Source organism: Rhinoderma darwinii, chromosome 4 (genome assembly GCF_050947455.1).
Source record: "Rhinoderma darwinii isolate aRhiDar2 chromosome 4, aRhiDar2.hap1, whole genome shotgun sequence".
Classification (NCBI taxonomy): domain Eukaryota; kingdom Metazoa; phylum Chordata; class Amphibia; order Anura; family Rhinodermatidae; genus Rhinoderma; species Rhinoderma darwinii.
The window spans coordinates 104,247,416-104,308,363 of NC_134690.1; the positions used below are offsets into that span (position 1 = coordinate 104,247,416).

A 60,948-nucleotide genomic window follows, 5' to 3' on the forward strand; every position below is an offset into this window, starting at 1 on the left:
TCGGGTCGGCACAACTGCATATTTTTATTTCCTGGCTTATTGGTGCCTTGACTAATTTTATTTTTTCATAGACGTAGTGGTATGAGGGCTGTTTTTTTTTTTTTGACGAGCTGTAGTTTTTATTTGTACTATTTTGGGGCACATGCGACTTTTTGATCACTTGTTATCCTTTTTTTTTGGGAGGCAAGGTGACCAAAAAACAGCAATTCTGGCATCTTTTTTTAGTTCTTTTTATACAGCGTTCACCACGCATTATAAATTACATGTTCACGTTATTCTGCGTGTCAGTCCGATTCTGGCGATACCAAATTTATAGCACTTCTTATGTTTTACAACTTTTTGCATAATAAAATTACTTTTGTAAAGAGAATGGATTTTTTCTGTCGCCAAGTTGTGAGAGCCAGAACGGTTTTACATTTTTCGTCGACGGAGCTGTATGAGGGCTTGTTTTTAGCGAGACGAGTTATAGTTTTTATTGGTACCATTTTTAGGTACATGCGACTTTTTGATCACTTTTTATTTCAATTTTTGGAAGACAAAGTGACCAAAAAATAGCAATTATGTCAGTATTTTTTAGTTTTTTTTTTTACGGCGTTCACTGCGCTGGATAAGTAACATAATATTTTATAGTTCAGGTCGTTACGGTCGCAGCGATACCAAACATGTATGGCTTTATTATTTTTTTCAATAATAAATGACTTGATAAGGGTAAAAGGGCTATTGTGTTTTGTGTTATTATTTAAAACTTTTATTGTATTTTTTTACAACTTTTATTTTTACTTTTTTTACACTTTTTTTTACACTTTTCTTTAGTCCCACTAGGGGACTTGAAGGTCCAACTGTTTTATTGATGTTCTAATACATTGCACTACCTATGTAGTGCAATGTATTAGAACTGTCAGTTGTTCACTGACAGCAAGCCGATCAGGCTCCGCCTCCGGGCGGGGCCTAATCGGCTAACGTAGTGGCAGATAGGAAGCCATTGTTAGGCATCCTGTTGCCATAGTAGCAGTCGCCAGCCTTGCCATCGCGTGGCAAGGCTGCCGATTGCATACAAACCACTTTGATGCAGCGATTGCATTGAATCGCTGCATTGAAGGGGTTAATGCTAGGAATCGGAGCTAGCTCCGGTTCCTGGCGATAGATCGGGGTGTCCGCTGTAACATACAGCGGACACCCACTGCTGATGACGCCGGCTCAGCTTCTGAACCGGAAGCTGAGCCGGCGCCATCTTGCCGATGGTACCGGAAGCCTCCTGGGCCCCGCCGACGACGGGGCATAGGAGGATTCCGTTACTGGCGGACCGGGAGGTAAGTATTACCCCTCTGATCGCATTTGCAGCCACCGGCAACCCAGCGATCACGTTGCTTTGTCGCCGGTGGCTATAAACTCCTCACATGCTGCGATCTCTATTGAACGCAGCATGTGAGGGGTTAATCGGTCGGATCGGAGGCTAGCTCCGGTCCTGGCCGATACCTCAGGGTGCCAACTGTAACATACAGCTGTCACCCGGCGGTGATGTCGCTGGCTCAGCTCCTGAGCCAGCTTCATCTCCATCACGTACAGTTACGTGGAGATGCGGGAAAAGGCCATCTCCCATCACGTAACTGTACGTGAAAATGCGGGAAGGGGTTAAAGTGTATGTGATAACTATCGATATGGTAATGTATGGCAAGGCGCTCTATGTATGGGATGAGGATAACGTGGGGAAGGTGCGGGTAGGACACAACTGAATCACATGGGGATTCAGAAACATGTATTAGGACAAACGAGGCTGAGTGATGTGAGGGTTGGAACGTGTACATGACAAAAAACATATGTTATGCATGTACCACTTTGGGGAAGTGTGGTGGTGTATACCTTGGAGAGGGTGTCATTGGAACTTATGTTGTTAGTTGGATCATATTGTTTTGTGAGACATATGTTAATCCTACGTTATGCTCATGTGAGGCTGGTAATGCTGTTATGGTTACCTGTTTAGTATTGATACATTAGTTCTTTTCTTAAGTTTAGGCCCTCTGGATATCTTGTGTTTAATCTGTAAATCCAGTAGGCTTCCCTGAGATGGGTTTTGTGTTTTATATCACCTCCCCGTTTGGAAGGGTGAATCTTTTCAATGGCATAACAGCGGAAGGATTTGGTGGATCTATTGTGTTGGGAGATGAAATGCTTGGATGCATTTGATATATTCAGAATATTTGCGTTTCTCACGTAGCTGAGGTGTTCCAGAATTCTCGTTTTAAATCAAGATATGGAGAACCTATTTCACAATCTAGAAAAAAACCTAGCGCAACAAGCCAAAATATGGTGGGACCTCACTACCCTCAAAAATTATATCGCAAAGGATATGATCCCTAGAGGTTTACGTTTACGGAAAACGCCCAGTTTCATCTACACAGAGGACTTTCAAAAGGAATGGAACGAGACTCTATCCACATGTTCTATCAGTCTAATTAAATTAATCACGAAACAGGAGGAACTTAAACTAAAAGAATTAGACACTAACATCTCAGACATAAAGAAATCATTGGAAGTTTTCTCCAACTCACCTTCCTTTACTCTCCTCCATACTCGGACGTCATCTGCCACCGATAAGCTTGACCATGCTATTGCAGACATAAAAAAAAGTACATTTCAACGTGACATCAAGGACTACACATGCAATGAAGTCTATAATTGGAGTCAAAAATCAAGGAATTACACCAGACCGAGACCCATTCTCAAAAGAAAAAAACAGTCTTACAAACAATTCAGGGACCTACCCAACAGAGTGAGTTTCAGCTCCACTGAACCAGACTCTGCTGATGGTATATCAGAAGATGATAACATTCGAACACGTCCCCACTCAACTTACAGATCAGAAAACATATCTTACCAGCCAAAAAACGGGGAAGGAGGGGCGGCAGAAAACATAAGTCGAATAAATCTAGAACAAAACCGTCGCCTCCGCTCGAGGAAATTTCAGCAACACTAACCACAAATGTCACCAATCTTTCCTCCATATCCTTAACTGCAGAACAAAATGAGGTCTTATCGTTAGGCCTTAACTTCGCCCCCAAAAAAAACTTTAACCTGTTCAACACAATACTTGACATCAATAAATTCATCCGGAATTTGACTATCAAAAAACATTTTCTTCAATATGAAACAAAACCCGGAGATACTCCGCCAGCGACATTGTCCCCAACCATAGCCGTTGAAGGAACCAAAAAATCGTCACCAGATTCATCTCTTTTGTCGTCCAATTTTTCATTTGAGGAACTCTCGACCATAGTAAGCCTTGACCATTTACGCAGTGAAACTCCTAACCAAACAGTGACAACAGCCTCCAATTTTACAACATCGAATCCTAAATTTTACCCTACCAGCTCACGCACAGACTCAATGGATCGGTTTCAAATGGTTATGGAAAAAGAACTCCATCATCTTGCTGACAGCCTCAAAAGCCAACGTCCAATCAAAAACATGTCAACCAAACTTAATGAAGCAGCTAAATCATTACAAGATAATAAACAGCTAATTATAAAAATGTCGGATAAAGGAGGTAATGTCACAGTAATGAATAAAGCAGATTACCAACAATCCATTCTAGACATGTTATCGGATGAAACTACTTATAAGAAATTGGACAAAAATCCTGTTGAGATAATCAAACATCTAATGAAAAAATTACTTAATGATGGCCAACAGGGAGGCTTCATCAGCCAGAAACAAATGGACTTCATTTACATTGACCAACCGATTACTCCTATAATTCATGCACTCCCAAAGATTCATAAACAGACATTTCCTCCACCAATGAGACCGATCGTTTCTGGTATTGGATCAATTCTTGAGAGACTATCTGAATGGTTAGACACACTGTTACAACCATTGGCACAAAAAACACCCGGCTTCCTCAGGGACACTAAACATGTCCTAAATTTGTTACACAACAAATGTTGGGATAAGAAATACAGTTGGCTCACATGTGACGTCGTATCATTATATACATCGATCCCACACCAAATAGCCCATGCTGCCCTTGATTACCATCTGACGAAACACAGTACATATGATAAAAACTTCCAATCTTACATACTGGACGTACTCATGTTTCTCCTAACCAACAACTACTTTCAATTTGATACAAAATATTATTTACAACTCAAAGGTGTATCCATGGGGGCAAAATTCTCCCCCTCAGTAGCAAACCTGGTCATGGCATGGTGGGAACAATTCCATATTTTCTCCACCGACAACATACACAGCCACTGTATTGAATGGTACGGAAGATACATCGATGATATATTGATTATCTGGAAAGGGGACATCGATATCATCCCCACGTTTGTAGAAGCCCTCAACAACAACGGCTGCAACCTCAAATTTACTCACTATCATGATGCCACCAACATCATCTTTTTAGATCTGGAGCTAAAGGGCGTCAATGGTCAAATCATTTCCACCAAAACACATCGAAAACCTACGGCCACGAATAATATACTACATGCGGAAAGCAACCACACTAGGCATACCATCAAGGCCATACCGGTGGGTGAAATGCACCGTGCTAAAAGGAATTGTACCTCCCAGAGCCAATTCGAGACAGAACAAGAATTAATCAAAATAAGACTCCAGGAAAGAGGCTACCCTAAATGGTCACTCAGTCGGGCCTGTAATATCATGACCAAGAAATCTAGAACTCAGCTTCTGGGTCACCATAACAAAACAACTGATACAATATATAAAACCCAATCCACCGATAACCAACCTACATTAATTTTACAACAGAGCAATCAGTTCACGCAAATAAAAAATATAGTAACCAACTACTTACCTATCCTTATGGAAGATGATACTTTGCGCACGGTTTGGGCCGGAGGTTGTAGAATAGTGGCAAGGAAAGCCTCTTCTCTAGGCAATGCTCTGTCTCCATCCTTATTCACATCTAACGAGAACACAAAAACAACGTGGTTAGAGACCAAGGGTTTCTATAAGTGTGGCCAGCATCCCTGTAAAGTCTGCTCCCACGTCCAGTCAACTAAAACCTTCAGTGATTCCACACAAGTAGACAGCTTTAATATTCAAAATTACATCAATTGCAATTCCGAATCTGTCATTTACATCATTGAGTGCACAGAATGTCACCTGAAGTACGTAGGCTGCACAAATCGGAAATTTAAAACGAGAATTCTGGAACACCTCAGCTACGTGAGAAACGCAAATATTCTGAATATATCAAATGCATCCAAGCATTTCATCTCCCAACACAATAGATCCACCAAATCCTTCCGCTGTTATGCCATTGAAAAGATTCACCCTTCCAAACGGGGAGGTGATATAAAACACAAAACCCATCTCAGGGAAGCCTACTGGATTTACAGATTAAACACAAGATATCCAGAGGGCCTAAACTTAAGAAAAGAACTAATGTATCAATACTAAACAGGTAACCATAACAGCATTACCAGCCTCACATGAGCATAACGTAGGATTAACATATGTCTCACAAAACAATATGATCCAACTAACAACATAAGTTCCAATGACACCCTCTCCAAGGTATACACCACCACACTTCCCCAAAGTGGTACATGCATAACATATGTTTTTTGTCATGTACACGTTCCAACCCTCACATCACTCAGCCTCGTTTGTCCTAATACATGTTTCCGAATCCCCATGTGATTCAGTTGTGTCCTACCCGCACCTTCCCCACGTTATCCTCATCCCATACATAGAGCGCCTTGCCATACATTACCATATCGATAGTTATCACATACACTTTAAATGCAAAGTATTCGTATTGGTAATGTTCTAGGCTTAACTGCTACTCCTTACATCCTTTGATATTCCGGTCAGGGCCAGCCAAATGAATACCTCCATAGATTTTTTTTAAAATTGGTCATCACAACCACAAATCAGCATTTCACTTCTGATATATTATTAGTTCTCATCCTAAAACATGTACTCACCTTTAGTAACGTACGTTTATGATGTTTCTCGGGTGACACATCAGGCTCGGGAATTCAACCAGGCCGGCCGCAGTTGCTGTCCGATACCCATAAAGAGATCTGAAACGCAAAAAACAAACAAAAATCAGTATATGCTTTAGATACGGACCAACATATGCCTTAAACTACCCAATCCAGGTAAAGTAAGTCCTCTAATACTATCGCATACTTACATTCAACATCTAAGGATCACAGTACGGGATCTAATGACTACTTCCGGTTTGCGTTCCAACGCCTGACAGACGATGACACGCAATCAACAATCAGCTGTTCTTACTGACCAAGTACAAAACTGACAGCGCGCTCTTTTCAAACTATCACAGCCAAGTTTAAGGACGTGGCAGTCGTCCGAAACGCGTAGGCCCCGAGGATACTACACCTCTACTTTCTACACACCCAGGACTACACACAACTGGACTTCCTTTTAACTCATTCCATTAAACTTGGAACAGATATTCCATTTTAACGCTACCCAGCGCTGGATCCTATTTCTCCTTTCTCTGCTTGCCTTACCGTGTGCCGACACGAGGATCCGAGCGCTACCCACAACACACCGGAGTGTGCCAGGTGAGCTGGAGGTTCTCTCCCCATTTTCTATTTGTTCATTTGCAAACTTCAGACGGGCCTGTACATGTGCCTTCTTGAGCAGGGGGACCTTGCGGGCACTGCAGGATTTTAATCCATTACGGCGTAATGTGTCACCAATGGTTTTCTTGGTGACTGTGGTCCCAGCTGCCTTGAGATCCTTAACAAGTTCCCCCCGTGTAGTTTTCGGCTGAGCTCTCACCTTCCTCAGGATCAAGGATACCCCACGAGGTGAGATTTTGCATGGAGCCCCCGGTCGATTGACAGTCATTTTGTATGTCTTCCATTTTCTTACTATTGCACCAACAGTTGTCTCCTTCTCACCCAGCATCTTACTTGTGGTTTTGTAGCCCATTCCAGCCTTGTGCAGGTCTATGATCTTGTCCCTGACATCCTTAGAAAGCTCTTTGGTCTTGCCCATGTTGTAGAGGTTAGAGTCAGACTGATTAATTGAGTCTGTGGACAGGAGTCTTTTATACAGGTGACCATGTAAGACAGCTGTCTTTAATGCAGGCACCAAGTTGATTTGGATCGTGTAACTGGTCTGGAGGAGGCTGAACCCTTAATGGTTGGTAGGGGATCAAATACTTATTTCTCTGTGCACAATGCAAATAAATATATATAATTTTGACTATGTGATTTTCTGTTTTTTTTTTTTTAAATATAATCTATCTCTCACTGGTAAAATTAACCTAGCCTAAAAATTCTAGACTGTTCATGTCTTTGACAGTGGACAAACTTACAAAATCAGCAAGGGATCAAATACTTATTTCCTTCACTGTATATTCTAAAAAAAGGAGGCCACAAAATCCACTAGGTGCTCCTTTAGTTCTGAGGCCGGTATTTCAGTCCATTATTGCACTAGGGCCACATGTGGGATATTTCTAAAAACTGCAGAATCTGGGCAATAAATATTGTGTCGCGTTTCTCTGGTAAAACCTTCGGTGTTACAGAAAAAAATGTATTATAAATGAATTGCAGCAAAAAAAATAAAATTTGTCAATTTCCCCTCTACATTGCTTTAATTCCTGTGAAACGCCTAAAGGGTTAAGAAACTTTCTGAATGCTGTTTTGAATACTTTGAGGGGTGCAGTTTTTAATATGGGATGATTTATGGGGTCTATCTAGTACATAAGGCCCTCAAAGCCGCTTTAGAACTGAACTGGTCCCTGTAAAAATCGCCTTTTGAAATTTTCTTGAAAATGTGAGAAATTGCTGGTAAAGTACTAAGCCTTGTAACGTCCTAGAAAAATAAAATAATGTTCAAAAAACTATGCAAATATAAAGTAGACATATGGAATATGTTAACTAGTAACTATTTTGTGTGGTATTACTATCTGTTTTACAAGCAGATACATTTAAAATTAGAAAAATCATAATTTTTGCAAATCTTCTCTAAATTCCGGTGTTTTTCACAAATAAGCAATGAATTTATTGACCAAATTTTTCCACTAATATAAATTACAATATGTCACGAGAAAACAGTCTCAGAATCGCTTGGATAGGCAAAAGCATTCCGGAGTTATTACCACATAAACTAACACATGTCAGATTTGAAAAAATGGGGCTGGTCCTGAAGGCCAAAATGAGCTTGGTCTTGAAAGGGTTAATGGCCAAAAAGGCGTGTTTAACTTGATAATATCTAAACAGACCGTACTCAGGGACCTTGCACAGTCTCTGCAGTTCCGTAAAAGTTTTTAGTTGTGCATTATTAAATAAATGTGATATCCTTGTGATATGATGCTTTTTCCAAAATAAAGAGTCCGGGAGGCCGTCAAAATCACCAATATTCCTATTGTTCCATAGAGGAGTGACTTCAATAAAGGTATTCATTTTTTCAATGAGTTTGACAGCATCCCAGACCCGCTGCTGGTTATCATAAATAGGCCCAAGTCCCAAATAAGGGGATTCAGAACCCCAGTTTCTAGAGTTTCTTTAAATATGTTAGAATATTTGTCCCCTAGAGTTTTTACCAAAAATCTATTAGCCCCCAGGCTCTCCCAGTCCCACAACTGTTGGAACTGAACAGCTAAAAAATACTTCCTCCAATCAGGAAGGGCAAAGCCCCCTTTGGTTACCGTTAAGGTAAGAACAGATTATTTTATGCAATTTTTCCTATTCAAAAAGAGGGGGGTGCCCCCCTCCGACAGCTCATCAGTTCCCCTGTGACGTGATCGGAGGGTACCGATGGTTGTCATGACAGCCCAGGGGCCTAATAAAGGCCACCAGGACTGCCTTTCTACATCTCCTGTTAAGCCATGCCTCTGGCTCGCTGGTTCAAGTCCCATAGGGGGACTAATGAAATGTGTAACAAAAAAGTTGAATAAAGTTCTTAGTAGTGTAAAAAGAAAAAATATATTAAAAGTTAAAAAAAAAAACTTTTCCCATTTTTCCTCTAAAGTAAAGTAAAAAAATAAACAAAATTGGTATCGCCACATACCTAAAAGTCCGAACTATTAAAATATACCATTATTTAACCTGCACGGTGAACGCCGAGAAAAAAACCAAACACTAGAATCACTTCTTCTTGGTCACTTCATATCCCACAAGAAATGAAATAAAAAGTCATTAAAAAAGTCTCATGTAGCCCACAATGGTACCAATAGAAAGAAACTACAGCTCGCCTTGCAAAAAATAAGCCCTCATATCGATGGAAAAATAAAACATTTATGGCTCTTAACAATTAGTTTCTACCTTGTAAAAGTAGTAAAAAAAAAATATATAAATTTGGTATCACCGTAATCGTATTGACCGCTAGAACAAAGTAAACATGGCATTTGTGACTGGTGAAAGCAGTAAAAACAAAACCTCTCAAAATATTAAGGAATCACTGTTTTTTTCCTATTCCATCCCAAAACCATTTTTTTCTCAATACATTATATGGTACAATAAATGGTGCCCTGAAAAACTACAACTCGTCCCGCAAAAAACAAGCCCTAATATGGCTTTATCGATAGAAAAATAAAAAAGTTATGGCTTTTGGAAGGTGGGGATAAAAAGGGGAAAGGGGTAATAAAAAAATAATAATCTTTTGAAGGTTTACATAGTCTTTACGATTGAAGCAGCAGTTTTCACATAGGTGATATGGGTGACAACGTTCCTAAACTAATTTAATAACAATTCAATAACTGCTTTATGTCTAATATTAAATATACAATAATAGGGAACAACTGCTTTTCATATGACTATAGTACAAAATATGACTAATTTTAATACAATTGTTGGTCTGCTTTATTATAAGTTATTTAGACGTTGTTAGACTGTAAACTAGTACAATATTTACAGATCCTATATAGAGCAATCACGCTCATTCTTGTGAATGTGAAGCACCATCTCCCTCTAGTGGACAGACCACATAATAATCTCAGCTTCTCAGATACAGTATACACATTCTAAAACCATTTAATGTGGTTCTCCAGTCAAAGTTCATTGACTTGACAACAGCTGTATTATTTATAGTGAACTATAAAACATCCTTACTGGTTAATGCAACCTTGTTGGCGCTGTCTGTACCGTGGTTATCCCTCTTTGATGTCCATAAGCCCTAATAAGACATATAGACAGAGGCTTTCCTGAAGGGACAACCAATTTAAATGGTTTGTCCCACGATTAAATATAAATTTCTCTGATAAATCTCGCAAACCTTAAACTTTCAATTGGATTCATTCAATCCCTTATGAACTAAGTTAATTTTGGAATTGTTCATTAATAGAAGTTGTCGAGGATTTCACCGGCCGGAAGATAATAGATACGCAAATCACCAGTTAGCGTATAATGTAATGAAAACAGTTCTCTTTATTTATAACAAAAGTTATATTGGAAAACATTATGATGTAGATCGAATCATTCCACAACACTCGGGTGTTGACAACCAATTAAAATAATTAAAAATAAGTAAAATATGCATACATTATTGCAGGAAAAAACAAAAATGTTATTTATATCATTCTGCTAGTGTGCTCTATTGCGCATGTCTACTGATAACAAACTAACTGAGCTCCAAGGCCATGCACATTCTTCTTGGCTAAACAAATTATTCTTAACCCTATAAGCATAGATTCATCTTATAAGTAGAACGCATGGCCGGCCTTAGGTATGTGCGACCAGTGTGCACTGTAAGGGGGGCGCCACCGAGAGTACATGTCACGTGCCATGGCCACTACTCGGGACGCCAGCGGGTCAGGTGCCACTCACTTACTGCACCGACCTCATACTGGCTGACCGTGCCCCGGCCACCACTCGTCCACTCATCCTGTCTTGCGTCCTGAATGACGTGTGATGACATCATTCAGGACGCAAGACAGGGAGGAGACACCGTGCTTCCTGTGCGTTTCCAGGGCTGGTGGAGACACCGAGGGAACGTTTTCTACAGGGCGGCTCCAGCAGGAAGCGTTTGCCAGAAGCCCAGCAGGTAAGTCGCTGACTGGACTTTGTTTGAATGTGGGAACTGATGGGGTTCTAAAAAGGGGAATAATGGCAAATGGACAGAGGATTCAGTGCCACCTTGGTGCCCATTTGCCACTTATTGCCCCTTTAGTGTCCTTCTATTCAGTGCCCCCTTGATGCCCATTTGCCATTTTGTTGCCCCGTTATTGTTCTTCGGTGACAAAAGATGCTAAAGGCTACAGGGGCAGCAAATGGCCATCAAGGGGCCACCAAACAGAAGGACGCTAAAGGGGCAATATGTGGCAAATGGGCACCATGGTGGCACTGAAAGGCACTAAAGTGTTAATAAATGTCAAATGGGCACAGAATTCAGTGCCTTCATAGTGCACATTTACCATTTGTTGCCCTTTTAAACCCTGTTCAGATTACGTGAAAAGCTATGTACACCTTGAAATTTTTTATTTATTTTTTTCTATAAAAATCAGTGTGTTTGGTGCAACTTTGTAATTACATTTAAGGCTTCGTTCACATCTGCTTCAGGCGTTCCATCTGAGCTTTCTGTCAGAACGGAGCCCTGACTGAAACAAACGGAAACCATAGGTTTCCGTTTGCATCACCATTGATTTCAATGGTGACGGATCTGGTGCAAATAGTTTGCGTTTGTCTCCGTTCTGCAAGGGTTCCATCGTTTTGATGGAATCAAAAGCGCAGTCGACTACAGTATTGATTCAGTCAGGGTTCCGTTCTGGCGGAAAGCTCAGATGGAACGCCTGAATGGAGCCCTGACGCACATGTGAACGGAGCCTTATTAAACTATTTTTACTTTTTGAGATACAGCTGTTTTGTATTCTGTATACAGAGCAGCCGTGTCTAGCGCTGAGACCTGAGTCCGTCAGGTCAGTGGGACTGATGGGTTCAGTGTCAGCGGGTCCTGCGTGTCGACGGTTCATAACTTAGATGTGATCGACAACAGGTGGATCCTGCGTGTCAGAGACACAGGACCTGCTGACACTGAACCCGTCAGTCCCACTGGCCTGACGGATTCAGGTCTCAATCCTAGATACGGCTGCTCTGTATACAGAATACAAAGCAGCTGTATCTCAAAAAGTAAAAATAGTTTTTAATAAAAAGTATTTATTGAGAAAGTTGCACAAAACACACTGATTATTTAAAAAAAACAAAACGATTTCAAAGGTGTGCATAGCCTTTGAAGTGGTTGTCCGGAATACAAATTAAACATTTTGTTGAAGTAGCAGGAGGAGTTAAAATAAAAAAAATAACTTATACTCTCTCCTCCCAGACGTTCCTGTGCTGGTGGCTCCTGTCAGATCTGTTCTCTGTTTGTATATAGCGGTGACATCATGTTGACCGTACCCAATCGCTGCAGCCTTTTAACCCCTTCCCTCTTTAGCCACTTTTGACCTTCCTGACCGGGCCTCATTTTTCAAATCTGACATGTGTCACTTTATGTGGTAATAACTCCGGAATGCTTTTACCTATCCAAGCGATTCTGAGATTGTTTTCTCGTGACACATTGGACTTTAAGTTACTGGCAAAATTTGCTCGATACATTAAGTATTTAATTGTGAAAAACACCAAAATTTAGCGAAAAATTGCAAAAATTAGCATTTTTCTCAATTTAAATGTATCTGCTTGTAAGACAGGCAGTTATACCACACAAAATTGTTGCTAATTAACATCACCCATGTGTCTACTTTAGATTGGCATGGTTTTTTGAACATCCTTTTATTTTTCTATGACATCACAAGGCTTAGAACTTTAGCAGCAATTTCTCATATTTTCAAGAAAATTTCAAAAGGCCATTTTTACAGGGGTCAGTTCAGTTGTGAAGTGGTTTTGAGGGCCTTATATATTAGAAACCCCCAAAAAGTAACCCCATTTTAAAAACTTCACCCCTCAAAGTATTCAAAACAGCATTTAGAAAATGTCTTAACCCTTTACACATGTCACAGGAATTAAAGCAAAGTAGAGGTGAAATTTACAAATTTCATATTTTTTTGCAGAAATAAATTTTTAGTACAATTTTTTTTATAACACAGAAGGTTTTACCAGAGAAATGCAACTCAATATTTGTTGCCCAGTTTCTGCAGTTTTAGGAAATATCCCACATGTGGCCCTAGCGTGCTACTGGACTGAAGCACCGGCCTCAGAAGCAAAGGAACACCTAGTGGATTTTGGGGCCTTATTTTTGTTAGAATAAATTTTAGGCACCTTGTCAGGTTTGAAGGGCTCTTGCAGTGCCAAAACAGTCAAAATCCCCCAAAAGTGACCCCATCTGGGAAACTACACACCTCAAGGAAATTATCTAGGGGTACAGTGAGCATTTTGACCGCACAGTTTTTTTACAGAAATTATTGGAAGTAGGCCGTGAAAATTAAAATCAACATTTCTTCAAAGAAAATGTAGGTTTAGCGATTTTTTTTCTCATTTCCACAAGGACTAAAGGAGAAAAAGCACCGTAAAATTTGTAAAGCAATTTCTCCTGAGTAAAACAATACCCCACATGTGGTAATAAACGGTTGTTTGGAGACACGGCAGGGCTGAGAAGGGATTATTATGCTGGGTTTCCTGGTTTTAGAAACACCCTACATGTGGCCCTAATCTCTTGCCTGGACAGTCGACCAGGCTCAGGAGTGAAAGCGTACCATGTAAAATTGAGGCCTAATTTGGCGATTTACAAAGTATTGGTTCACAACTGCAGAGGCTCAGATGTGAAATAATAAAAATAAACCCCTGAGAAGTGACCCCATTATGGAAACTGCACCCCTCAAGGCATTTATTAAGGGGTGTAGTGAGCATTTTCACCCCACAGGTCTTTTCCATAAATGAATGCGCTGTGGATGGTGCAAATTAAAAATGTATATTTTTCCCTAGATATGCCATTCAGTGGCAAATATGTCGTGCCCAGCTTATGCCACTGGAGACAGACACCCCAAAAATTGCTAAAAGGGTTCTCCCGGGTATGACTGTGCCATATATGTGGAAGGAAACTGCTGTTTGGGCACGCTGTAGGGTTCAGATGGGAGGAAATGCCATTTGGCTTTTGGAGCGTGGATTTTGCTTGGTAGTAGTTTTGTTTGGAGTCTTACTGGTGTTTCCGTTTATAATGTAGGGCATATGTAAGCCGGGCGGAGTATATAAGGGGCATAGTCAGGTGGTATAATAATGGGGTAAAAAAAAACAATAAAATAATCCATAGATGTGGGATACGCTGTGACACAATCCTTTCTGCACAGGCCGGTGTCACACTGAGAAATGGTGTCCTTTATTATCCCCCTTTTGATCCACACGCCGCACCTTTGTAGTTTTGGGGAATTTTGCTAGGAAGTGTTGTCCTGGTATAATTCGGGCACCGTCGCTTCCAGCGGATATGTTTGGGCCCTCCCTTTCCTGGTTTCCTAATTTTAGGTCCTTGATAAATCGCCCCTTCAAACAGAAGAAATGTTCCCCTCGGGCACAACTGCATATTTTTTTATTTTTCTGACTTATTGGAGCCATAACTCATTTTATTTTTCATAGACGTAGTGGTATGAGGGCTGGTTTGTTGCGGGACGAGCTGTAGTTATTATTGGTACCATTTTGGGGTACATGTGACTTTTTGATCACCTTTTATCCTATTTTTTGGATGCCAGGTAAACAAAAAAACGCAATTCTGGCACAATTTTTTTTTTTTTTTTTTATACAGCGTTCACCACGCATTATAAACTACATGTTAACTTTATTCTGTGGGTCAGTACGATTCCGGCGATACATATTTTATAGGACTTTTTTATGTTTTACAACTTTTTGCACAATAAAATTACTTTTGTAAAAAGAATGTATTTTTTCTGTCGCCAAGTTGTGAGAACCATAACGTTTTAATTTTTTTGTCGACGGAGGTGTATGAGGGCTTGTTTTTTGCGGGACGAGCTATAGTTTTTATAGGTACCATTTTTGGATACGTGCGACTTTTTGATCACTTTTTATTCTAACATTTGTAGGGCAAAGTGACTAAAAAACAGAAACTCTGGTAACGTTTTTTACGTTTTTTTTTACGCTGTTCACCGCGTGCAATAAATAATATAATATTTTGATACCTCAGGTCGTTACGGTCGCGGCGATACCAAATACATATGGTTTATTATTATTTTTCAATAATAAAGGACTTGATAAGAGTAAAAGTGGAATTGTGTTTTATTTGATTACTTGAAACTTTTATTGTTTTCAAACTTTCATTATTTGCACTTTTTTTTACACTTTTTTATACTTTTTTTTACACTTTTTCTCAAGTCCCACTAGGGGACTTGAAGGTCCAACGGTCAGATTTATTTTTTTCTAATACATTGCACTACCTATGTAGTGCAATGTATTAGATCTGTCAGTCATTCACTGACAGCAAGCCGATTAGGCTTCGCCTCCCGGCGGGGCCTAAATCGGCTTCCGTAATGGCAGAGCAGGAGACCATTGTGTCTCCTGTTGCCATAACAGCAGTCGCCAGTCCTGATTGCCTGTCAGGGCTGGCGATCTGCTAGTAACCGCTACGATGCAGCAATCGCTTTCGATTGCTGCATCGAAGGGGTTAATGGCAGGGATCGGAGCTAGCTCCGGTTCCTGCCGTTACAGGTGGATGTAAGCTGTACAGTACAGCTGACTTCCACCGCTGATGACGCCGGATCAGTGGACAGTCATGAAGTGACAGTATATGGACAGTCATGAAGTGACGACGGCAGCGTTAGCACCCGGCTGGGTTCGCCGGGTGCTGACGCCGGCCCTGGTAAGTATGGGCTGCATTTTTATTTGAAGCCCTCCTCTCCTGCTACAACATAAAAAGATTAAACCCGACAATCCCTTTAACCTCTTAACACTATCCGTGTATGTATGGCGGATGTGCATTCCAACAATATTGCATGTGACAGTGTGTGTTATCTGTGGTGTTACATAGGACTGCAGGTAACACTAATACATTATCTGTAATCGGAGAGTTATCACTGTGTGTTATCTGTGATTTTACATAGGACTGCAGGTAACACTACTCCATTATCTGTAATCAGAGGGTTATTACTGTGTTATATGTGGTGTTACATAGGACATAGGACTGCAGGTAACATCTACTACATTATATGTAATCAGAGTTATCATTGTGTTATCTGTGGTGTTACTTAGAACTGCAGGTAGCACTAATACCTTATCTGTAATCAGAGATTTATCACTGTGTGTTATCTGTGATATTACATAGGACTGCAGGTAACACTACTACATTATCTGTACTCAGAGAGTTATCACTGTGTTATCTGTGATGTTACATAGGACTGCAGGTAACACTACTACATTTTCTGTACATTATCTGTACTCAGAGAGTTATCAATGTGTTATCTGTGGAGTTATATAGGACTGCATGTAACATCTACTACATTATCTGTTCTCAGAGTTATAACTGTGTGTTCTCTGTGGTGTTACATAGGACTGCAGGTAACACTACTACATTATCTGTAATCAGAGGGTTATTACTGTGTTATATGTGGTGTTACATAGGACATAGGACTGCAGGTAACATCTACTACATTATATGTAATCAGAGTTATCACTGTGTTATCTGTGGTGTTACTTAGAACTGCAGGTAGAACTAATACCTTATCTGTAATCAGATAATTATCACTGTGTGTTATCTGTGATATTACATAGGACTGCAGGTAACACTACTACATTATCTGTACTCAGAGAGTTATCACTGTGTTATCTGTGGTGTTACATAGGACTGCAGGTAACATCTACTACATTATCTGTACTCTGAGAGTTATCACTGTGTTATCTGTGGTGTTACATAGGACTGCAGGTAACATCTACTACATTATCTGTACTCTGAGAGTTATCACTGTGTTATCTGTGGTGTTACATAGGACTGCAGGCAATATCTACTACATTATCTGTACTCAGAGAGTTATCACTGTGTTATCTGTTACATGTATATGTGGTTAATTTTTTTGTTTTGTGGGGGCAGCAATAGAGAATCCCGCACAGGGCGCCATCCAACCTAAGGCCGGCCCTGAGTAGAAGTACTAGAAAACTTTTAATTCATTGATTACTCCTACAGGCTTAAGGGGATATTCCCAACTTAGACAATGAAAGCATATTCACAGGATATGCCATAAATGTCTGATAGATGCTGGCCCAATTTTTTTGAGGAGGCCACCGCATCCAGGCAGAGGATTAATGTAGAGCTGGGCGCGCATGTGTCTGGCTCTCTACATTGATTCCTATGGAAGTTATGGAAACAGCTAATCCCACTTGCTCGGCTTCTGCCGTAACTCTCATAGACATTAATTGAGAGAGTCACAAACATGCACTGTCACCTCTCTATAGTTTGGCTGCCTGGATGCGGCAGCCACCTCATCAGGCGGGAGGGGGGGGGGGGGAGGTCTCAGATTGGAATAAGGTACTTTTATTGTGCTAGATTAATTGTGCTTGATCCTGACTCTGACCCTGACAGTAGCCTTGCCTCTGGATTCTGCGCGTCTTGCTCTTTTGGCTTTGTCATCTGGTCCTTGCATCCGATCTGCAGTTCTGGGACCTGAACCTACAGTTAGGTCCTGAATTATTTGGACTGTGACACAAGTTTCGGCATTTTAGCTGTTTACCAAAACATATTAAATATATAGTTATATATTTAATATGGGCTTAAATTGCAGACTCTCAGCTTTAATTTTAGGGTATTTACATCCTAGTTTGATGAAGGGTTTAGGAATTACAGCTCTTTAATATGTAGCTGCCTCTTTTTCAAGGGACCAAAAGTAATTGGACAATTATCTCAAAAGCTATTTGTCACGTTGGGTTCATGGACCCACAGGGCCAAACATCGGGTGCGATCTAACCACCTAGATGCAGCGATCGCTTTTGATCGCTGCATCTAAGGGGTTAATCGGCCGGATCTGAGCCTAGCTCCGGTCCTAGCCGTTACAGCAGGATTTCAGCTGTGACAAATAGCTAACACCCACGGCTATGGCAACCATCAGCGGTGCCGACAGGCTAGATACCACTGAGATGCATGGGGTTAATCGGCTGGATCAATGCCTAGCTCCAGTCCTGGCCGTTACAGCGGGGTGTCGGCTGTAATATATTCTGAGCCAACTCCATCACATACGCGTTCTCAAGGAGCTGTGATTGGTCAGTCTGCTGTGACTGGCCAATCACAGCGATCGCCAGCAGGGGACCGCTGTGATTGGTTCCCTGCCGTCTTACTGTACCGATCAACTGTCATAAACAGTTGATAGCACAGTTTTGTCACCCTATCCTTTGACAGGGTTACAGTTTACATCCATGACGCACCAGTACGTCCCGCTGCCTTAAAGCATTGCAATGCATGACGTACTGCTACGTCCTGGTGCGTCAAGGGGTTAATACCAAGTATTAACCTAAACACTGATCGACAATAATGTTGCACAATAGTGTACATGGTAATACATACAATATATATATAGTAATACCAAATAATATATATTGTAATAACAGAATAGTACATGCAGTACTAACAACCAATAATGAATATGGTAATAACATAAAATAATATATTATCCTGTAAATATGACATAAATGTTGAAGATGGAGAAACCCCTTTAGCATTAAGGCTGCTTTTACACTACGTTTGCAGTATTGATCAATAATATTAAATTTGATACTTCACTATAATGCTTAGTTCACATCTGGAACAGAGGCTCCATTAACAGCCTCCAGCGTATATCCGGTCAAAAGTGCTGCAGTATAATGCGCTATTTCTTTTGGTAAGACCACGGACACCCATGGAAAACCCGATTGAGCCTATTACAGTCAATGGGGTTCGTCGGGTGCCGTTAGTGTCCATCATGCAATGGCTCCAGCTCTTCCGTTTTTTTTGTTCTATTTTTCCTATGACAGAACAGAGGAATGGTAAAAAGTAATGCAGATGTGAAGCCAGCCTAATATAAATACTTATATCTAAGCTCTGCACAAATTTTTCTGCAAATTACGACTTTTGTGCCTTTTCCATGCCAAAAACTGGCATAGAAAAGTTAATGAATTTCACTGATGAGTCCTGTAAGCCCTCAGGCGTATTAGCCGTTGGGCTCATGACTGTGCGGCGCGGCGGGGGTTAAAGGAGTAACATGATAGCTAGGGCGGGTAGAGTCAGGTGAGCAGCGTGCTTAAGAAATCAGTACGGGGACGTAGGGATCCGCCCCTCTGGGCGTTCCATAGGCGGGCCGCGGGCGGGCGACCCTCCCTTCATTGCAAGGGTTCATAAGTCAGCGGCGGGCGGCCATCTTACTTTTCTGGCCGCTTGCTTGTCCCACCCTCCCTCCCTATTTTTGGGGTTGGGAGCGTCTCAAGTAAAAAAAATAATAATTGTTGTTTACAAAAAAATAAAAAAATAACGGCAAAGAAGGTACTTTGGACAAGTTACCCTGTTAATTTCATGTGTGGTTTTTAACGATCGGTGCTATTTTTACAATTTGTACTACGTATGATGGAGATGTTATGGCTATGTTATGGTGGAGATGGTGGAGTGTTGCTAACATTTATGTCACAGCAGGCGGTATTTTGTTATAAAAGAAGTGACCTACATGCCCTGCCCTAGGCAGGCTGGCATACGGGTATAAAACAGTTAATAAGTTATGTGGAAATTGGATAATAAATAAATAATAAATAAAGCTGTGGCCGACCCTCGCGTCAACCCACGTTTAAAAGGAAATTGGTGTCGGTTTAATTATTTAGGGGTCATAGGTAAAACCCCCCTGGCCTTTACAGGATGGTAGCATGCGCACAGTCACATTATTATGATCACCTCATTCGACATCAGCAGCGCGTAGCCCATGAAGGAAGTGATGTGTTGCGGGCTGGCTTGGTGGGTATATAAGGTGTGCGATAGGCTGTCTTAACACATATCACTTGTTGTTGAGCATGACTGCGAAGTATTTCCCTGGCCCCCTAATTCACCAGACTTGAACCCAAATGAGCATCTGTGGGACCATCTCGATCATCTTGTTCACACTATGGATCATCTTGTTCCCACTATGGATCGTCTTGTTCACACTATGTATCCTCCCCCACGCACCCTCCAGCAAATGTGGGATGCACTGCAGTCAGCATGGCTCTAGATACCTGAGAAAACCTACCAGCACCTTATTGAGTCACTCCTAGCATGTCTAGCTTCTGTCCGTGCTGCACACAGCGGTTATTCTGGATATTAGCTGGTGGTCATAATAATGTGACTCGACTGTTTATTACCTCACATTACCTCACAGTAATATAAACGCAAATACCTCACTATAATATAAAGATGAATACCTCACAATAAAATGGAGACTAGGACCAGACAATAATATAAACTCTGATACCTCAATGTAATATAAACACTAATACCTCCTTATAATATGAATGCTTATATCTTGTAATAATATACAGTTAGGTCCAGAATTATTTGGACAGTGACACAATCTTCATGATTTGGGCTCTGCATGCCACCACATTGGATTTGAAATGAAATAACTGAAATGTAATTGAAGTGTAGACTTTGAGGTTTAATTCAAGGGGTTGAACAAAAATATCCTGTGAAAAGTTTAGGAATCGCAACCATTTTTCTACACAGCCTCCTCATTTCAGGGGCTCAAAAGTAATTGGACAATTAACATTAACATAAATAAAATGTTTTTTTGTTTTTTTTAATACTTTGTAGAGAATCCTTTGCAGGCAATGACTGCCTGAAGTCTGGAACCCATGGACATCACCAAACGCCAAACATCATCAACCTTGCTGCATTTGGTTAAATCTGAGCAGAAAGTATATCCCTGAAGACTTCAGAATTCTTCCGGCTGCTTCTGTCTATAGCACCCCCAGCAAAACCTTCTATAAAGAATTCCCCCAACCCCCCCACACATAGCCCTCCAAGAATACAGGATATGCAGTAATATGATTTACTGATAGCATGTTTTTATGCTACTTCAAGAGGTTGTTTCTAATGTGAAATTTAGTTTTAATAATGTATTTTATGTAATATTGTTTTCATTCTTTTTTTTGTGTTGTAATGCGTTACAAACATTTTTGGTTGTAAAAGGTAGTGTGAACACTGCTTTCTCGCTTAAGTCTTTTATTGAAGGGGATAAAAGGGGAAATCTAGAGAACCTACTAACAACAGTAAAATCCATAATAAACTTCTAGATGTATAGAATTGCATTGTTCCAGCATCTTACTATTACCTGTGCATAAGCTATAAACAAACAACGCCCAATGAAGCAACAAATATAATGCTAATACTGTTATGATTTTATGCACAGTAAATGTGATAGAACTTTGCTTAGGCAGAATGAGAGAGAACATAATTGGCAATGTATTTGACAGCCAGCGTAGTTTCCTTACAGGTCGCTTTTATCTTGGACTCAGGAAGGAGGAAGCCATATTTTCCTCTGTCCCGTAGCTCGAAGGTGAAGGCATACTGAATTCCTTGCGCGTAGGCCCAGTCATCAGAGGATCCAGCAGTGGGATCTAGAAGGTGCAATTTTATTATTTTAATTTTATTCGGTTCATTTGACACAATAAAAATAGTATTACCTTGGTATATTGCATTTTTTGATACTAGAATTACTTTCCTGGACATTCTATGGTAGCATATAATGGGTTAAAGTTTCTATCCCTGGTTAGAACAGAAGAGACAACATTAATTAACAATAAAATAATAAAAAATTAACAGCCAATGAACTAAGAGAATATATAAACCCGAATATCACCATCTTTTTCCCGTGCAGCCCATCACCACTCGGCGAAACCATGCACGTTTTACTGCAAATGTCCACTGTTTTTCATTGTGGTTTTTGGCTGCGTGGCTTCTACAGGTGAAACAAGTTGAAAGACCAGACTTGCCAAAAAATATGACTAACTGCAAAACGGTCTTGGCCTCTGTACCAGTAGCAAGGTCTCTTAGGATTTGGCTTAATCATTAATTAACAACATACAAGATGGTGTCCCCAAGGAAGAGATTCTGGAAAATATTATTTTATTAAAGCCGCATCAGAGTTCCTTTGTGATAGTTCATTGCATACTTTAAGATTTGCAACTCGGGGTTTAGCCCTAAACAACTCGACAAGAAGATTAAACTAAAATAAATTAAACAATGGTCTGGGAACATTTCTTTCAAGAATTCTTTCCCCTCCCTTTTCAACTTGGCAGCTTGTTTGATCCTCAATTAGAAAATAATAATAATAATAATAATAATAATAATAAAAAATAAAAAAAAGAAGGGATTTCCTTTTCTTTAACGGGTAAAATTCCTAGATTTTGATCCTTTTAGGGTATGTGCACACACACTAATTACGTCCGTAATTGACGGACGTATTTCGGCCACAAGTAGTGGACCGAACACAGTGCAGGGAGGCGGGCTCCTAGCATCATACTTATGTACGATGCTAGAAGTCCCTGCCTTTCCGTGGAACTACTGTCCTGTACTGAAAACATGATTACAGTACGGGACAGTTGTCCTGCAGAGAGGCAGGGACTCCTAGCACCGTATATAACTATGATTCTAGGAGCCCGGCTCCCTGCACTGAGTTCGGTCCGGTACTTGCGGCCGAAATACGTCCGTCAATTACGGACGTAATTAGTGTGTGTGCACATACCCTTAGACAAGATGAAGGGCAGCCCCGTGATTCAGGAGAATCTTCTAGTTTTCTGAGAGACAAAGGTGATTAAGAGCCAGGCAGGAGTCCAATGTCTCCTATGCAAACAAGTAAAAGTTCACCACTAATAAAAAGCAAGAATATTTATTATTCTCCAGTTTACTTAATGTGGTCACGGTTGGCAAACTTTGCCTCAAATTGGCATCAAGAGATTTGTAAGTATGCTCTACCATCCAGAAGGAAAGTTATTTTTAAACACAGAAAATCCTTAAGTCTTAAAGCTGGTAGAAGAGTTAATTCAAAAAGGGGCACTGGAATAAGTAGCAGAGATCATCAGAAAGATCACGGAGTGTACTCCAGAATTTTTCTAGTTTATTTTCATTTCTGGTACTGATATTGCGCCAACATATTCCACAGTGCTGTACTCACTCACTGTCCCCAATGGGGCCCACGATCTAAACTCCCTAAATGTTTTTGGAGGGTGGGAGGAAATCGGAGTACCCAGAGAAAATCCACAAAAATATGGGGAAAACATACAAACTCCATGCAGATGTTGTCCTTGGTTGGATTTAAACCCAGGACCCCAGTGCTGCAAGACAACAGTGCTAACCACTGAGCCACCAAGCTGCCCAAAACTCATTCTTCTAATCCCCAAACCTAGGAACAATTGGAGACAGGTAATCAACCTCACATATTTGAACAAGTATGTTACAAAGATAAAATTCAAATAAAAAACAATATCGCCTCCATTATCCAGAGGGATGACTGTCTAGCATCAGCAGACTTAACAGATGCATATTAACATGACTGTAAGGATTCAAGCACAAAGACTACTGTGTCCCAGGCAGTAGCACTTCTCCTTGAGCTACTGGCGCTGCTGGACTGGTCCACTCTTGAAATTATTGTCTAGGTTCTCTTGATTTTTGCCTCTGTATTCCTTGCCTTGATTGCTTGATTGGTTTCACGCTTTTGGTTTACTACATAAGCCTGGCGTTTGCACTTCCTCCTTGCCAGACTGTTGAGCTTCCTGCCTGTAGTCTAGTTTCTTTCTGCCTCTTTACAAACTGTTGTTGCTCATTTGTGTACCAAACTTGGATTGTTTCCTGACAACATGTTTGCCTCATGCGAAAACCTATTGCTACATTTATGTGTAACAAACTTGGATTGTTTCCTGACCACGTCTTTCCCTCACTCTGCAACCTGTTGCTGCTTATCTGTGTACTGAACTTAGATTATTTTCTGACCACGTCTTTGCCTCATGCTGCAACCTGTTGCTGCTGATCTGTGTGTCTAACCTGGACTGTTATTTTACTACTCTTGCTATTATCACCTCCCAGATAGTTTCAGCCACTGGACTCCAAATTTGCTACAGACCTTGACAATGTCCCAATCTTTAAGTCACACGGAAAGATCCTCTGATTGGCACTACAGACACAAGACACCATTTGGCATCTACAGTTCCCTTGCCTGGCTTTCGAGCTTTCGGCAGCCCCAAGAATATTCACTAAAATAGCTGCCTTGAGGTTGAGGGGTATATTTACTGTACCATATTTTGCTGATTGGCTCATAAAAGCTTCCTCAAAAACTTGTTGCTCTCCCATTTATAGATCAGCCTGGAAATGCACAGCAGCCACGGTTTAATAGTGAACAAAGAAGAATCCCAACTCCAGCCTTCTAAGGAATTTCAGTACCTCAGGTTGGTAATAAATACTCACCAGTTAAATCTTATATTACACAGCAAAAGCGCAAGAAGAATTCATCAACAAGTGCAAGATTTTATACTTCATCCCCTAACATTGATCCGTTCAGCAATGAGTGTTCTGGAGTGCCTTTCTTCCTCAGTTGATGCAGCTCAGTGGTTCAGAGCACACATAAACTGTCTCCAGAACTACATATTCAGCCGATAGAGTGAGTGATCACTGAATGGACAAAAAGATTTTGATCACACAATTCACCAGAGTAGAACTGTGATGGTGTTTTGATCTAACCGCCTAACCAAAAGATGTTAGTGATTCAGTGAAAATATTCCTCATCACTGATGTCTCAGGCTCAGGTTGGGGTGCCCATGTAGGGAGCTCATGGATACACAAAACATGATATCAATCCGGAGAAACAACTCTCATCTACTCTAAAAGAGTTGAGGGCAGTAACATTGGTCCTTAATTATTTTCACTAGCTTATACAGTACCAGGAGGTGCTCGTACAGTCAATTTCTCAGTATTTTTTTTCCCCTTAACAAGCAAGATTGAATGCAAGCTCATCCTTTATGAATGAATTCTAGGAGATAATTGTTTGGGAAAAGACCAACCTTAAAAGTATATTAACGGTTCACATGAGAAGGTCTCTGAATGTCAAAGCGGACTGGTTAAGCCACAATTCTGCCAGACCAGACGAATGGAGCTTAGATTGTAGCTAAACGTTTGACAAACCTCTGACATGTCATAGTGACATATCAGAAGTTTGGATTGGTGGGGGTCCGAGCACTGAGAGCCCCACCAATCGCTAGAACGAAGCAGCTGAAGCGCTTCGTGTCTGTTCGGCTTTTTCCGGAAAGCCGATGTATCGGAGTATGGCCTCATAGACTTTCTATTGAGTCCGTATACCGATACATTTATTTCCGGAAAAAGCCGAACAGGCACAAAGCGGCTGAGCACTCACAGAAGCGCTTGAACGGCTTTGTTCTAGCGATATGTGGGGGTCTCAATGCTCAGACCCCCACCAATCCAAACTTCTGATATGTCACTATGACATGTCAGAAGTTTGTCAAATGTTTGGCTACACTTTAATTTTCAAGTCTTTCCTCAGATGATTTATAAGATGGGCCTCCCAGAAGTAGACACATTTGCCACCAGAGAGAATTCCAAACTTCAAAGATTCCTTTCATTCAACGGATGGGATCTCGAAGAAACGTCAGCTGGTACAAGATGTTTGTGTATGCCACTTCCCCTCTCATCTAGCGGGTACAGCAGAAAATAAAAGATGAGAAAGCAAAAGTAATTTTAATTATACCTTTTTGGTCAAGACCTCCTTATCATAGCCACGCCCATGGCCACTTCCACCAGCTCCTGACTCTCCCTTACCCGTCTTGTTAGGGCCAACCCCGCACCTACTGGCCACCCACCCATCGGTCTTCCCCTCCGTTGCTCTCCTCCAGGTCCTCTGCCATGCACTAGTGTGTGCACGTGTTGATCCTTCCTGCCTTAAAGGGCTAGCATGAACCAAACAACAGAGTTTTCCCAGGTACCCAGGTACTTTAGGTACCCTCCCCCCTTTCTTTTGGTCTAAGCGATTAGGTTCTTTGCTGTTGTGCTCACGGTCCCTGACCACGGCACATCCTACCTGCCGGCAGCCGTTTTTTATGCCGGCGTCTCCCTCCCCAGGGATGCTGGCACACGCAGCTGCAACCTCCTCACTGAAGCCTGTAGGGTGCATGCGCGCGCTCGATCCCAGCCTTAAAGGGCTAGCACTCGCAGCAGTTCAAAGTTCCCTGGCCAATCCCTAATTCCCTGCCCTTCCTCTGCTTGCCTGAGCGTTGTGCCTACCCATGTTCGTTAGCAAATGGTCCCTTAATTGTATCCTTTTCCAGTGTTCCTGTATACTGTTTCCTGTATCCCAGATACAGTAATTGTGTTTGTTCCTGAGTGAAGTCTAGTGTTGGACTCGACTTCATCTTCTGTGCCATGTGTCATTTTTCCGCACCAGGAAACCTTGCCTACACTGTCCTCCAGCTCATCTTACCATGAGCAACCTTGCCTTCACTGACCTCTGCTAGTATTGACCAATGTATCTTGCCTACTGTTTGGGAACTTAGTCTGTTCACATCAGCCATTGCCAACGGAGACTATTCTGAGGCTATCGACCTGATTCCTAGCAGCCAAATCCACATCTCCGCATGGAGGTTAAAGAGCGAACACGTGGGAATCACCTAGACTCCGCACCCTGGATTAGCCCCACTCCAAATCTTTTGGCAACACAGAGGGTTCGCACCATCTTTGGTTAGCCTCATGACACATTTGATCCAATCCAGAAAGGGATGATTCATCCAGATCCATACATTTTACATCTAACAGTCTAGAATATGAATTGAGTAACTTCTCAGAAGAAGCTGTTAGTACATTGATGGCAGCAAGAAGGCCAGGTATAACAAAAACGTAGGCCTCGTGCACACTTCCGACACCGTTTACACGGCCGTTTTTGACGGATCCATGTGCCCGGTTTAGCGGCCGTGTGCACTCTCGTGTGCACTCCATGTTTCCGAGCGCCGAGCATGGTACTGTCCAGGGTGCTGAAAGAGTTAATGGGCTGCACTGATCGACGGTAACTCTTTCAGCACCCTGGACAGTACCATGCTCGGCGCTCGGAAAATACAATTTTAATGTAATAAAAAACCATAAAAAATAAGTTCATACTTACTTTTCTCCTGTCCGGCCTCCAGCGATGACGTTTCATCCATGTCGCCACTGCAGCCAATCACAGGCTGTAGTGGCAGTCACGCACATCAGGATGACGTTAGAAGGCCAGCCTCCAGGGATGACGCTTCATCCCACGTGACCGCCTCTGCAGCTAATCACAGGTTGCAGCGGCCTCTGCAGCCAATCACAGGCTGCCGCGTCAAAAAGGAAGGCCGGACTGGAGGAAGAAGAGGGACTCGTCACTAAGACAACGACCGGGTACGTATGAACTGCTTTTTATTTTATTTTTAATCAGCAGCCTCTTTTCTCTATCAGTGATTGATAGAGACAAGTGGCTGCCGATTAGTGTAATATTTCTGTAATGCATTTCTGCCCGCCCGGCCGTTGCTAGGCAACGGCTCCGTCACACACGGACACATGCCTTCCGTGTGCCTTCAGTTTTTTTGACGGCCCCATTGACTTGCATGGGCCTCACGGTCACAGAATCTCGGACCAAGGTAGGACATGCTCTACTTTGGATCGAAACGGAGCAACGGGACCGTCCAAAAAACTGAAGTGTGCATGGCCCCATTGAAATGAATGGGTCAGGGTGCTAGAAGTCAGAAGAACGGATAGCACCCTGAAGGAAAAAACTGAAGTGGGCATGGGGCCTTAGTCAATAATATAGAGAATCTTGCAAATATATTGTAAGGATAACTCATTTTCAGTATCCCTACCATCCATTCTACATTTCCTGCAGGAAGGTCTCAACAAAAAGTTGAAATTAACTGTTCAATTCTCAGCCATTAACTCCGGTTAATCACTCCATTAACTCCACTTATCAAATTTTTTGAAGGTAGTTAGCTCTGCTGAACGCCTACAAACATCTGCCCATTGAAATCAATGGGAAAAACAGCATTTAGTTCATATGGGGCGTCTTTTTACGCCTCTGTTTTAAAAAACCGAGCGTAAAAAGACGCTCCGTAAAAAGAAGTAGCATGTCACTTATTGAGGCGTTTTTTGGAGCTGATTTTCCATTGAACACTATGGGTATGTGCACACGATAGCTGCCTTTTACGTCTGAAATTACAGACTGTTTTCAGGAGAAAACAGCTCCGTCATTTCAGACGTAATTGCTCCTCCTCGCATTTTGCGAGGCGTCATTGGCGGCCGTAATCTTGAGCTGTTCTTCATTGAATTCAATGAAAAACGGCTCAAATTACGTCCAAAGAAGTGTCCTGCACTTCTTTGACGAGGCAGTCATTTTACGCGTCGTCGTTTGACAGCTGTCAAACGGCGATGCGTAAATTACAGGTCGTCGGCACAGTACGTCGGCAAACGTATTGTAGCCGACGTATTGTAGCCGTATTTTCAGGCGTAAATCGAGGCATAATACACCTCATTTAGGCTATGTTCACACGGGGTCTTTTGCCGAGTTTATTGACGCGGAAACCGCGTCGCAAAACTCGGCAGAAACGGCCCGAGAACGCCTCCCATTGATTTCAATGGGAGGCGTCGGCGTCTTTTTCCCGCGAGCAGTAAAACTGCCTCGCGGGAAAAAGAAGCGACATGCCCTATCTTCGGGCGCTTCCGCGTCCGACCTCCCATTGACTTCAATGGGAGGCAGGAGAAAGCGTGTTTTCTGCCCGCGGCGCTCAATGGCCACGGGCGAAAAACGGCGCGATCATTGCTATTCACACGGAGTATTTTGGGGGAGGAATATCTGCCTCAAAATTCCGTTTGGAGCTTTGAGGCAGATATTCCTCCCCCAAAATACTCCGTGTGAACATAGCCTTACACCTGAACCCAGCCTATGAAAAACGCCCAAAAAACACCTCAAAAGAAGCCTCAAAAGAAGCTCCAAATGAAAAGAAGCTTAATTTTCAGCTTCAAAAACGCCTGAAAATCAGAGGCTGTTTTCTCTGAAAACAGCTCCGTATTTTCAGAAGTTTTTTATTTAGGGTATGTGCACACGCTAGCTGTCATTTACGTGTGAAAAGACAGACTGTTTTCAAGAGAAAACAGCTGCCTCGTTTCACACGTAAATGCTCCTCCTCGCATTTTGCGAGCCGTCTGAGACGCTCGTAAATCTTGAGCTGTGCTTCATTGAGTTCAATGAAGAACAGCTCAAATTACGTGGCAAAGAAGTGCCCTGCACTTCTTTGCCGAGGCAGTCCATTCACGCGTCGTTGTTTGACAGCTGTCAAACGACGACGCGTAAATTACAGGTCGTCTGCACAATACGTCGGCAAACCCATTCAAATGAATGGGCAGATGCTTGCCGACGTATTGGAGCCCTATTTTCAGACGTAAAACGAGGCATACTACGCCTCGTTTACGTCTGAAAATAGGTCGTGTGAACCCAGCCTAAGAGTGTGAACATACCCTAATTGTCTATGTGTAAGGGTATGTTCACACGCAGAGTCAAAAACGTCTCAAAATACGGAGCTGTTTTCAAGAGAAAACAGCTCCTGATTTTCAATCGTTTTTTGTGGCACTCGCGATTTTCGCTGCGTTTTTTACAGATGTTTTTTGAGTTTTTTTCAATAGAGTCCATGGAAAACGGCTCCAAAAACGTCCCAAGAAGTGTTCTTCACTTCTTTTTCGCAGCCGTTTTTTTAAGTGTAAAAAAACACAGCGAAAAGTGCTCCGTCCGAACAGAACGCCGTTTTCCCATTGAAATCAATGGGCAGATGTTTGGAGGTGTTCTGCTTCCGATTCTTCATTCATTTTTCGGGCCATGTGAACATACCCTAACCCTTAGTTTCAGCCCCCTCTTCCATTCTTCAAATCAGCATCTGCTGCTCCAAATACTCTTGAAATCCTCAAAATAGTAGACCTGTCCCCTCATTGACCTTGTTTAACCACTTCAGGACTGAGCCTGTTTTTGCCATGTGGACACAGACAATTTTTTCAAATCTGACATGTGTCACTTTATGTGGTAATAACTTGGGAATGCTTTTACCTATCCAAGCGATTCTGAGATTGTTTTCTCATGACATATTGTACTGTTTGTTAGTAGAAAAATGTGATCAATAAATTCAGTATTTGTTTGTGAAAATCACCAAATTTTAGAGAAAATTTGCAAACATTAGCATTTTTCAAAATTTTAATGTATCTGCTTGTAAGACAGATAGTAATACCACACACAATAGTTACTAATTAACATCCCCCATATGTCTACTTTATGTTTGCATTGTTTTTTGAATGTCCTTTTATTTTTCTAGGACTTTACAAGGCTTAGAACTTTAGCAGTAATTTCTCAAATTTTCAAGAAAATTTCCAAAACTTATTTTTATTTGTACAAGTTCAGTTCTGAAGTGGCTTTGAGGGCTTTATATATTAGAAACGCCCATAAGTCACCCAATTTTAAAAACTGCACCCCTCAAAGTATTCAATACAGCATTTAGAAAGTTTCTTAACCCTTTAGGTGTTTCACAGGAATTAAAGCAATGTAGAGGGGAAATTTACTAATTTATTTTTTTTGTCGGAAAATCCATTTTAATCAATTTTTTTTCTGTAACACAAAAGGTTTTACAAGAGAAACGCAACTCAATATTTATACTGCAGTTTTTAGAAATATCTGACATGTGGCTCTAGTGTGGTAATGGACTGAAGCATCGGCCTCAGAAGTATTTTGGGGCCTCCTTTTTATTAGAATATATTTTAGGCACCATGTCAGGTTTGAAGAGGTCTTATGGGCCAAAACAGTGGAAACACCCGCAAAAAGATACCATTTGGCAAACTACACCTCTCAAGGAATTCATCAAGGGTTATAGTGAGCATTTTAACCCCACAGGATTTTTGCTGAATTTAGTGGAATTAGTCCATAAAAATGAAAATCTAAATTTTTTCCAATAAAACTTAGAAATTATCAATTTTTACAAGGGATAAAGAAGAAAAAGTGCCCCAAGCCTAAAGCAATTTCTCCTGATTACGGCAATTCCCCCATATGTGATAATAAACGGCTGTTTGGACACACGGCAGGGCTCAGAATGGAAGGAGCGCCATTTGGCTTTTGGAGCTTAAGTTTGCAATTGGTTTTCGGGTGTCATGTCGCATTTGCAAAGCCCCTGCGGGAACAAAACAGTGGACACCCCCCAGAAGTGACCCCATTTGGGAAACTACAGCCCTAAAAATAATTTGTCTAGGGGTATAGTGAGCATTTTGATCCCATAGGTTTTTTTGCTGAATTTAGGGTAATTAGGCCGTCAAAACTTCTTTTTATTCTTTTTTTTTTACGGCGTTCACCGTGCGCTATAAATGACATATTTAATTTATGTGATTACGGCGATACCATATGTATATAGGTTTTTTATGTTTTACGGTGTTTGCACGATAAAATCACGGTTTTATAAAAATTATTTCTTTTTTTGTCGCCATATTCTAAGAGTGACAACTTTTTTATTTTTCTATCAGGAAAGCTGTGTGGGGGCTTGTGTTTTGCAGAACAAACTGTAGCTTTTATTGGTACAATTTTTGGGTACATGCGACTCTTTGATCCCTATTTATGCAATTTTTTGGGAGCCGAAGTGACTAAAAATAGCGATTCCGTTATAGTTTTTTTATAATTTTTTTTATGGCGGGATAAACGACATTATATTTTTTATAATTCAGCCCGTTACGGACGCAGCGATACAAATTATGCATAGTTTATTTTTTTTATTTTTTTATAATAATAAAGGACTTTATAAGGGAAAAAGGGCGATTTATAAAATTTATTATTTTGACATTTGACTTTTTGTACATTTTTTTGTAACTTTTTGTAACTTTTTTTTTTAGTCCCACTAGGGACTTGAATATCCAATTGTTGGATCGTTGTTATAATACCCTGTAATACTGATGTATTGCAGTGTATTATACCTATCAGTTTCACAGTGACAGGAGGCATTTTAGGTCCCGCCTCTGGCAGGACCTAATCGCCTTCCATAGATGGCAGACCAGAAACCTTTGTTAGGCTTCCGGTTGCCATAGCAATCGCCCCCCGCAACAATAGTCACCCGCGATCGCGTAGCGGGTGCCGATTTTGCTACAACAACTTAAATGCGGCGGTCGCTATTGACTGACGCATTGAAGGGGTTAATCGGTTCTGATCTCCGCTGTGATCCAACCCAATGTTTTCCCCCAGTACTAAAGCTGCTAGTAGCAGCCCGTACTGGGAGGTGCCGGGCTGCGTGGAGCGCCTCTGTGCTCTGTTAGGAGCACACGTAGATTAACGGGCTGCAGGCACAAGGACCAGTGCTGCAGCCCGTTAATCTATGTGTGGTGGTCAGGAAGGGGTTAAACAATCTACAGCCAAGAAACAACTTTTCAATATTGTTAACAGACTTTGACCTCCATCCTAATATTTCATTACAATTAACCAACACTAATAACCTCTAGTCTCTGCCAAGCTTATTGAATCATGCCCCAACGCCCTTCTTCTTTCTGATTGGAAGCTCTTTTGGACAGGGCCCTCATTCCCTACTTTTTGTATATGTTTTCTGTAATGTATATTATCTTATATAATTCACAGTGCTGCATAATACAGTATGTTGGTGCTTTATAAATAATGTTAATGATATGTTCAGAGTTATTCTACAGCTCATACAATGTTATAAAAATGAGGCCTTAGACATTTGAATTTCTTTTCTTAGCCTAGTTATTGGTGACCAGAAGTTGAGCGCAAGAATATAAAAAATAATAATAAAAAACTTGCTTACAAATTGTAGATGCGGCGGGTCCATAGACATATTTTGTTTTATAAAGACGGGATATTTCCAATACGGCTCCTTTAGATATTGCATCCTGGATAAAAATATGTTTGTAATAAATGTTACAGTCACAAATATTTGCAGATATGGTGATGTCACTTAATGTTATGTGATCTGCTGAGCTGCCAGCTTAGTGTCAGAAAGTGTAAATATATCCAATCTAATGATAAGTTAAAGAGGCTCTGTCACCAGTTCTATACTTCCCTATTTCCTACCTAATCTAATAGGCGCTCTGTTGTAGATAACTACTGTGTTGTTTTTTTTTTTAAAACAAAAAACGTTTATTAGTGAAAAGTTATGAGCATTTTAACATTTATGCAAATTTTTTGTAAAAGCCCAACTGAGTGTTTTTTTTTTACTTTAACCAAGTGGGCATTGCAAAGAAGAGTGTATGACGCTGACCAATCAGCGTCATACACTTCTCTTCATTCATGTCCAGCTTTAGTCACAGCACAGTGTGATCTCACGAGATCACTCTGTTACATGACTTCCTCCCGCAGGTCCTTCACCGGAGAGACGGGAGAATGACCAGACATCGCCTCCAGCCGGGAGGCGGCTGGGGGCGATGTCTGGTCATTCTGCCATCACTCCGGTGAAGGAACTGCGGGAGTAAGTGATGGCACAGCGTGATCTCGCGAGATCACGCTGTGCTGTGATTAAAGCTGGACATGAATGAAGAGAAGTATATGACGCTGATTGGTCAGCGTCATACACTCTTCTTTACAACCAAAGGCAATATCTCTATGTTCTTCCTGTGTTTGAGTGGGTTTTCATTGGTTACTCCAGCTTCTTCCCACACTCCAAAATATAAAGCAATATAAATAAAATATAATAATTCAACAGTGGATTTGGAGCACTGTATCCGAAAAACAGACCACTGACCCTTACAAAGATACATTAAGAAATTATTTAGCAGACACTAAAAGCAAATAAGGAGGTGGATGTCTTTCCAGACCAGGTGTTTGCGCCTTAGTGGACACTTTTAAAGTGTGCGCTACTGAAAATGGGCGTGACAAAATAGACCAAAAATCTGGCACAACTCTGACGAAAACTAAGCCAAATCAAAGGGGATATAAGGAGGAGAAAAGTGTCTAGCAGGTCAAGAAAGATGTGCCAAATTTATCATACTGCTTGCAACATTGTGATAAGTTTGGTGTCTTGTGATGGTCTTCTGGCAGCCTTGTTCAAGTTTACACTGTCTAAATCTTAGACAACTGCAGTGAATCTGCCCCAATGTTCATAGTTGTAGTTGCACTTTAAACGTAAGCACAAATGTCTTAGCAACTAAATAATGAATGATTTATGTTTGATATTGATGAAGACTGACCATAAGCATACTAGCCATTGAGTTTGGTTGACTCTCAGACAATTAGTATGTTACTCAGCTTCCCATGAAATTGGCCCCAGGAATTGTATGTGTAAGTGTATGTAATAGGAACGCTCAAGTGATGGGTTTGCTTGACTAATAAAAAAAAATTAAGCGAATTCTACCGTAAGCCCTGCACTATATGTCCGCTCTACATTATATAATGAATAGAACTTCTATAACAACTGCCATTGCCAGTATTAGTTATGTATAATATACCCTTCTGTAACTCTCACTCCACTCATGATATCAGTTCTATAACAGATTACTTGCCAGCTCCTGTGAATTGGGTGCCGGGTCATATGTGTAGGAGTAAGGGTACAGTAACATCTGGGAGTATGCGTGAACACTGATGTAGGCTTTGATTGATTTTAAGTGGCTGAGGATGAAATCTGCTACGTTCTTGGATTCTTTCTCAGACTGTGGTGATTTTCCACAGTAGATCTCAGTGCATGGATCATCCGACGATCCAATCTCTGTAAGACACAAATAAACTCTGGATTAATATATTGGATCATTTGAAAAATATCCATGAAACACCTACTGGGAATTCTAGTAAAACAAATTATCATTGCAAATGGTAAGTGTGAACAACTTTTAATAAATATTCTATTTTACGGGTAGTTTTTGCTATGCAGCACGAGCATAAGTTTAAAATTTTGCCTAGCAACAGACATCACAGTCAGTAGTTGACTTTGCCAGATCTCTATGGTCTTCTGAAGATTATTCCTTTTGAAGGTTTTTTTTCCCATTGAGTTTCCTTTTTAGTTTCATCCGAATGTGCGCCCAGGTGTAAAACCATTAGATATTTATGATATTTATATTTTGTCATCATCTCAGCATCCTTAGATTCCTAACCATTATAGTACATCGTGCATTATAAAACTGCTATGATATAGGCATCATTTTTTGTAGTTAATTAATATGCACAGACACTGAACCTCATTATATGTAATAAATCAGGCAAAGTATCAACAGTGATATCAAGCATTCAGGTATCTGGAGTTAACCTTTTGCTGTCCCAACACTTATCCTTTATCAAATCCAGGAAAAACGATAGGTGCTTAGTCACATGTCTAGGGTGCAATGCACGTAGGGGGAAAAAGGGGCCCTGTTTTAAAGATCTTCTGGTGTTAAACACTTGGAAACCAAGAGCTCCTACTATAGGGATGCAGAGATATGTGCTCTGCCTTGTGTATATAATGGCTCATAAAGACAGTCGCTCTCCATATGCTCTATTCGGGAATGTGGGCGTCATAATAGGTGGTGTGCGTCATAAAATGTCTTGCTGTGTGTAGCCAGACACTACACTGGCTTCTAATAAATAATAAATTCAGTTAGTACAGAGCTATAATTGCTGTAGAACTGCAAATCCCAGCATACCAATAGTTAAGTGCAGACCCACAAAACCCATTGTAGAAATGCGCCCCAGCTTTGTGATAAAGCAGAGAATGTGCATTGATGCAATTTTTGCTTTGTTCACCCAAATACTCTGTCCTGTCTGTATCCTATATGCCCACCAATTAAATGACCACTTGCCACTTTAGATATACAGTAAGTGTTATGGGACTGTGAGACTTTGACCTTGCTACGTAAAACGTATACTTTGTGCAGAGTTAAACCTACAATGCACTGAATTGTATATTATTTTCTTACCACACCATGATATGTTAAAGTTTCTGTTAAGGTCTGTTCCAAAACAGTTGCTGTCTGATGTTGGCGAGCGATTCTTTCTCCACATACGATCCTACAAAATATATTTACATCTCTTATGGAATTGACATTCGTATTGGCCAATGACCAGTGTGTGTTCGGACTTTACATTAGTTATGTTGCAGTACTGTGTAATGGCTAGAAGTTATTACCTTTGTCCAGGTGTAAATGTAACCATCTATATTAAATACAGGGAGGATGTAGAAGTTCATGTTTGTCAATAGTTTCTTTATGCCTTCATCTTTAGAATATCCTGAAACAAGCTGAAGAGGAATAATTTATACAATCTTCAGCTCTAATGGATTCCTAGATACTTAACAATAATTCTTAGCTGTGAACCACCCTTCATACATAAAATTATACTTAAACTAGGGAAAATACACAATGGGTGATGTGCGAAAGGTGGCGCACAACACGTCTTTACCTGTGGCCATTATTCCATATTGCGATAAAGTTGAAATCACATGGTAAAGACAGGTGGAGAAAATCACTACTGAAGATATGATCATAATCTCTCTAATGTCGTTTTCTGCATGTCTTTACATGTTAAGATGAACGTAAACATTTATAAAAAATTAGTTTTTATTAGCACATTTTTACCACAGATTGATCAGCGCTAATCTACTACAATTAAAATTCACTATAGTTTTTTATTCTTCATATATGCTGTTAAGTTGGGCATAATAAAACCATGCCTCCCTCTAGACCTATGGGAAATTCCCTTTTTACCTTAACCAGTGATTTAAGTCGGTTACCCTGAAAAAAATGCATCAAATTATATATCCCCAATTTCAACCAATAACAGCCCTCATTTTGAAAAAATGCATGAGTTAATTTTTTATTTCCCTATACAGGCGATTGCTCTTTAAACCCTTTGATTTAAAAAATGGCCTTAATCTTAACCCAAACCTTATGCATTAGGACAAATATAAAATTATTTTTAAAGAGTACAAAATCTCCACCATATCGTAATTACCATACAAAGCTCATTTAGAAGTAATATACTGTTTACTTAACTTTACTATTTCTGACATTACAAAATATTTACTCTAACCAGACAAAAAATACTTGGGAGAAAAAGACCCCACTGCTTATCCTCTCTCTGTAACACTTCCCACTTAAAGAGGCTCTGTCACCAGATTTTGCAACCCCTATCTGCTATTGCAGCAGATCGGCGCTGCAATGTAGATTACAGTAACGTTTTTATTTTTAAAAAACGAGCATTTTTGGCCAAGTTATGACCATTTTTGTAATTATGCAAATGAGGCTTGCAAAAGTCCAAGTGGGTGTGTTTAAAAGTAAAAGTCCAAGTGGGCGTGTATTAGGTGCGTACATCGGGGCATTTTTAATACTTTTACTAGCTGGGCGCTGTGACGAGAAGTAACATCCTCTTCTCTTCAGAACGCCCAGCTTCTGACAGTGCAGATCTGTGACGTCACTCACAGGTCCTGCATCATGACGGCCACATCGGCAGCAGAGGCTACAGTTGATTCTGCAGCAGCATCAGCGTTTGCAGGTAAGATCGACTTACCTGCAAACGCTGTTGCTGCTGCAGAATCAACTGTAGCCTCTGGTGCCGATGTGGCCGTCACGATGCAGGACCTGTGAGTGACGTCACAGATCTGCACTGTCACAAGCTGGGCGTTCTGAAGAGAAGAGGATGTTACTTCTCATCAGAGCGCCCAGCTAGTGAAAGTATTAAAAACGCCCCGATGTACGCACATAATACACACCCACTTGGACTTTTACTTTTAAACACACCCACTTGGACTTTTGCAAGCCTCATTTGCATAACTACAAAAATGGTCATAACTTGGCCAAAAATGCTCGTTTTTTTTAAATAAAAACGTTACTGTAATCTACATTGCAGCGCCTATCTGCTGCAATAGCAGATAGGGGTTGCAAAATCTGGTGACAGAGCCTCTTTAATTCTAGGCTGTTTTCCCCTCAAACCCAGATATTTAATTAAACTTTCAATTAGTTTGAAGACTTTTTCAGGAATCTATATTGAGTATTATTCAGAATATACAATAAGGAGGGGAGAACAACCATTTTCAACAAAGCTATCATCCCACCCATATTTAGATTTTTTTTTCCAAACCTTTATCTTACTCCTAAGAGAAGAAACCAAGGGAATTACATTATTCCTTATGTATTCCTCAATCTAAGGCGATATCTGGACAACCAAATATTTAAAGGTCTCCCCTTCTTCAACAAATTTTATTGGTATATTTTTGGGGTCCATATGAACCCCCAAACATATGAAATGTGACTTACTTCAATCAATTGTGAGCCCAGAGCACTCCCCAAATTCTGAGAACAGTTGGAACACTCTTTCAATTGATTGATTTTAACTGAGGAATAACATAACAGCATAAGCGTATAGTGATAGCCTTTGCTTATTGTCACCAATCTTTGTACCCTTTTCCTCTAGATCTTTTCTAACATATGCAGCCAATGGCTCCATTACTAAGGTGAATAGAAGAGAGGAGAGTGGGCAACCCTGTCTAGTACCTCTAGTGATCTCAAAGGATTCAGAAGTTCTACCATTTATTGATATTCTCGCCATTGGACCAGTATATAATAACTAAATCCAGCCTATGAATTTATTGCCTTCATAGTCTCCCATAAAAAAACACCATTCAAAACACCATTCAACTGAATCAATGGCTTTATTGGCATCTAAAGGCAGAATCAACCTCTCCTCCTCAACCTCTACCTCCCTCTGTAAGTTCAAGGAGAGTCGCCTTATATGTTGATTTTTCTACCATGATTCCTGTCTGATTTTCATGTATAAAATTTTTAAGAACCTTTTGTAGTCTCCTAGCAAGGACCTTGGCGAATACCTTTGTTTGAATTAATTAAGGAGATTGGTCTATGAGCATCCATATCTGTAAAATCTTTGCCCGTTTTATGAATAAGAATTACCAACGCTTCTCTCATAGATAGAGGCAAATGGTTTATTTTCCAGGCTTCTTCCAGGACATCCAGTAATTATTTTCCTAGAATCTCTGAGTATTCCTTATAGATCTCAATTGGGAGACTGTCTAAACCTGGGGCCTTACTTGCGACCATATGCTTTGGGGCGTCTTCTAGCTGTTCAATACTTTTCCTCAAGTAACTCTTTTTCCAGACAGTTAATGGATGGCAAACCAGCCTGTTTAACGTATATTTCAATTTGTTCTTGCTCCACTTTTAATTTTGATGTGTATATATCAGAAAAATATTTAACAAACTGGTCCAAAATTTCTGTAGTATCTGTGATCAGTTTACCATTTGAGGCCTTTATTGCCCCTATATCCTTATTATTTACCTAATTCCTAATAATGTTCGCCAGAGTTCTACCAGGAGCATTACTTCATAGATATACTTATAATTTTCCATCATCATACTTCCTTGGGCCTTCTCTATAATCATCTGTCACATTGGGTTCGTGGACCCACTGGGCCGTACCGCCTTGGCGGTATGGCAGCTGGACAACAGGGCACAGGTCAGAGTCTATAATTTATATAGGGTAGCTGTGGCAAGCTCGGACAGTAGCAAGGCAGGCTTGGCAGGAACTAGGCAGCAGGTAGACGTCAGGCATGGAGAAGCAGGACAGGAGTGGTATACAGCACAGCACGGCTACAGCTAAGCACGGCACTAGATCAGGATACAGGTTACAGGATACAGGTATAGGGAACACTGGGAGCAAGAAACACTAGGAGACCATTTGCAAGACAGATTTGGAATACAACAACAAAGCTCAGGCGTGGGAGGATGCGCTGGGACCTTCTTATAGTCTAGGGTGCTCTGGAGCAATTAGCTCAAATCACCAACATGCGTGCGCTCTGGCTTCTTAAGTCTGGACTGAGCTCGTGAGCGCACCCTGGTTGTCACTGTGGAGCAGGACGGCCATATGTGCAGTCATCGCTTGAGAGAAGGGCGTCGACTGGATGGAAGGAGTTAGTGGTCAGCGACCACGGATGTTACATGATCTGATCTACCCTGTTCTTGGCCGCCTGACAGATTTCCAGATTACAATCTGTTGGGTCAGTCACGTAATTTTCTTCTTTATTTACCACCTCCTCCTCCCCGTCCAACAACTGTTTTTCTTTCTTCTTTTTTTTATAAACATTTGGTCCACTACACAGAATGCCCCTTAAATATGCTTTTTAACGTGTCCCAATAAATTGCTAAGGTGACAGATCCCCCTATTAATCTGAATGAATTCCCCTAATTCCTCTTTAAATTTTATTGTGTGACGAGGTCAAATTCAACCATGTAGGATTTATTGTAAATCTTAGAGTATTCGTACATCTATCTAAACTACAAATTACCGATATAGGTGAGTGATTTGATAAACACTTAACTTCATATTTAATTTTCTTTTATCTATTCAACATCCTACTATCCCCCAGGGCTAAATCTATTCTAAAAGAAGTTTTATAAACTGGTGAAACACAAGAATATTTTTTATTCTCCACAAATCCTGTAAACCCGTGTTTTGTATACAAGTTAATAACCTAGTGCAACCCCTACCTTTATATAATGTCTTACGTAATCCGTCTTTTAAAGGATCTAATATAGAATTAAAATCCCCTATAAGCAATTGTGTTGCTTCTTTTTTATTATTAAGAAACAAATTTAACCTTAGTAACACAACTAATGAAAATGGTGGAGGTATATATATGGCCACTATTACCCACAATATTCCTTTTATTGTCCCATATAAAAATATATATCTTCCATACTTATCACTTTCATGCTCTATTATCTGAAAATCTATTTGTTTGTGTATTAATACTGAGACCCCTCTAGAATGTGTAGAGAAACAAGAATGGAAAGACTGACCCACCCATCCCTTTATGACTGACCCCAGTGATTCTTGAATCAGATAAGTCTCTAGCCGGCACTCAATAGCAGGGAGATGATTATTGATAACATTTTTAGATTACTTGACATTCTTCATAGCAAATAAGATAATTGGGAAAGACCCCAGTATAAAAAATTTGTTGAAAATAATCGAATTGTACCTATTATCATAGAGTATAAAGCCACCCTTAGAAGTTTTAAATGTATTTATTGAGGTTGTTGCTTCTTGTCTCATCCTAAACCATCAGGACAACAGTGACATTAAAATGTAATATGACAACTCTTCTAATGCCTAAACAAATGTTGTGACCCCATTCCCCCCAAAGTTGTCAGTTTTGAACATGCACGCAAGACATGCACAGTTTTAGAGTTAATTCAACATGGTTCACTAAGTTTAGATATAAGGATTAAAATGATAACCTTATTTTTTTATTGCCTTATTCTTGAATAATGTGGTAGAGTATTGAAGAGCAGGTTCAGATGATTCTTAAAGGCTATGTACTTGTTCTTAACTTAGATGTGATCGAGAACCGGTGGATCCTGCGTGTCAGAGACACGCAGGAACCGCTGACACTGAACCCGTCAGTGCCGCTGACCTGAGGGATTCAGGTCTTAGTTATAGATACAGCTGCTCTGTATACAGGATACAAAACAGCTGTATCTCAAAAAGTAAAAATTATTTTTCATAAAAAGTCTTTATAAAGTTGCACCAAACACACTGATAGACATTTTTATATATACAAAAAAAAGAACAATTCCAAAGGTGTACATAGCCTTTAACAAAAGATTGGAATGGATCTGTAATTATTATCAGCACTATCAGTACTGGACACATACATTAGAGTAGATTCTAGTAGAGTCTAGCAGCTACTGGACAATGATCATGGGAATACAGCAGATGCCCCGACCAACATGTAACATTGCAATGTACAAAATTCTTTGAGACTTGCCAAGTTTACTGCCAATCACAGTCAATACCGCAGGACAGGCATTGGGAGCAACGGAGAACAAGAAAGTATTACATCTATCATGACATAAAATACTTATAGATGACAGATCTAATGAAGTTAAGCTGCTTTTAGATGACAATTTTTGTTCTAAATCTGTCGAATGTTCCTATATTTTTCAATATTGGTCTCTAAACAAGCAAATAGGAATGACGTTCAATGTGGATAAGGATGATTTCCACTGTTCAAATCTTATCAGTTGGAACCAAGTGAGTCTCAATAATATATTGACTATCACTGACCATTATTTACAGAAAAATAATTCAAATTATTTTAACAATTATAATGAAATCTGTGGCCTCCTTAAAGGGCTTGTCTAATAAAAGTCCAGCTTTAGAAAGCCCTGGGATAACAGACACACCTTATTCCTGCAGCGGCCTCTACAGGTGAAATGTAGTATTACTATGTCAGTGACTCTGCTCCCTGGCTCATCGAGGGGGTCCAGTCTGAGAGAACTTCTTCTATGATATCCATATGTTTTAATAGGGCATATTGAAAGGGTTTGTCTGAGATTATGAAAATAGCGTCTGTTTGTTGTCCTAGAAACAGCCTTACTCTTGCCCATGGACTGTGTGTGACATTGCACAGACTGTCTTGGACAAAAAAAAACAGCTACATTTTTATTGATCTCAGACAACCCCTTTAAATATGGAAACACCCTCTATACTGAAAGAAATATGTAGTTCATTACTTGAACAACATATAAATAAAATTAATAATAATAACAATAATAATAATAGTAGTAGTAATACTGACCTCTCCAACAAACCACTGACAGAAGGCAGGAGAGATCCATTCTCTGGCATGTATGCCACAATCCATGAAGATGGACGGCCCTGCAGTGCTTGACCCAACCTTTCCAAAATAATAGATACACAATGTAAGTGCTGTACTGTACTGAACATGATTAGAATTTTCTATAAATAATCTTCTAGGAAATGATCACCTACGTATAAATCTTTGTTTCAGGAAGAATAAAACAAGAGTGTTTATCTGATGAGCAGATGTTGACTATTTGTATCAATATTGCATTCATACCTAACCACAATCCCTTATTAAACCATCGATCTCTTGATTTTTTTCCTGCTTTCAGATCCACAGTTTCCATAATTTAAAATATTTCCATTATCAAAAATGTCTGCTGAGTAATAGTTTCATGCATAATCCAGCAACGGAACTAACTATGCATTAAGTGTGGTCTGAAAATGATGGAGCCAAGTCATGCCTTGGCATTTGCTGTATTGATTGGGAAGGTTAAATATTGAATAACTAAAAGAGATCCATATTCTTAAAATGTATATAAGGCTATTGAAAGAAATAGCTGTAATTAAAATATAATGATATTTTCTTTTTGGGTGGTAAATCAAAATATTTCCTCTAAAAAAAACATTATCTGTAAATATAGGCCCTTGGGTAGTCTTCTCCTTTCAGGTTGTTGAACAGTTTCAAATTTTTATGAAGTGATAGCAGAGCTGGGGATGTATTATTGCAAAACTATGTGCATTTGCCATTCAGGATTCTAGTAAATCTGGATGGCAACCTCTGTAATTGTGGCCATATCAACCGTAGAACTTTAAACAACTTGCTGACAAAGAAATAAATGTAATGGTGATTATTTAAAATGATCTTTAAATTTTTTCTTTTTATCTACTTTATATAATTTCAATATAAAAGCTCTGAACCTCCCTGCTCTGCCATTTACTAGGCTACAGGCCATCCGGCCTGCAAGATATCAGACGCAGGAACAGGATCCCTGCGCAGGCCAATGTTATGACTTCACTGGATCATACCGGCCTACACAAGGATCCCGTTGTGGAGTAGCTCCGTTCGTCGCAGGAAAGGGGCCTAGGTGAGTACAATTGTTTTGTTTTATTTGTTTGGGGGGCTGTATGGCACTATCTACAAGGGGAAGCGGAGGACTGTATGGCACTATCTACAAGAGGGAGGTTGGGGGCTCTATGGCACTGTCTACAACGGGGAGGTGGGACGCTATATGGCACTATCGACAAGGGGGATGTGGGGGCTGTATGGCACAATCTACAAGGGGGAGGTAGGGGGCAGTATGGCACTGTCTACAAGGGGAGGGGGCTATATCGCACTATCTACAAGGGGGAGGTGGGGGGCTTTATGGCACTGTCTACAAGGGGAAGTGGGGGCTGTATGGCACTATCTACAAGGTGGAGGTGGGGGCTGTATGGCACAATCTACAGGGGGCACTATCTACAATGGAAGGCTATGTCTGGCACCGAGGGGAGGGGGACATTATACTGGGGGGGGGCACTAAGGGGGCATTATACACTGTGGGGGCCACTAAGGGGACATTATACTGTGTAGGGGCACTACAGGGGGCAATATAATGTGTGTGGCATTTAGAAGACATTATACTGTGTGGGCACACTTAGAGGACAAAATACTGTGTTCTTAAAGGGGGTTATAATATATAATATTATTAAATATTATGATTATACTGTATGGGGCAGCTATGGGGGCATTATGCTATATGGGGACACTAAAGTGGCATTATACTGTGGGGAGCACTAAAGGGACATTATACTGTGCGCGGGCAATATACTGTGTGGGGGCACTTAGGGGACGTTATACTGTGTGGAGTCACTAAAGGCTCTATAATGCGTGGGGGGGGGGACTATAAATGGCATTATACTTTTGTACGTTTTATTTTTTTAATGATGGGAGTGGGGCATCAACAGAAAGTTTTGCACGGGATGCCATCTATCCTAAGGCCGACCTTAGGCACAATGCTCACCCAAGCGCTTCTGCCGCTTCATTTTAGCGATCTGTGGGGGTCTCAGTATTCAGACCCCACCGATCAAAACTTCTGACATGTCACTATGAAAAGGCCATCAATACCTGATTGGCGGGGGTCCGGCTCCCAGCACCCCCACCGAACAGCTGCTTTGAAGGGGCCATAGCGCTCGTACAAGCGTTGCTTCCCCTTCATTCCTGTCACTGCTCGTACTGTGAATCGCGGACACACTTGTAGTGGCGGTTCACAGTATTACAGCCTTCTTCTATTCATTTGAATGGGAGAAGGCTGTAATACGGTGAACCACTGATACAAGTGTGTCGGCGATTCACAGTACGAGCAGGTTGAAATGACAGGGAAGCAGCGCTCGTACAAACGCTACGGCCCTTTCAAAACAGCTGATCGTCGTGGGTGTCATCGGTGATCATTGAACCCCCACCAATCAGATATTGGTGGCTTATCCTGAGGATAGGCTATCAATTTCTTAGGATTGGACAACCCCTTTAAGGGGTTAAAGGCAAAAGGTGCCTGAGGTGTAAATCTGGACCCCATTATCTGTTATGAGTGTAGTTAAAGAGGTGGTAACCACAGGTGGACAATTAATACATTTTAAAATTCTTATATTATATAAGGTTAAAGACACTTCAAGGAGAAAACAGTTTTCTCTAATTTTCTCACCCTTAGAACATACATTGGACGATCTTCATAGGTGTTACCAATTTCAATGCGGCTGACAAGGTCTGGATGTTCAGTAGCCATCTTGCAGGTCCAGTCAACAATCTAGAATCAAAGAACAAAATCAAGCTATTAAACTAAAACCTAATACACAAGCAGCATACTATAATGCTTGCCTCTTGCGTTGTGATTGTAATCCAAGTTTTCTCAAAATTACTCTAGCAATGGAGATAAGACCCCATACAACACCAATTTTGTGCATTTACATATGTCAGCAGCTTTTAGCAGGGCATGTGTCATTTTTTTTGCATGTGTCATTTTTTTTTTGCATGTGTCATTTTTTTTTACAAGCCTTAGTCTTTCATCAGTGTCTTATTGTTAAGCGCTTGTCAGAGACAAGAATTAATAGTAGATCATGGATAAAGGCAATTACAATGCAAGCATTGCTGTTTTTTGGTCACCTCGCTTCCCCAAAAAAGCATAATAGTAATTGATCAAAAAGTTGCATGTACCCAAAATGGTATCAATAAAAACTACAGACCGCAAAAAACAAGCCATTACTACACTGCTCCATTGGTGGAAAAATATGTGTCTTAGACACAAAAAAATTGTCCCCACACCGATCAGCTGTTCCAGCAGCTTCCGAGCACCAGATGTCCGTGCCGGAAGCCTGATGACTCTGGTCACAGTATACAATGCATGGAAAGTCTTCAGACCCTTTTAATTTTTTCACATTTTTTTATGTTGAGGCCTTGTGCTAAAATAAAAGAACGTTTTCCCCCATCATTCTTCACTCAATACCCCATAATGACAAAGTGAAAACAGAATGTTAGTAATCTTTGCAATTTATTGAAAATGAAAAATGTCTGACTTTTTGCTATGACACCTTGATTGAATGTAAAAAAAGTGAAAGGGTCTGAAGACTTCAGCGGCACTGTATCGGCCATGCTGCACTACTGCAGATCTGCTCCTAATTGAAGTGAATAGAAGCAAAAATACAGTACTGCAGCACGACCGCTATGCAGTGCACGGAGCCATCTGCTTCCAACACCGGCCACTGCATAACATCCGATGCCCGGAGGCAGCCAGAACGGCTGATCGGTGCAGGGTCTTGATCATATACTGATGACCTACTGATGACCTATCAGTATGAAACACCACCCATGCCCGGACAACCCCTTTAATCGTATTGACCCGCAGAATAAAATCAACATGTTGTTTTTACTGCATGGTGAACGCAGTGAAAACTAAACTCCAAAAATATATTTTTTCAGCTTTTCAGTTTATTCTATGATACAATAAATGGTGTAGTCAACAACTACAACTCGTCCCGAAACAAACAAGCCCTCATACAGTTATATCGACAGAAAAGTACAAAACTTATGGCTTTTAGAATGTGGGGAGGAAAACAGTGAAAAATGAAAAATAACTGCAATGGGAAGGGGTTAAGCCTTGCTATAGACTCATTCCAGAATAATTTGGCCACCTCAAAACCCACAGTAGAACCTTGCATTTTTAGCTAACACTTATTTAACTTCAATATATTTAATAAAACAATAATTAGTATTAAATATTATTGAAATGTATGTAACAAAATACTGTAAATAACAAATAAGTTCAAGATAAAATCATAACGAAAGTTCCTTAATTTACTGCTATAAATGTGTTGTAACTGGACATAAATCGGATGTCATGTACTTTTATATTTTGGCCCTAAGTGATAGAATCATCTTAATGCAGAGGCCGCATGATGTTGATATAGCCAGTTGAATGATGGCAGCCATGCACTAGGCATAACATCAGTTTCCTGGAGTGTTCCAGAAGAGGCTGGATGCAGCTGCAGGCTTAAGGGAAGCCGACATGACCGTCCTGGTAGGGAAAGGGTTAATGTTACGAGGTCAGGGAAAGTTGAAGGAGCTGAAGGAGGGACGGGGAGGAGTTAAGGGGGGCGGGGGGGCCGTTACTGCGCTTCCCGCTGTTTCTCGGCATTGAGCCGGAAGCAGCGGGAGGAGTAACACACAGTAAGCAAAGCTCCCCGTTGCCCGGTTTTTTAGTAATGGCAGAGGCCTTGATTTTAGAGCGGCTGCGCGCCGCTGCTGTGCACCACGGTCCCGGATGGCTGGAGGAGACCGTGGCTGCATTAACGCGGATCCCGGACGCCGTTTCGCCACGTCGGACACGGCGTTCGGGGTCTGTTGTAAGGGACAGGCTCCCCTCCCCCGGCCCCCCTACGAGCATGGCTATGGCGGCGGGGGGGGAGTCGGCAACAACCGCTCCTGCGCTGGGCAGGCAGAGAGCGGTGGCAGGGGTGACGGCGATGCAGGCTGTGTCGACCCGTCCCTCTCGGCGGTCCCGACCTCCAGAGCGCCTTAGTCCGGAGGTAGTCCCGCGGACACGGCGTCGCAGAGGGAGCCCGATCCCGGACGCTGCAGGCCAGGCAGCTGGGAGGACCGCCCCTTCCCAGGCCCTGCGTCCTGGCAGGAATCCCAGGCCGCGACGGGGTCCGGCGGTAAGCAGGGAGTCGCAGGCCGGGCTCCCTGTCACCCCTCCCCCATCAGATGGAAGATGTCGAGAGCAAGGTACGGCCGCCCCGCATGGTGATGTTCCGGCCAGGGGGCAGGCTTCGTCAGGATCGTCTAGACGGACGACTAGATCTGCAGCGACGTCGAGGCAACAGGTCCGGTCGGAAGTCTGGGTCCCGGCGGTCGGGCGGCAGGTTGCCGGCCCATCGGTCAGCGCGTCCTCATCCCCTTTCCGAAGATGTCGTTGGGAGGGACAGTCGTCGGCGAGAGAAGAACTGGAGGAAGGTGAACTGGACGTCTATCGTCGAGGTCAGGATGGTCCGGCTGACGGGAACACAGCGCCTGTGCAGCCCGGTGAGTGTATAACTCCATTATTGTCTTATCCAGCGATTTTTATGTCGGGTGTCGGCGGGGGGGCTGCTAGCATAGCATCGGGGGCCGGTAGTGGCGCGGGCGGACGCGACGGAGCGGGTTTGGCAGATTTAGTGGGTTGCTTACGGGAGCTGGTGGGGCGCCTTGATAGGGCCGCGGCGCCGGTAGTAACGGAAGTGTCCCCTGCGGTAGTTTGGGAAGGCCCCAGGGACGTGGGATCGTTGCAGGCGCGTCCTGTGGTGGCGGTTAGAGAGGCGGTCGCGGTGTCGGTGCAGACTGAGGCACAGAAGGACGGCGATCGAGTGCGCATGGACGATCGTGCTCGGGGGGAGGTGTATGTTTGTTTTGAGGGTCCGTTGGGGGCGCATTTAAAGCAGGAGGTGCGTGATCGGATCTGGAAAGATGAATACGGTGAAAATTTTTTCTCTCTTGCCGCTGGCTAAATTCAATTTGGATAAGAGCAAGCGGGATGAGAGTAAAAAGGACGAGGAGGAACGGCGGCGGTATAGGCTTATCCCGCAGACGTTCGTTAATTGGTCGCAGGCGTTCGCCATATTGGCTAGTGTGATAGGGGAAAAGGCGCCGGAAAATTGTTCGGCGTTATTTTGTTATTTTGATGCTATTGGGGAGGCTCATAGGGCGTATGGGGGTCAGGCGTGGCTGCGATATGATGAACAATTCCGTCAGCGGAAGGCGGTTCGGCCGGCGATTCGGTGGGACCAGAAGGATATTGCTCTCTGGTTACGGGTTACGGCTCCGGTTAGGCAGCCCTTTCCCGGGAGCGGTGGCCAGGGAGGCCAGTCTAGTCAGAGTGGACCAAGCGGCGGGGGAAAGGCGGGGTTTTGCTGGCAATTCAATGAAGGCCAGTGCAAGTTTGGGGCCACGTGCAAGTTCAAGCACGTGTGCTCCGAGTGTAATGGTGCATCACACGGGGCGGCAAAATGTCTGCGGAAAAAGAGGTCCGGGAACCAGCACGGGGCTGGTCAAGGGGGTGTCGCCGGTGAGGGTGGAAAGGATGGCCCCTTATCTAAATGAGTATCCGGATAGGGCGGCAGCTAAGTTGCTTTATGAAGGGTTTAGTGTTGGTTTTGTTATTCCTCCGCCTCCTTATGAGGTTCCGGTTACGCGGAGAAATTTAAAATCGGCTTACTTGCATGCGGAAGTCGTGTCGGAAAAGTTGTTAAAAGAAGTTTCGTTGGGGCGCATGTCGGGGCCATTTGTGGAGTCGCCGGTGAAAGATTTAGTTGTGTCCCCTTTGGGTATTGTCCCTAAACGCGAGCCCGGAAAGTTTCGTTTGATTCAACATTTATCGTATCCCAAAGGTTCGTCGGTAAATGACGGGATTGATCACGAGTTGTGTTCCGTAGTTTATACCTCATTCGATAAGGCGGTGGGGTTAGTGCGGGCTGCGGGTCCGGGGGCGCTGCTAGCAAAAACCGACATCGAGGCGGCGTTCAGGTTGTTGCCGGTGCATCCAGAAAGCCAACGGCTGTTGGGTTGTTTTTGGAATGGGGCCTTTTACGTGGATCGGTGCCTTCCGATGGGGTGTTCTCTTTCTTGTGCATACTTCGAGGCGTTTAGTAGCTTCGTGGAGTGGCAATGGAGTGTCGGCTCCCGGCGGATAAGTTGGGTGCTTTGAGGCTGGAGGTGCGACGGGCTTGTAGAAGGAAGAAAATGTCGCTGAGGGAGCTTCAGTCGCTGCTGGGGAAGTTGAATTTCGCCTGCCGGATTATGCCGATGGGGAGGGTGTTTGGTAGAAGGTTGGCGGCGGCAACGGCGGGAGTGCGGGCGCCGCATCATTTTGTGAGGCTCAAGGAGGAGCACCGAGCTGATCTTCAGGTTTGGGATGACTTCTTGGGCCAGTACAATGGTCGCTCGCTATGGATGGCCCCAGCGCAGGATACGAGTGATCTGAATATTTTCACGGATGCGGCTGGGGCGGGTGGCTTTGGAGCTTACGGGGGAGGTCCGTGGTGCGCAGGTCAATGGCCGGCTAGCTGGGTGTCCAGTGGATTGACGCGGAATCTGGCCCTGCTCGAGCTGTTTCCCATCGTGGTGGCGGCTACCATTTGGGGGGACAGGCTCAGGGATAAGAAGGTCCGTTTTTACTGCGACAACATGGGGGTGGTGCTTGCCATTAATAACATCACGGCGTCCTCTCCTCCGGTAGTTCAATTGTTGCGACATTTAGTGTTGGTGTGTTTGTCGTTGAACGCGTGGGTGGTGGCGGTGCATGTCCCGGGTGTACGGAATTGTGTTGCTGATGCTCTTTCTCGCTCGCAGTGGGACCGGTTTCGGCAATTGGCCCCGGGAGCGGAACGTCTCGGTTTGGCGTGTCCGGATCATCTATGGGATCTGGTATCGGTCCCGTAGAGCAGCTGTTACAAAGGTCTTTGGCGCGCACGACGTGGAGTGCTTATGCTGCTTGTTGGAGGCAGTGGGAGGAGTGGGTAAGAGGGTTGGGTGATGTCAATACGGATAGAGACAGGTTGGTGGCACTTTTGTATTGGTTAGGGGATGCCTGGGAGGGGGGGTTTTCAGTAGCGAAGGTGAACCGGTTTATATCCGCGGTGGCGTTTGGGCTTAAGTTGCGGGGCTTGCGGGATGTATCGAAGGAATTTCTGGTATCGCAGGCTTTGAAGGGGTTGCGCAGAGGTAGGGTGGAGGCGGATAGTAGAAGGCCGGTGTCGTTTGCTTTGCTGGGCTTGTTGGGCGGTTCATTGGCATCGGTATGTCGTTCTTCAGATGAAATGGATTTGTTTCGGTTGGCTTTCTCGTTGGCGTTCTTCGGAGCATTTAGAATAGGTGAGTTGGTGTCGCCAAGTACTAAACAGGCAGGGGGGCTGAGATCTGGGGAGGTGAGCCTTTTTGCAGATCGGTTGGAGGTATGGTTGCGTAGATCAAAAACTGACCAATTAGGGAAGGGAAAACTGATAGTTTTGTTCGCTCTCCCGGGGTCGGTCATGTGCCCAGTAGAGTGCATGCGGGGTTTTACAAAAAACAGGGGGTCTCCAGATTTGCCTTTGTTACGTCATGTGGACGGGTCGTTCTTGTCCAGGTTTCAGTTTGGAGCTGTTTTTAAAAAATGTTTGACGGCGGTTGGGGTTGCGGCAGGCTCATATTCATCTCATTCCTTCCGGATTGGCGCAGCAACGGAAGCAGGGCGCTGGGGGTTGGATGATGAGGGGGTGAGGCGTATTGGTCGTTGGGAGTCTAGAAGGTTTAAGTCTTATGTCCGCCCCCATATGTTGTAAGTTTGTTGTTATGCTTGCAAATGTTATATGGTGGTGCCTAACTGTGTTTTCCGTTTCAGATTCGCCTCCTTGTCTGGTGTGGTTGATGGGTCATTCGTACGTGCACTGGGGGGCTTTGAGGGCGGACGTCCGCCCGGATGGTCGCCAGTTGCGCATTCCGCGACAGGATGCGGTTGTGCATTGGCTGGGGTTTAGAGGTATGTCATGGAACAGGGTGTTGGCGGAATTCCAGACATATGTGCGGCTCGATAGGGTTCCGGAGGTTTTAGTGTTGCACGTGGGTGGGAATGACTTAGGAGTCCGCCCTTTTCGTGAGTTGGTGCGGGATATCAAACATGATTTGTTGTGTTTGTGGGTATCTTATCCCAAGTTGGTGGTAGTGTGGTCGGACATAGTCCCAAGGAAGCATTGGCGGTTAGCTAGATCGGTGGAGAGAGTCAATAAGGCTCGGATAAAAGTTAACCGGGCGGTGTCCCGTTTTGTGGCGAAGAACGGGGGCATTTGCGTGAGGCATAGGGATTTGGAGTCAGGATTGGGGAATTTCTGGAGGAGTGACGGGGTTCATCTGACCGAGGTTGGCATTGATATTTGGAGCTTGGCTATAGCAGAAGGCATAGAAAGGGCGGTGGTGGTGTGGAGGAACTCACAGGCTTAAGGTGGTCAAGGCCTGTTTCGCGGTGGCGGGGGGAGTCCTTGAGGCCAGTCAGTACAAAATGGTGGGGGGGTCGCATCGGGGGTATGCGTCCCCCAAAAAAGGTACATGGTTGAAGACTTCATCGGGTGTTATCCCTTTGAAGTGGTCTTCTGGTAGAAGGTATGTCACTTGAAGGCTTCATCGGGTGTTATCCCTTTGAAGTGGACTTCTAGTGGTCGGTATATCACTTGAGGGCTTCATCGGGTGTTATCCCCTTGAAGTGGACTTCTAGTGGTTGGAGCCATCTGCAGAGGTGAACGGTGCTTCCGAGCTGGTTTACGGCTGGAGGTAATTAGTGGTTTGCAGATGGCTAATTCGGTGTGTTCTTGAAAGGAACATCTGAAGGGGCTTCAAGGACTTCCTCTGCTCGGGTTAATGTTAACGTTTAATTGTTATTTATGATTCTGACCCATGTTGGGTCATGTGAATTATTAGGAGGAATTCTCTGGTGGATTCCTAACTAGTTATCCGAATGTTTCGGATTTAAATTGTTTTTATAAAACTGTGAAATTAATAAACGGCTGCTGTGGCCATTTCACATCCAACCTCGGTGTCATGTGTCGTTACTAAATGGGGATGGGGGATAGTATGGTTTAAGGTTAACCCACGACTCTACCTAGGCAGGTCAAGAAGAGGCTGGATGCAGCTGCAGGCTTAAGGGAAGCCGACATGACCGTCCTGGTAGGGAAAGGGTTAATGTTACGAGGTCAGGGAAAGTTGAAGGAGCTGAAGGAGGGACGGGGAGGAGTTAAGGGGGGCGGGGGGGCCGTTACTGCGCTTCCCGCTGTTTCTCGGCATTGAGCCGGAAGCAGCGGGAGGAGTAACACACAGTAAGCAAAGCTCCCACCCTCCCACCCTTGTTTTGTTACTCCTTAGGTCTTATGTACGTCTGGCTATGAGCGTTGTGTTTTATTTTGTGTGCTTATTTAACATGTTTTTCTTTTTTCCGGAGTAGGTTCTGTTGTCATGGCAGCTGGCGGGGGGAGTCCTTGAGGCCAGTCAGTACAAAATGGTGGGGGGGTCGCATCGGGGGTATGCGTCCCCCAAAAAAGGTACATGGTTGAAGACTTCATCGGGTGTTATCCCTTTGAAGTGGTCTTCTGGTAGAAGGTATGTCACTTGAAGGCTTCATCGGGTGTTATCCCTTTGAAGTGGACTTCTAGTGGTCGGTATATCACTTGAGGGCTTCATCGGGTGTTATCCCCTTGAAGTGGACTTCTAGTGGTTGGAGCCATCTGCAGAGGTGAACGGTGCTTCCGAGCTGGTTTACGGCTGGAGGTAATTAGTGGTTTGCAGATGGCTAATTCGGTGTGTTCTTGAAAGGAACATCTGAAGGGGCTTCAAGGACTTCCTCTGCTCGGGTTAATGTTAACGTTTAATTGTTATTTATGATTCTGACCCATGTTGGGTCATGTGAATTATTAGGAGGAATTCTCTGGTGGATTCCTAACTAGTTATCCGAATGTTTCGGATTTAAATTGTTTTTATAAAACTGTGAAATTAATAAACGGCTGCTGTGGCCATTTCACATCCAACCTCGGTGTCATGTGTCGTTACTAAATGGGGATGGGGGATAGTATGGTTTAAGGTTAACCCACGACTCTACCTAGGCAGGTCATGCAAAAGACTGTTTTTTGTTAAGACAATGCCAGGCTACTGGCACTGTGAATAATTGGGCCTTAGAACTTTTGCTGCACTTGCCTACAGCCCCAACTTTGCCCCATCTATTTTTTATTGTTTCCAAAGCTTATAGTTGAAGTTTGATAAAGGCTATACTAGTTTAGTCTAGCAAGCAATCTTGATTATATTAAAAACTAAATAGCAGGATACTTTACTTTCAGATTTCTTCTTGTATATAATATACATGATAATATCAATAAAAATCAATATCTATGTCCTATGAATTTGTGACATAATAAGAAAAAACAAAACTAAAACCTAAGCATAAAAAAGTGTTTCCATAACTTATGACTTGGCATAACAATATTATTTGAACATTTAAATATGTGTTACTGCTGCTCCATGCCCTGGTGACACCACAATTGTTAAGGTACACAGTTGGGCAGATATCCTTGAACTGTTTGGTTCAAAGATTTTTATCGACAAACCACTTCATGAGTGCAAAGTGATGGAATTATAAAATTTTTATTTTTTTGTACTGTTTCACAATCAAGATAAGAAGTGTATACTCTTAGCAATAATTGGTTGGTTGCTAGTTAGACAAGGGGGCAGAGTCTAAGAAACCTGCCCATTCTTCACGCTTAACTTCTGCAAGGAGGTATGGATTTTCCTGATCGGAATCCCAAGTCAGGAGCGTAGCCAGCAAGGAAGCGGTTAGGTTGAAGCTAGTCGGTGGATAAGATGGGCCATAGTCAGAAGAAAGGCCAGGGGTCAATTCAAGGAGTAAAACCACAGGTACTAGGCAACAAATCCAAAGAGCGAGACAGAAGCAGAATCCAGGAATGAAGTCAAGATCAGGGTCAGAGTTAAGAATGTACCTGTAGATGAGGTGTAAAGGCTGAAGTCTTCTTTAAATCAGCTGCCAGGGCCGACGTCATCCTTGAGCATCGTTGCCCTGGCAACCTGGCACAACCGGCTGTGCAGAGGAAGGGAGCTGTAGCCATATCCAGCAGGGCAGCAGCAGAAGACAGAGGATGTTGCTAGAGCAGCGGATATGATATTAAAATAATAGCAAATATATATAAATATGTTCCGGTTACTTACCGTATCCCAATCATTGTACTTAATATATTTATGCTTCTTAGACTTCCGTAGCCTAGGTCTGTCCCGCTGAGCTTCAATCCCGACCTGAAGGTCATGGAATAAAACCCTAATAGAATGGACCAGGTAAATCATGTTACTTTCCTAGTTTCATCGCTTAATGTATTGCCCTTTATTATCTTCAAGGCACATGTACGGTCAAAATATGTTTTTCTAGACATATGAAAGTTGTTTACATCACAATCCTGAAACTGGTTGGAGGACAATAAATAAGTTCAAGTCAGAAAAGAGAAATTATTTATAATGTCATGATTTGTCTCTTGATAGGTATCAGGTCTAGATTATAGGAAGGGCAACAGAGAGAGAGAGAGAGAGAGAGAGAGAGAGCCGAGGTAAAAGTTGGGGCTATGTTTGTTTCATATGCATATTCATAATTCAGTTTATAGGATTTTATGTAGGCTGGTATAGACATAAGCAGCCAAAAAACATATCACATCAACCCCTTACCCCTTTCTCCATTTAGCTGTCCGGAACTAAATACTGATATTCAGTCTGTTGACTAAAAGAGTGAGATCACTTTAATTGTTCTGTTTAGAACCCTTGGTTCTAGTTGAATGTGGGGCATTTTTCAACCATGTATTTAGTAGTGGAGAGGAAAATGTGTCCTTTCTACATATAGTTGTGACTTATTTTAGGACAACATGAATTAATTTCATTCTTGCCTTATTTTGAGTACCAACTTTAGGAGGATACCATGTCCGGTGCCGCACAAAACATTCTGACTAATCCCCACCCCTTAAATAGGCCACTCCTCCAAAATGAAACCAAATATAATGTCCTTTATCATAAATAGTGCACATGACTTCTGCACCCTAGCACTCGGTCAGGCCACAGAACCCTTTGTTCACGCACTTTATTATATTGACAAAAAGCTGTTGTAGTAACACAGATCTATCAGCCTTTACCTCACACTAATGGTCCCATAGGCAATAGTGCATAGTCATAAGAGTGCCAGCCACAGTGCTTCCATGACAGTGACATCCACAGTGCCCCTAAAATAATAACAGCCGCAGTGCCACCCACAAGGCCAAGTGCCAGCACCAATGTCCCCTTTATTGTGCCAGCCACATGCCATAGGTGGGGCAGGTAGATCAGTGGCCTTTCATGAAAACATTGATGGTTCAGTAAAGGCTGCAGGTGCGTACTGTGTGCGCAAGAACCCGCATGCTACAATGCAAGCAGCAGAGACAAACGCTTGTCTCTGCTGCCATCACCTAATCACCAATTTCGTCTCTGATAATCTAGGAGAACAATAGATTCTTCTGGGAGTTTGGGAGGTCTCCCCTTTTATCAAGAGTCTCCCTGACATTCTGGCATTACGGATGCATGATTAGTTTGCCATCTGGCAGGGTGAAAACATCTTTTATTGTAAAATAGTAAATTATAATTTACTCAACAAATACAAAGCTCAATTAAATATTTATTACTAAATAATGACACCTACTGAAATTGTGCAGTATTCTGCTTCAGAAGGTGGAGGATGGATTCGGTCTGATTGGCATGAATATGAAAGTCCACAGTCATGTTTGCTGCTATTCTTGATGGTGAATCTGGGCGCCAAAAATCCAGCTTAACAAAAGGACATCAGGGTTAATGCTGTAGCTTGTGGAGATAAAGCAAATGTAATGTTCTAAGAGTTTAAGGAAATAGATAAAAATCTTAATTTGTGAAAATTTTAAGAGTTATGTTATAGAATTGCCTAGCTAACAATTCCCTAATACAGTATAACTACAAGTGGGAGTCATTCATAGATAACCTGCAGAAGCTGTTTGTAGAATACTTAAAGGCGTTTTAACATCAGAGACATTTAGGATATGTCTTAAATTTCAGATAGATGCGGGTCCCACCTTTGTGACCCACACCTATCTCTAGAACGGGGCCCCCAAAACCCCGTCCTACCTTTTTCTGCTCCCTCCGTCTCCCCGGCCACTTCCTGACTATATGGTGGGGAGTTATGAAAACAGCGTGCAATGATGGGAGTGATTTTCCTTTTAAAAAATATCTCCTACTGTTATAAATATAGTTATGTTGCTTGTGACGACCGATGCCATACATTTCCATCAGTTGGATTTAGTAACATAGATACAGCAATAATAGTTACATAGTTACATAGTACGGTTTAAAAAAGGCATGTCTATCAAATTCAACCAAGGGATAGGTAAAAGGGCAGAAATATGGGTAAACTTTAGAACTTTTTTAACTCCTTTGATCCAGAGTACGGTTAAAAAAATAAATAAATAAATACCCATAAGGCATTAATCAATCTGCCTTAAAAAGGAAACATTGCTGATACCAAGTGGCGATCAGACTGGACCAACATTCAAACAGGCATTCTTTGTTGTTTATATTGTATATATTATGCATGTGGCCATTTGTAAAACGTTCCATCACATCATTGAAATTAAATGAAAAAATTAAATGTCCTGTGAATAATTTCAAAATCAGTTGTCACTAAAGGTACTCGTGTACATTTGTTACTACAACTACTTACATTAAATGTCTTGTCCATACTTTTAATAAACTTGACATGTTCTTCTGTCTCCAGCTGGACCTGGATTACCTTGTGCCTGGAATCAATGTTGGAGAATACAATGAGAAGCCTTGCTAGATTTACTTACTCTTAAATTAACATTTAGAAATAAAAAGTTACCCATGAAAAGTCAAACTGGATGATTCTGAACAGGCAACAGAGGCACAAAACCAAATCACCAGCAATCTCATCATTTTGACATTGGCTATTCAGTTGGTTCGGTCTCAGTCCTCTCCTTTTACTAGATAATGTTATCTGATTGTGTTATTTCTCCTCCCCAGCTCTGTTACTGTTCTGTTAATGTATCTTTTAACTTTTGTTTTATTCCATACCCTCAAGTTTTTAAAACAAAGGTTTTTATTGTTTTTTGTACATAACATCCAAACAGACAGGAATATCTCATCCAGCTCAACAAGAAATAAGGTACATTGACATACATCATGAACCATCCTTGTCCAGAATTGCATAGTAGATTAATTGAATTATAATATGCAAGCAAGAGTTTTATTATGCAGTTACATCATGTGACCTTAATTCCAGGACGGTAATGTGTCTAAAACCGAGTGAGAGAGATATAAACAGTCAACTTAACCAAAACATTGCACACACAATTGGCACCCGGTATAAAAAGGTCTATCTAGTACGTTACACATTTGGCACTCTGCGACCATGATTTCCACTTTTCCTCCATTCTTTTCCCAAACACACTGAATGAAAGCGTTTTCTCACAGTTATATGTGTTGTTAAGAAGGGCAATTACTTCAGACATATGAGGGATTGTCTGGCTTTTCCAGTACCTTGAAAGAACCAGTTTAGCTGACAGCAAAATATGGCCTATCAAGGCTCTCTGGCTAAGAGGGATCATGTGTATATTCAGGAACAGTAACGCGAGTTCAGGTGACGGTCCATACCCACAAGTTTATTATCATCAATTATCAGCGAGCTACAACTATAATCAGCCATTTTTATTTATTTTTTAGTTTATTTATTTCCCACGTCCCAGGAGTCCTAACTTTTTAATTTTCTGTCAACATAGTCGTATGAAGACTTGTTTTTTGTGGGATGAGTTGTAGTTTTAAATGTCACCATTAAATGTACCAAATAATGTACTGGGAAATGTAAAAAAAATAAATCTTTGTGATATCGTATGGAAAAAAACCTGCATTACTCTCCAATATTTGTTTGGGTTTTGCTTTTACGGCGTTCACTGTGCGTTAAAAATTACATATTAACTCTATTCTGCAGTTTAATTGTGATTATGGGTCTACAAATTTATATAATTCTTACAAAATAAAAACACTTTGTTAAAAGAATTATCGTATTTTTCGGACTATAAGACGCACCTGACTATAAGACTCACCCAGGTTTTAGATAACAGAAAATAGGAAAAAAATTCATATTTTACTACTTTTACAAAGAAAAAACTGTTTGTTAAAAAAAATAATTTGCTCAGTTTCACCACATTCTGAGAGCCATAACTTTTATATTTTTTCATCGTTTGAGCGGTTTAAGGGATTATTTTTTGCGGGACGAGCTGTAGTTTTTATTGCCACAATTTTTTGTTACATTCAATTTTTTTAACACTTTTTATTCATTCTTTTTAGCACTAAGGTGGCCAAAAAATAATGATTCTGGGATTTTACATTTTTTTACGCTGTTTACCATGCGAGTCAAATACTGCTATATTGTAATAGTTCAGAGTTTTACTGACACAGCGGTGCCAATTTATTTATTTTTTTACATTGTGCTTGGGGAAAAATGGGTAAAGGTTTATTTTTTTTACTTTTAGGGCTTATTTAGACGAACGTGATATACGTCCGTGCAACGCGCATGATTTTCACGCACCTCGCATGAACCTATGTTAGTCTATGGGGCCGTGCAGACTGTCCATGAGTTTCACGCAGCATGTGTCCGCTTCGTAAAACTCACGACATGTCCGTTATGTGTGCGTTGTTCGCGCACCGCGCACCCATTGAAGTCAATGGGTGCGTGAAAATCACGCGCAGCACACGGAAGCACTTCCGTGTGACACGCGTGATTCGCGAACAGCAGCAAAAAGTATGAATGAAAACAGAAAAGCACCACGTGCTTTTCTGTTCACAAACATACAAACAGAGTGTCATAATGATGGCGGTTGCGCGAAAACCACGTATCATACGAGGGTGACACACGGAGCTGTTAAGTACCTTTTGAGCACGCAAAACGCCCCGTTTTTTGCGCGCGCAGAATGCACATGCTCGTGTAAATCCGGCCTTAATATTTTTTTACACTCCTGAACATTTATCTAACTTTTACTTTTACACATTTTATTAGTTCCCCTAGGAAAATTGAACCAGCAATCACTGGTACAATACACTACAATACATGGATGAGTTACGGAAACAGCGTAACTCGCTGAGCTACGCTGTTTCCGTAACTCCCATAGTAGTGAATTGCAGTTAGAGAAGCAGCGTATCATGTTACATGTTATGTAGCTCAGTGAGTTACGCTATTTTCGTAACTCCACCATGTACGCTGTTTTCGTAGCTACCGAGTTCCGGAAACAGCGTAGCTCACAGTGCTACGCTGTTTCCATAACTCCCATTCACTTCTATGGGAGTTACGGAAACAGTGTAGCTCAGCGAGAACTCGGCTGTTTCCGTAACTCCCGACCACCTAACCAGGAAGTGGCCTGGAGACAGCGGAGCCAAGTAAGATAAAAAGGGGTTTAGGGGCCCCATTCTAGAGATAGGTGCGGCTCCCAGAGGTGGGACCCGCATCTATCTAACATTTATGACATATCCTGTGGATATGTCATAAATGTCCTTCATGGGAAGACCTCTATAAATGCCGCGGTCGCTATTGACCTCGGCATTTAACTAGTTAAACGACCAGGAACAGCGCCATCGCTGTTCCTGGCTGGTAGAGCAGCGTGTCAGCTGTAAAACACAGCTGATACCTGCAGTGTATGGAGCGGGCTCAGCGCATGAGCCCTCTCTGCTCCAAACATCATCCCCTTCCTGCTCCATGATGTGCCGGCACATCATAGGTCCGGAAGGGGTTAAGTAAGAAGCGGTCAGAGGGCCCGGCGCTGCCGAGTCCCTTGACTGCCGACTATAAGACGCAGGGACTTTTTAGCAAGATTTACTCTTGCTAAAAACGGCGTCTTATAGTCCGAAAAATACGGTTGTTTTGTTTTGCCATATTCTGAGACCTATAACTTTTTTCATTTTCCATCAATAAATCTATGTGGGTTCTTGTTTTTTTGTGGGGTGAGTTTTTATTGTTACCGTTTTGGGATGCATATGACTTTTTAAAAAAAAATTATTCTATTTTTGTTGGTGAGGTGATCCAAAACAGCTATTCTGTTTATTTTTTATTTTTAAGGTGTTCACCATGCGGGGTAAATAATTTTATATTGTAATATCGCAGACTCTTAAGGGTGCAGCAATACCAATTATGTTTATTTCTTTTTTTTTTTTACATTACTTTAGGGGAAAAATGGGCAAAGGGTTTTACATATTTTTTTCCTAGGGGACTTAAACATGTGATTGTTTAATTGGTTGTACAATACACTGCAATACAAATGTATTGCAGTGTATGGTACTTTTACCGCTCTCCTATTAAGCCCTGCCTATAGCAGTGCTTAAAAGGGCGACAAAAATGGCAGACCTGGGGATTTTATAAGGC

General features: G+C 41.9%; 1 protein-coding gene across 1 annotated transcript; it reads right to left on the minus strand.

Annotated features, from left to right (window-relative positions):
* Positions 1 to 21,097: 21,097 nt before the first annotated feature.
* LOC142760809 (carboxypeptidase B-like) lies at positions 21,098 to 57,495 on the minus strand. Its single transcript, XM_075863987.1, has 11 exons — positions 57,400 to 57,495; positions 57,241 to 57,316; positions 56,194 to 56,318; positions 54,693 to 54,798; positions 45,130 to 45,231; positions 42,444 to 42,542; positions 35,979 to 36,089; positions 35,770 to 35,860; positions 34,387 to 34,589; positions 32,697 to 32,781; positions 21,098 to 21,476 (listed from the first exon to the last, which is right to left on the minus strand). The coding sequence occupies exons 1-11, from the start codon at positions 57,471 to 57,473 to the stop codon at positions 21,289 to 21,291; spliced, it is 1,260 nt and encodes a 419-aa protein (XP_075720102.1). The 5' UTR covers positions 57,474 to 57,495; the 3' UTR covers positions 21,098 to 21,288.
* Between the last annotated feature and the right edge of the window lie 3,453 nt (positions 57,496 to 60,948).

Excerpts from the sequence above, each read along its gene's own strand:
- LOC142760809 (XM_075863987.1), bottom strand. The coding sequence starts at position 57,473 with ATGATGAGATTGCTGGTGATTTGGTTTTGTGCCTCTGTTGCCTGTTCA. Across the intron at positions 56,319-57,240 it reads GTATGGACAAGACATTTAAT|CTGGATTTTTGGCGCCCAGA; the intron begins GTAAGTAGTTGT and ends CCTTTTGTTAAG. Across the intron at positions 54,799-56,193 it reads CAGAATACTGCACAATTTCA|GGTTTTATTCCATGACCTTC; the intron begins GTAGGTGTCATT and ends CCATTCTATTAG.